Raw genomic sequence first — 71,009 nt, forward strand, 5'->3', positions numbered from 1 at the left:
CTCTGCTGGAGCCCCACCCTCCTTCTCCCCAGCATCCCTGGGCCGGCCACCCTCTTCAGGGTTGGAGGAACCCAGGCCTCTTCCGGTCCCCGCACCCCACACCCCAGACCACGGAGTCTCCATGGTGACAGTCAGCCAGGTGGAGCAGGGGAGGCCCGTGGCAGCCTCGGGTGCCGACCAGGGTACCCCAGCTCCGTTCCGGGGCCTGGCCCTCCGCAGGCCTGAGAAGCTGCCCTGGCTCTGCTGGTGCCCTGGTGGGCTTGCTGGGCAGAGCTGGCTGCCCTCCTGGGCCACAACGGGTGCCCCCCCCGGGTCTCAGGGACCCTCGGACAGCCAGGCCCTCCCTCTTCCTGGGGACAGAGGGAGGGAGACTCCTTCCCAGCAGGACTGTGGGGAGGGGGCACCGCGTGGTGCTGCAGGCTCGGGGCCCCCACCTCGGGACTGGGAGCAGGGAGGAAAGGGGCTCAGTGCATGGGAGACCAGGGACAGCTCCTAGGACAGGTTACCTGGGCAACAGGTGGGAACAGGGGCAGGTTCTTGCTAAGGATGGAGGAGGGGCTCTGGAGGAATGAACATTTCAAGTCTCCAACTTCTGGACTCACTCAAAATTGGCCTCCTTGATCCGACCTGACTCGATTTACCTGTCTGCACTGACTGCCTGATTCTGGCTCCAGCTCTACCCGAGGCTTCCCATCCTTTTGTGCTGTGACTCCCCCATGCCCCCAGTCCACAAATTCGTTCTACATCACCTCCCTCGTGACCCCCGTGGGACCACAGAAGGGGCAGGTGAAGCTGACCGTGTCCCCGCTGAATGCCCTGTGTGGTCTCCTGGTCTATTCTGAACTATTTCATCGTTTGGAAACGACGGTCACAACCCAATAAATTAGTAATGCGACATACTACAGGTTAAAGATCCTGTATCCAAACATGCTGGGAACCAGAACTGTTTTAGACTTCAGATTTTTTTTTTCTTCAGATTTTGGGATATTTACATATGGATAATGAGGGAGGGGTGTGTGTGTGTGTGTGTGTGTGTGTGTGTGGTGTTTCATAGACCCCGGACACATAGAACCTGAACACAATTTTTTGCTATGTTTTTAGAGTACCTGTGACTTGATTGTGACGTATCCATGACCTTGGGCATGGGATTTTTAAGCATCATGTTGGTGTTTGAAAAAGCTTCAGATGTTGAAGATTCCAGATATCGGGTCAGCAACGTCCAACCTGCACCAGCTCATGACTCGGGGACCAGTCGGTGATGCTCCACAGCGAACTGTTCTGTTGCTGTGTCCTCACACCCAGAGGGGCTCTGGGAGAGGCACGTCTGGGAATGTGGACCCCCTGCTCCCCACAATGCTGGCCGTGGCAGGAGCAGGAGTTACAGAGGGGTGGGAGGCCCAGGACCCTGGAGCGGCCTCAGCAGAGCCCTGTCTTGGCTGGCTCTCTCCTACCCGCCTGGCCTGGCCAGAGGCAGGGGTTCTGGAGGCCGCTGGTCTAGGCCCAGATCAGCTCCTGTCCAGGCAGGCCGCCTTGCTCATCCTTACCCGGGGCCTATGGTGGCTGGTGAGGCCGCACAGTTCCTGCTTGCTCAGGAAACCCTGAGTCCCTGCAGCCTGTGAAAAACCAGCCTCTACTTCAGAGCAAAGCCTGTCCAAGGAAGGGACATGACCTTTGTACTGGGAAAGGCCCACAGAGCACTCCTAGGCACACACCCACCCTGCTAAGTTGTTTCTCTACAAATAACAGGAGAGATCTGCTGCGCCAGGTGTCCCTGACTCAGTCAGGCTAGGGGGGGACCCATAGCAACCCCCTAGCAGCCACCAATCAGCATGCGACAGGGAAATACCTGGGATGCCAGATGACCCTCCAGTAGTTTATGGAGGTTGATAACGTGTTGGGAAACCATGGAGTTCAGCACGTACACCCCTCTTGGCTTAAACCAATCAGTTCAAACGAATCCCCCTCTTGTAGTAACCAAGCACCCCTCCCCAACTTGTTCCGGCCAGTGAATGTGCTAATCAGGTTTTAGAGTTGTTATTGATTTTCCCGCGGTGTGTGATGATTTGCTAAGAGATGCTATGATGGATGTGAAGTCCCTGCCTTCTCCAAAGAATGTATAAAACTGCTGCAAACCCTGGGCTCGGGGCCTCTCAGCGCCACCAGTTGCTGTGTGTGTGCAGAGGACCCAGCTAGCTCGCAATAAACACCTCTTTGCTGCTTACATCGATCTTGGTCTCTGGTGGTCTTTTGGGGGTCCCGAATCCGAGCATAACACCTGCCCTCACCGATGTACCCAGAAGTAGCTCAAAACGCCTCGCTCGGGTGAAAGCAACACAATACGGTCACAATTTATTTGAGCCCTACATTTTTTTTAAATTCAGCTTTACTTACGAGTCTATTTCAGTTGCAGCAGAGGCCCTGGGTCCTCTCAGAGCCCCCCCCCCCCCCCCCCCCCGTCAACAGCAGCTGGGGAGCCCTGCCCTGTGCAGCGATGGGCAGCGGGAAGCATCAAGAAACCAGCTCTGAATGCAGAGGCGGCCCTGTGCCCCTCCCGGGCCCCAAGGTCTTGGGCCCAGCCACAGGATCGTTCTCTTCCAGAAACAAAAGAAAACATGAAAAGTCTCCCCTCCCCCCCACCGCCTGGCCGTCTGGTGGCTCCTGTCCTGAGCTGAGCTGCTCAGGCTCCTGCTGTTGCCCACCAGGCTGCCTGGCGGTACCTGCCCTGCCCTGCCCTGCCCTGCCCTGCCCTGCCCTGCCCTATGGGGTTTGAGTGGGAATGAGATCTCTCCTGGAGATGGCCAGAGACAAAGGGGCACCGGAGAGGGCTCTGGATGCTGCACGTGCGTGTGCTGTCCCTGGCAGCTGAGGCCCCTGCCCGCTGCAGCTGGGGGACAGCCCCGAGGGCTGCTCTGCCGGAGTCCAGGGGACTGGTTCCTTCTTCTCGAATCTCGCCTGGGGCCTGCTCAGGTTCCCAAGGTGAGACCAGACCCGGGGTGGGGTGGTGAGGCGCAGGCTGCTGTCTTGGAGCCTGGGGGAAGCCCCAGGTCCTGCACAGACAGCCCTGCTGGACCCTGTAGCTGCTGTGACACATGGCCAGCCATCTCAAGACTGAGAAGAACAGATGTCTCATCTTTCACTTCCAGGACCCTCAATCCCACAGGGATCTCAGGAGGCTAAAGCGCAGGGAGCACCAGGGCTGTCCTGGAGGTGGGGCAGGGGGACATGGGGAGATGAGTTGCCTTTTCCAGCTCCTAGAGGACCTCAAGGTCCCTCCTTCCACCTTCAAAGCCAGTGGCAATGACACCACTGTCACCTCTCAGTCACCCCTTCTCTCCCCAACTCCCTCTTTCTTTTATGAGTCTAAACTGGTACCACCTCCCAGTCTCCAGGAGCCTAACTGGGGATGGCACCCAGGGTGCGCTACCACTGAGCTGTGTCCCCAGCCAGCCCTCTTTATTTTGACGAGTCTTGCTATAAGCTGTGGAGGTTGGCCTCTTACTTGAGATCCTCCTGCCTATGCCTCCAGCTTAGGGGCCAGCTCCAGGATTCCCCAAATTAATGACCTCTGCAGTTTCTTCTGTCACACAGATGCGCTGGCCTTTTGGGTCTGCCGTAACAAAACACTAGGTGAGGACCCATAGCAACTCCCTAGCATAGAACCCCCCTCTTGTACTAACCCATCACCTACCCAACTTGTTCCCGCCACTGAATGTGCTGACCAACGTTAAGAGTCCTTGTTTGATTTTCCCGCGGAATGGAATGATTTGCTGTGTGATGTTATGACACATGGAGTATCCCCCCAAAACCTATAAAACCTCCCTGGACAAAGGACGGGGACTCACTCCATGAGACCACTGTGTCAGGAACGGTTGTGAGTCCAGGCTCGAGCTTGCAATAAAGACTCTTGTGTGACTGCATCGGATTCAGCTCCTGGAGGTCTACTGGGGTCCCACGAATCTGGCATGACAGTGTCCCCCCAAACTCAGGTGTGAGACGATTAGAAATGAGGGTCGTAACCTCATCAGTGGATGAATCCCTGGATAGGGATGAGCTGGGGGGTAACTGAAGGGCAGGTGGGGTGTGGCTGGAGGAGGGGGTCACCGGGCTGTGACTCCGGGGTCCCTGGGGCGTGCCTTTGGGGTGTACATATTTGGCCCTGGGTGAACAGAGCTCTCTCTGCTCCCTGGTGCCGGGTCCTGAGCACTTCCCTCCTCCACACCCTTGCACCAGGACGTCCGGCCTCACCTGGAACCCAGAGCCATAGTCAACCAACCATGAACCGAGACCCTCCAACTCTGAGTTCCAAACAAACCTTTCCTCCTCTAATTGTTCCTGTTAGGTCTTTTGGTCTCAGCTGCAAAAAAGCTACAATGGGCGCCCCTCAGGCTCCGCAGCACCTCTTTTGCTCCCGGGGCGTCACTGGTGGATGGCCCAGAGGTGAGCCCCTGGCCTCCAAGCCCTTCTCAGGCTGGGGCTGTGACATCTGTTCATCACCAGGGACAGAGAGCCAGGGTGTCCCCAGAGGCACCCCAGGGGGCACCTGGGTCCACACCTACCCTCTCTTCCCCATGGGTAGGAGCAGCCAGCCCGGCCTCCTTCCCAAGGCCAGGGCCATCTCCTCCCTCAGGGTGACTCTTAGGGCTACCTGGGCACCCTGAAGTGCCCGGATGGAAACTGCCACTCGTCCCTGGGTTGAAATTGCCCTATGAGCGCCTCAGCCTCGGGGCGCGGGTGTACACTTAGGGGTCACTGGATTGGTCCGCACCCCTCGGCTCCCAGACTCACGGGTCCCTTCCACTGGGGACACAGCACCATGGGAGGGTCTCCTGCATCCCGGAGGATGGCAGCCCATTCTTGTAAATCAGCACCCCTGAGCCGGGCCTTCCACAGGCCACACCAACTTCCCAGGGTACCAGCAGCCTGAGTGGCTTGGTGTGTGACACGGGTCCGGGGTGAAAGCCCACTCTTCCACCTCTGTAGTCACCTGGTCATCTGCGATGGCGGGTGACGTCCAATGTGGATGAGGCAAACGCTCCGTGAGCCTTACTGCAGTGCTGTGAAGGAGGCCCTGGGACCAGGAAGGTCCAACGTGCGCTCACTGAATGATCATAGAATGATCCTATCAGAACAAACCACTGGCCCTGCAGGGGGACAGGAATCTAGTGTGGTCCACTTGCTTCCCAGCTCAGCACCTGGACATTTATCTGGTGGGAGCAGTGGACCAGACCGGCTAACCTCCTCTGGCTGAGTCATCTGATCCACTGGGTCACGAGGTGCCTCTTCCTGGCGGGTGCTCTCCAGGAAGCAGCGACCCGTGCTGTGGCTATCTTCAGTCTCTGTCCAGGGCTCTCCAACACCCACCCCCACACCAAGCTGCCCAGCCCCAACCCCAGGCCTGTCCTCCATGCTCCTGCAGCCAGACAGGCCTGGGCCCTGTGAGTCTGTGTGCCTTCCAACTTGGCCCTCTCTTCTTCCCTCAATGGAGGACCAAGAGCTATGCCCCCAATTCTGCTTCCTGGAGGGCCTCTTCCCCCACTCGTCTTTCCAGACCACCCCTGACCACGGCTGGATGCAGCTGCTGTCCATGCCTCGAGAGCGAAGCCTGGGCCTCTTCCCCACTTCTTTGGTCTTACCGAATCCCCCTGGGCTGGGTGTGACCTGATGGGATGCCCTGGCCCAAGAATGGCTGAGCGGGAGGCTGGGCTGTCTTGGTATCTGGGGAGCCCTCTGGTCTTGCTTGTGAGTTTCAGGATGAGCCACCCCATCTTCAGGTGGATCCCGCCTGGCCGGCCCCGTCTTAGGTGGGTGGGTCTGGCAGAACCTAGTCCATCCTGGGCAGTGTGACGCACGGCCACTGGATGCCCATGGTCAAGGGTTCTGCCTCTCCTGGACCCAGCGGCCTGCAGCAGTGAGTCTCCCGTGATGCTCTGCCGTAAAGCCCACCACTGATCCCCCTAATGCCATACTCTCCCAGGTTATATGGCTCAAGTGTCAGGGTTCCACGCCCCACAGACTGGCCCGGTACAGTGTTCAGCTCTGGGCCCTCCCCAGAGCACAGCTCAGAGCGGTGTTTCCAGATATTTAAATCAGCTGCCTCCAAACCTAAAGAGGGTTATGAGATATTTGCTCATTTTTCCCCAATGGGTTTCACACCTAAGGAAGGAGGTGAGAGTAGGCAAAGCGGGATGGCCAGCAGTCTGCAGGTCTCAACCGGACTCACAGATGGCTCAGGGGGAAACTGGTCTTCAGAGTTGCCCCACACTGGTGGAATGGCCAGGCTTTTATGTCACTGAGATCAGTTCTAGATGAGAGCTTTCCCCGAGCAAGGCCTCCCTGGGGTCACTCGCCATCTGCCAACAGAACTCCTAACCATGAGACAAGCAGTTCCTTAACAGTAGAGACCTGGTCCAAGGATCACCAAAGATAAATATGACATATTAATAAAAATAAATCTCTGCCACTGAGAGCACTGTAATCTGGGGGATGCTTTTTATCACAGCATCACATAACTCATCCTGACTAATACACCTGACTTCACGCATGGAGAAGGAAAGGTGCTCAAGGCTCAGGAACCTGCCGAGGAACCTGTCCAGGACACAAGCCGTGTCAGTTGTGAACACTTTGAATCAACAGTCACGCTGAACACACACAGGCAGGTGAGTGAGGCAGACCACTGGTCTCACACCTCCATTCCAGACCTTCGGGTAGTCTTGACCAAGTTCACTGGCTCAGGCCCCAGCCTGCTGATGTGGTCTCTAGACTGGAGGGAGGCCAAGCAGAGGGCACTGGGGTGTGCCTGGACTTGGGCGGCTTGATGGGCAGAAAGTGAATTACAAAATGATTTGCTTTTCCAGCCACACTAACCACCTGAAGCGCTCATCAGCCACCCGTGGCTAGTGGTGACCGTATCAGACAGCACAAAGATAGGACATCTCCATCCTCACGGGAAGCTTTAGAGGACAGCACCGAAGGATTTGAATCAGTCACTGTGAGAAATCTGGAAAAACTGCCTGAGATCTTACAGCTCATGTATAAGAGAATTTAAAACGGCTTTTGCCAAGTTTGACAGTATTTCTAATACTTTGAATTATATTAGCAACGATGACTTGTGAAAACTGATACTTCTACCAGAAAAAGAACTTACACATCCTTCTTTAGAAAGTCGTATGAAATTGTCACAGGAAGAGGTGATGGGAGGATGCAGGCTAAAAAAAAAGGAAAAGGATCATAAAGGTGTCAGGAAGTTAATAAAAAACAGTCTCCAGGATTTTGTGATGAGGGGGCTGAGCTTTTAAACATTCCAAGTAGGTGCGCACGCTCACAGCTGATTCTGTGTGTGTGATTTTGTAATCCTTAAGAAGCGCAATGCCCCTGCCCCCGCCACCCACCACCACCCCGCAAACACACAACAAAAGTACACAAGCCTCAGCGTCTACTGAGTCTCATCTGCTTTGGACAGGCGTGATCTCTGGAAGCAATTATGGTTTTTAAGCTTCATCCCCTATTTCCTTTCTTTTTTTAAGGGTCAAATCACCTTATTGAGGGACCTGGAGAGAAGGAGTCAGTACTGGAGCGGCCCTGAACAGGGCCAGATGCGATGTCCCCGGCAGGGCTTCTTCCTTGATTCTCTGCTACTGGATCAAGTTGGAATCCCCCCACATCTGTGCTGGACAGTGTTCCCACCGTTCATGTCCAAACAGAACCAGACATGACCTCACCTGGGGGCTGTGCCTTTGCAGATGAATCAAGTTAAGACGAAGTGATTCTGGACTCGGGGGACAAGTCTAATATTTGGTGTCTCTATAAGGAGAGGGACATCTGGACACACAGACATGCAGAGAGGACGGCCACATGGCCATGACCACTGAGACTGCAGTCCCATATCCACAGGTCACAGAGCACCAGCAACCCCAGAAGCTAGCAGCAGCAACGGGAATTCTTTCCAGAACCACCAGAGAAAGAGAGGCTCACCAACACCTTGACCCAAGACTTCTGATTTCCAGGACTGGGAGGGTGAATTCCTATTTTTTTGGGGGGGTGGGGGTGGGTACTGGGGATTGAACTCAGGGGCACTCAACCACTGAGCCACATCCCCAGCCCTATTTTGTATTTTATTTAGAGACAGGGCCTCACGAGTTGCTTAGTGCCTTGCTGTTGCTGAGGCTGGCTTTGAACTCACCATCCTCCTGTCTCAGCCTCCTGAGCCTCAGGGATTACAGGCATAGGCTACTGTGCCTGGCAAATGTCTATTGTTTTAAGCCAACGTATCGCTGGTAATTTCTTAGAGCAGCCCCAGAAAATGAATTCAACGTCCCATACCCTGATTTGATACAATTGCTAGTCATTCTCCCCTATTATTTGAGGGTGATCATTTATTAAGGAACATTTACAACACTGTAAGTTTTATTTACTCCAAATATCACATGTTGGATATACAATTCCGTTGAAGTAAAAGGAACAGTACGAGAATACAATGAAGTAAATCAAGCAACATTTAAATTTGGCCTCACTTATGCAACAACAAATGCCAGACGCTGTAATAACGTCGTCGTTCAACCCTGACTTAAACTTAGGAAACAAAAGGCCAGGTGGATCATCCGTATCAGATGAGCGTGGTAGCACACTGCCTATCTCTAAACAGATAAAATCATGATTTTTAAGTGCATCGACATGGACTTATTTGTTCAAATCAGCTCTAATAGAAAAAAAAAACACATGTCAAATTCTTAATTGGTAAAATAACTTCACAACCACAAAATGAACTTACTAAGGACACCATCCTCCACTGGCTTGGAAGGGAGCTTCCCGACCTCTTCACTGTCTGTTTCTTTCTTTCTTTTTCCAGAGTTCAGTGGAAGATGGGGGTGGTGGTGGAGGTAAAGCAGGATGAGAGAGAAAGCGGTCCCTGATTGAACTGTCCACAGTTCACAATTTAACAGAACCTTAACGTTAAAACAACATGGTCAACGACGACAACCTGGATGCAGTTTGCAAAAACCAACCACCGGGAACCAAGAGGTGATCCGGGTTGCCGACGCCTCCTTCCTTCAGGGTCACACTTCCCAACGCAGCCTGAGACGGCAAACGCCCTCAGTGTTCCCTGCTGTGACTCAGGCCCAGTCTCTCTTCCTGGGGGGCTGTCACCATGCGGGGACTCTCCCATGGCTCTCCTGGACCCTGCCTGCTCTGATGACTCACAGCGTATTGTGCTGATGAGCTTCTGGGATAAAACGTGGTCTGCCTGCAGGCCCAGGAGGGGCCCAGTTAAAATGAATTAAATCTGGCCTAAACCAGCCTCGATATTTGGGTGATAAAACATGATGAACTGCAACCCAGGCAAGAGCAAGATGCAACCCACCCTAGGAGTGCACCTTGGTAACCAAGCAACAGCCGGAGGGATCAAGGTGCAGGAAGCTCAGGCCATCCCAGGCTGAAGGCTGCCAAGTGAGTCAGGTGCTGGATGTGGGCAGTTACGATACGGTGCTGCTATGAGATTGTACTGCCTGGTGACACGGTCACTGTCTCGGTTTGTGTAAGAATGCCATGTGTGTTCACCCCGAGACAAAATCACCTAAGGACCTATCCCAGAATGTAGCCCCCGAAGCGTCAGGTGACTGTATCGCCAAATAAGGCAAAGCCTGAACTGCACCAGTCTGGTGATCTCTGCAGCCACTTCCTGCTTTTCTGGTTGAAGTACATGCGTTGGGGTGCAGGAGGGAGGGAGACCTTCTGGCTCATCTTGGGTCTGGAAGGCGGCTTGGCTCTGGAACCTACTTCTTGGTCAAATAAGTGGTTACACTGAATTCCTATCAGTTGTTTTCCTTACACAGTGGTGCAGTTGTGGAGAAAAAAATAAAACTTCCAGCACCCTCAGCTAGCTGGCAAATAAAGTGGGAGACGGGCCAGGGCCCACAGAACCCCGCCACCCCACACCGCAGCTCTTGGGCACTTTCCTCCTTGGATCTTGAGCTCCAATCACTTCACGTCTTGAGCTCTCCAAATTTACCTGTGCAATCTCTTTCCCCAGTTTCTTTCTCATTACTATTGAACTGGACTCAGAAGAGACACCTCAGGTGTCTGAGTAGGTCAGACAGAAGATACAGGACTGGGTAGGGTTGGGGGCCACAAGATGGGGTTCTTGATCTTCAATTTTTATTTGGATGACGAACTCATCACAATCTCAAGAGTCCAGGACTCCACCTCCTGGGACTCTGGCTAGGTTCGTGAGTCAGAATTATGGGCGTGCACATGCACATTTTGGGGAAAAGAGCTTAGTCTCACTAGGAAACAGTGGCCACATTCTGGAAGTTTCCTTTTGGACAAAATTGTTTACTTGCAACATATTAGAAAAACAAGAAAATCACCCCAAAACAGTGGAATGTGTTCTTTAATTGGCACAGAGGCATCGAAGAGACTGAATGAATTAAAAAAAAAAAAAAAAAAAAAAAAAAAAAAAAACTCCTGAAAAGGTTCTTTGGAGAAAGCAAATGAAAAGCTTCAGCAGCAGACCAAGGGCAGGTGAAAGGGGACTGCCTTGAACTAAGCCCATCCGCCATCAGTCTTTGCCTAGATGCTGAGTCCACTACTCCACCAGCCCTTTTTAAAAGCCCACTTGTCCCTTCCCCTTGAGGACAATAAAAAAGTGAAAGTCAAACAGATGCCTTATAAAGTGAGAGCTAGGGGCCAGACCTTCCGGTCCGAACTGCTTTTACTCCACCGTCTAAGTACACAGCCAGCCATGGTGAGCGACTTCCCGAGTCCAAAAGAAGATCTTCAGAAACTTACCAAGGAATTTAGGAGCTTAGGGCTCAAGACTTCCTGACCCTGACCAATCTATTCACACACTGGAACCTGAAGAAGCTTAAAAATGGGTGACAGAAGCAAAAACCAAAGCAGGCCGAGAAGCATATGAAAGACCCTTCAGGGTCAGACCCAGGGGAGCTAGGAAAATGACAGAAAGAGTTGTAAGTTCAATCCCTGACGTTTCCCCACAGAAAACAAATTGCTCCATTATAGAATCCTGTAGGAAAAAGAAGGATGAATCGGTTTCAGATTACAGAGCTCACCCAGGAACACCGTGAAGCATCCTGGGCTCAGAATTCAAGGGATATTTCTTGCAGGCACCGAAAGGCATGGACGGCTTTATTTATAAATGGACTTGGTCATGAACTTGGCAGTCTGGTTCAGAAACAAGTCTGAGCACGGTGGTACTGCATGCTTCTAGTGCCAGCTACGGACTTGGTCATGAACTTGGCAGTCTGGTTCAGAAACAAGTCTGAGCACGGTGGTACTGCATGCTTCTAGTGCCAGCTACTCAGCAGGCTGAGGCAAGACCATCACTGGAACCCACACACTCGAGGCCAACATAGTGAGACCCTGTCTTAAAATAAAAAGAGAAAGGGCTGAAGGTGAACGGCACTGAGCAGCTGAGGACCTGCACCCCCCACGGGCTAACAAACCTATACAAACTCCAACTCCAACAACGGCAGGGACCCAGAGCAAAGTGGCTTCCCCATCCTTCTTTCAAATCTAGAACGAGGAGTTGTGTACCTCTAAGGTGTCTGCCTCTATCGCAAACAACCAGGACACTGGGGGGGGGGGGGACTTGTTCACTTTTATGTCAACCTAACCATAAACCTCTCTCTCTCTGGGGCCAGAGTGTTTTCCCCTTAGAGGAAACCCACAAGAAAATAGTCAACACTGATGGTTCTCTAAAGGGTTTCCCAGTAAATGGCTCCCTGCAATTATTCCAACCAAACAAGGAGAAAAAAGTAGAGAACCCAGAGCCATTTAATCTAACATAAACTCCACTTTAAAAAATCAGCAAACCCATGGGGCTGGGCATGTGGCTCAAGCGGTAGCACTCTCGCCTGGCATGTGCGGGGCACTGGGTTCGATCCTCAGCACCACATAAAAATAAGACAAAGATGTTGTGTGCACCGAAAAGTAAAAAATAAATATTAAAAAAGTCTCTCTCTCTCTTAAAAAAAAAAAATCAAATCGACAAACCCCTTGGAGGTCATTGCTGTGGTAAGGTTCCAACTCAGTACAAGAGGGTCCACAGCGGACACTCTAATTGACAATGGGGCTCTTTAGATTAAAAAAAAAAAAAAGTAACATTATATCTGTTGGCTGGCTCAAGTGAACCTGCTGGGGCCAGACTCACTCTCCAAACTAAAGGGACACATAAAATTCTCTGGGGAGGGAGGAAGAATCTTAGGAGTCTGTGCCGGGAACTGGATCCGCTATGCTCCCTACAGGCAGAACTTGATCTGGCTGGAGCTCAGGCCTGTTGTCCCCTTGACCTTTCTAAAAGCCGTGGATGTTTAAGGGCTTCTTCTGCTCCTGGAAGGATTGAAAGTGTGGAGCCTATAAAAGTCCAAATAGGTCATCCTAACCTTCACCTAAATTTCCCCAGCATCTAATGGAGCTCATCAGTGGTAGAAGGCTTCATGAAACAGGGACACAGGATTCTGTGTTCAGTCCTGGTGAGACCCCACTCCTCCCAGGGAAGAAATCACATGGATGAGGTTGGAGATTTGTTCCAGATCTGTGAGCAATTGATACAACCATGATGTCTGCGTTTCCTGCAGTTCCAAATGCTCCCCTCTTTCTGTCTGAGGTGCCCACTGATTCAAAGTCATGGCAATCAGGTCCACTGGCACGGAAAACAGAGGCCGGCCCTTACAAAATAGCTCCTGGGTGGCCTCAGGGCCTTAACAATAAAGCCGCAAAGGGTCACCAGGTAAAAGCAGCTTCTTGTGACCATCAGCCGACGACACGCAGACCTCTCACAAGTTACAAACTGGAAACCAGGGCTTTTGGAAATGACACAAACACTTCCCTTCAACCTCACAAGAGGGATACTACCAAATCCTCCCCAGCTACACTAACGTTCTGGGGCCTCAAATCCTCCGCCCATGCTTCAAAACTTAAAAGGGCCCCTCCAGACTCCTGAAACTGCACACGTGGTGGAGATGTTAAAGGTAACGCTAAACAAGGAATTCTTCCCTAAAAACAGCATCTTAAGCTTTCCAAGATCCTGGATCAAAACTTCTCTGTTACAACAAAGGCCTTACCTCTTTTCTTTTTTCTGTTTCTGGCTAATTACTCCCCACCCCACCCCAAACAGGGAAAGAAGTGCAGAGCAATCATCTGTCAATGGCTTCAGCAAAGGCTTATGCTTTAGCAAGAAGCCAGAATGAGGGCAGGGGGTGGCTCGGTGGTAGAGCACTGGCTTAGCCTGCATAGCCTGGGTTCTATCCCAGCCCTGCAAAAAATAAATAAGTGAAAAATAAAAAGAAAGAAAGGGTGACTGTTGAGACTGTGGGCTAATGCCAAAAAGATGAGCAAACTCTTTCATTAATGCAGGTACCTTTCTCATGCTCCCATTGAGAAATACCCTGAAACACAAAGGAAGAGTGGAAGCCTACCCCGGATATTTTAAATATCACTACTTGCTTCCTAGGCTCACTGATCTCTCCAATCAATAGCCTGGCAGTCGCTACATATGGAAAACCTGTCCAGGGGAGGCCGACACAGGGTGTTCTGTGCTCCTGGTAACATGTTCTGGTAGCTGTCTGTGTGGGTAGGAGTGACCGCTCATATGAGGTCACTGATAAACCACCAAGAAGGACCCCTGACAATAAGTATGGTTATGCATCCTTACAACAGGTGAAACACGGAGCACTAAGAGCAAATTTTTCAGTACACCTGGAATAGGAGCCATGCAGACTTACAGGTGAGAGAATCGACGTATGTTCAAACACCACCAGATGGCCCTCATTCCAGCTCCTGGGGGTCCTCCATGGAGTGTGAAGAACTCATTTATTCTGTCATGCCTGCTCACTGGTTTGGGTCTTGCTGTTTGCCCTGGCTCACTCCTGCCTTCTGACCAGTTTCTTGGCCCTGTGTATTGTGTAATACTTACTCAGAAGCCTTAAAGACCTGGATGTAACTGTCCTTGCTAAATCAAATGGTCTCACGGCAGTCAGAATGTCAAAAATGTAAAACACAAAAGTCATCCAACTCATGTGGCATTATGAAATTTAAATTCTGAACCAAGAACAAGCAGATTATTTATGATGGTTGCTAAAGATGGTGTCATGGCCCACGCCTATAGTCATGGTCAGTCTGAGAGGATGACCCCAAGGAAGAATTATTAAAATCGAACTAAATTGGACTAAACTGGCCTCCTTACCTGGGTGATAAAATCAGACTTAGGGCAGCCTCTATAAAATGAACTACAACCTAGCTTGATGTGCAAGCAAGTTGTAATCTAAGTGTATACCCCTGGAAACCAAGCAACTGAGCATCGGCCAATTATAGCAGCTGTTCCCTCAGCCAATCCCACACTAAAGTCTCCCGGATTATGCCCAAATAAAGCAAATGCCAAACTGTACCAATCAACTAATCTCCGTATGACATTTCCTGTTTTTCCCACTATAAACACAGCTCATGACCTTGGGGGTGGACGGCATTCTAAACCATTTTGGATCTGGAGTGCTCCATGGTTCTAGAACCTCTTTCTTGCTCAAACTTGGTTAAGTTTAACTCCTGTCAGTTTCCTTAACACCCTTCTGCAGAGAAGTGTATTAAGTCATTTTGGGTGTAAAAGTTCAATCTAGAAATGCTAGTGTGAGCTGGTACTCATCACCCCTTTCCTAATTTTTATGTTTGACATCCTTGGGGCTTCACTAATTTGGAAGAAATTGCCCCTCCCAAGGCTGGCTAATTCCTAGACACAGGAAGGGTGGCCTGGGAGCATGCTTTCCACAGGCAGACTAACCAGTCCACCTCCTCTATCTGGCCCTTACACCAGGGGAGAGAATGTCCCCTGCCCTAATCCCTAGGGGTCAGCTATCAGACAACTAGAGATCGCCCTTGTAGCCAGAGCCCAGGGCACAATTGAGTGGAAGCTTGCCTAGCCTTGTCTTTCCTGCAGAAAACATTCAAGGGCCCATGAAGAACAGGGGCTGTACTTTCCCACTACTTCCGTTCTGCCTAAGTGCTTCCCCGCTTGGCCCTGGGGGTGCGTTCTGCCCCTCATTCCGGGGGAAACCGAACACGAAGCTTCTCTTCCGCTGGAGCTCCCCTCTTTGCGCTGTCATTCGGGTCACCTTTATAAATTTGGACTTGGGGCTGGGGACCACAGCTCTGTGGTGGACTACTGGCTTGCCCGAGGCCGTGGAAAACACTCTGGGACTGACTCGGGGCTAACATCCCCCACTCAGTGGAGTGCACAGACTTTCTTCATCTTCTTGCACGACTGCCACAGACTCATTGATTCCGGCGCCTAAGAGGCTATGTTACAGGATTCAGAAGTGAAAGTCAAGGTGAAGTTAGGTGAGGAGTTGTACAGGCAAAAAGGCCTCCCCTGGGAGTCAAGGTCCGAGCTCAGCACGCAGTGTCCCTCCCCAGCAGACAGGAGGCGCCGTCTTCCTATAAGGTGGTGCCCACCACTCACCCTACACATTCGGGTTGGCTCTTGTGGGAATTGGGTTCTGATGAGCCGCGGTATCACGACAGGGCCTTCAATCAGGGATAGTGGAAAGAGCTCCCTCTGCTGCCCGCCTCTGCTGCCCACGCTGACAAATGGGAGATGGGAACCTCCCTGCCCCACCCTGTAGCCTCATTTGGGAAAAACAAGCTCATGGCTTCAACAAAAAAGGAGTCTCTCACACTTATTATTTTTTCTAACTTGTCATTATCACCCTTTTTCCTATCTTCCACGTTTCTTGTTTCCTTATTTGATAGAATCTCTTGTGGTTCTGGATCTTTGGTGAACCCCACAGGCTGTGTGCTGAACTAGGTCACCAGCCCCTCGGCTCTACTGGGAGGCAGTGAAACCAGTGGAAGGCGGAGCCTAATGGAAGGAAGTTAGGTCACTGGGGGTGTGTCCTTGGAGGGGATACTGGAGGGTGCTCCTTTCTCTCTCTCTCTGCTTTCTGGCCACCATGAGGTGAATAAGTTTCCTCTGCCACACACTCTGCCGTGATGTTCTACCTGGCAATGGGGCCAGGAGATCACAGGCTGAAACATCTGAAACCATGAGCCCAAATAAATTTTTCCTCCTTTAAGTTGAATTTTCTCAGCTGTTTTGTCACAGTGATGGAAAGTGAACTAACATAGCATCTAAATTTTAAAGAGTGATGTTTTCCCAAGTAATTTAAGTGATGGGTGAAAAAAGAATAAGAAACAGATAGGTACCATGAAAAAGCAACATAAAAATATAAAAAATCCTATGTAACATAGCTAGGTCAAGTACTAGACCATTCTGATTGAAAATATAATGGCTGAGTTACAATTTATCATGTTGGTGGTTTTGGGGGTAAGGCCGTTTGTGAGGAAAAAAGGGACACATTTATGATTATACAAATGGGATAACACTGTAGAATTTCACATGTGAACTGGTTAAAAAAAATCACTGTGGCTCATGAAAAGAATCTTAATTTTTAAAAATCTTCATTTGGAACTTTAGGGACTATCCTTTCCATGTCGAAGATGCAGAGGCCCAGGGGACGGGATATGCCTCTTCGCACCCCAGCTGCAGCTCCAGGACCGGCAGGTATGGCACTATGAGTCAGGGTACTCGGGGGAACAAATGGGAAAATACCTAATAGAGTGCGCAGCGTCTCCGGAGAAGGTGACTCCCCACACTGGTACTTCTCCTGTCTGCTTTTATCCTGGTGTGAGGGGAGCACTGGGCTGGAATGCTTTCCACAAAATTAAACTGAAAAGCCCTCACTTGCGATGAGAGGTGGTGACATTATCTTCTGAGAAATCCTTAAAAGGGACATTTTCCTGACAGAAAAGCAGAAGGCGGCTGGGGAGGAGGAAGCAGACTGTGCTGCTCGGAGCTAGATCTGTAGCAGAGTGGAGTTGGGCCTCTTTTTTATGTTTGTAAAGGATGCTTCCTTTATAATGTGACCAGGGGACGCGGTCACCCTGGTTCAACATCCTGGACACTGTCATGTGAGGGCTGGGTGAGGACCCGTCTCTGCCCACGGGGCACCGTGTGGAGGACTGATGCTGGAGAAGGAGTGTGGGGTGCTCACACTCAGTCTCCTTTGGCGTCAGCAGACAGGGACGTGCGTTGCTGTCATCTGCGTCACCACCGCCGTGCGGGCGCTCACGCGAGAACACTGTTCGGAGGAGGACAGACGAGTTGGGAAGAAGTGAAGGAGCGGTTCTGACTCCTCGCACTGCCTGAGTTACGACATTCAGCAAGGGAGGAGGAGAAAGCAGGAGCTTCCAAAGGCTTTAGCAGCACAGAGACTTTGGGTTAGAAGGCCGCGGGGAAACGGCGGTCATTCTGTGGTTACTCAGAAACTTCCAAGTGGAAACAGCAGTGACCGACTCTTGTGACACGGGATTGAGGACCCATGTTCCCTGAAGAGAATTTCTTTTCTGCCATTTCTTTCTGTTTTTGATGCTGACGCTGCCCGGGGCTGGTGGGAACCGACAGACACCAGTGGCTGGCCGCTGGGCTGACTGACACCGTCATGCCCCTCCCTGCTGCAGCACAAGACGGCCACCCCAGACTGGGCAGAGACTGGGGTCAGATCCGGACTATTGCTATTATCCTTGGGGCACCTGAGTTTGGATGGGCTGTGACTGACACTGCTACTGCTCCTAAAGTGCCATCGAAAGTGTCAGCAATCTTGGCCCTACTGCAAACTCAGAATGACAAAGGCTGTCAATCAGAGGGCCCCGACTTTGGAAGCCTGGCTGCCTGTCATCATGACAGCAGATGAAGCCCAACCCACCTGCTGCTGCTGCTACTTCTGCACTCCTGCAGCTGTCATGCAGCTGCTATGGCTACCATGGAAACTGCAGGAACTGTCAATCAAGTGGCTGCTTCTCTGACAGTCCAACAGAGCTGTCTGGATAGCGACGGCTGCTCCAGAGGCCTCCATGACTCCAGGAGACTGCTCTACTTGGGGCAGCCTTGGACATCCTTGAACCACCCCAGACATCTCTGCCTCCTCTTCAGATGTCCTCACCACTCCCCCATGACAGCTGGGCCAGTACAACTGTGCAGACTGGCAGGACTGAAGAAAGTCTGGTTAGGTTAGTAGGCAGGAGACTGTGGACATGTGGGCATTTTTTTTTTTTTTTTTTTTTTGCTACATAAGCAGCACTTTTCTCAGTCTTATCAGGCCAGTCTGGGACTTCCATTCGCCACTCTGCCTGCTTTGCTGCAGCATAAGCCCCAATAAAGACTTATTCAGATGATTTCTATCTTGGGTAGAGTGGGCTGAGCTGGTCGCGGTACAAGCTGGTAACCAGGGCTGCTAGCCTGGAGAACGCCTCACAGGCAGATCACTGCTGGCGAGCTCCAGACAAAGGCTGAGAGCAGAGAGCCATGGGAGACTGTCGGGAGCTGCTAACTCTGGCTGCTGAGGAGTTTCCAGCAGCAGCTACAAGAGCTGTTAATGCCAGCTGTTGGGAAGCACGGGCACTCAGGGAACAGGGCTACTCTGAGATACGAGAGCCACAGGCACTTGAAGCTCAGAGCTATAACACTAAAAGCTGAGAATCGCTGGCACTCAAAGCCTGGAGCTGAACATCAAGAGCAGAGAGTCATTGGTACCTGGATGTTGGAGCACTAGAACTAAGGGAGTGGCCCTTTGCCTTTTTCCAATTTCCATTTGAATTGAGCAAAAGAATCCTTAACAAAGGTATGAATTTTTTTTTTCAAAAAGAGACAATGATTGATACCTATTAATTTTCATGAATCACTTCTACTAAAGGCTTCCTGGCATGTCAATCAGTTTTTTTTTTTTTTTTATTGAAGTGGTCAGATTAGGTCATCATGCCTTAGAAATGTACTATTGTGAATGCATGAATTAATACACTCTCCTAGAAATCCAAGCTGCCTTTAAACCACATTCAAAATGAGATTTGAGATTCACAATCAGCATTTGAAACACTGGGTCAGTGAATACTTTCTCCTTATAATTAAGTTGAATGAGTCTAGTATTTTCTAACTCCCATAATGAAGCAATCGTAGTTACTGAAAAGTCCTACGATTAAAAAAATTAATGATTATAATGTCCTGCTAGTAAAATAACTGATGAAGTGATAAGTCATCAAAATTTTTGTACTATGAAAAATTTCTTAAAACTGAAACAATTGAATCCTCTGAATGAATGAGGCAGAACTTGTAGCTGTCATTTGCTCATTAGTTCTCATCATCCTTCGGTTAAGAACGTGTGCCTCACAATCTAGGAAGCCAGTTATCTGCACCAGCTGGGTAGAACAGCGGGAACATCTGGGTACCCCAAATAGTCATCCCTGTGCATTAACCAAGGTACACCTATTGTTCTTTGATAAATAATGTTTGGTCTGATAAACACAAAACCGATCTAATAAAAATTTAGGTTGATGTTGGAGAAAAATTTGCTGAACACTGACATCCCACGCCAGTCTCTCTTTCCTTGTACATTCTGGTTGATTTCCCTTGAACAGGCAGATTACCCCGGCATGGCAATTTTTTAACATCTTCATATGTTAGTGGATGGATAGTAAATTGAAATTTACGGATGGGCCTAGCCTGTAATGCAAAGCCTCGTAGAGAAGTGGACTGTCTCCTAAATGCTTAGCATCCGTTAAATCAATGAGACGGGGCTCTGCTTGCAGGGGCTCTCTGGCCGACTTTGGCGGTATGTCTGACATCCCAACACACATACAGTTTAAACGTACTCTCGCCGACTGTTCATTGAGCGTGTATAAATATATAGCCTCAAATTAACTAGATTATTATCAGACTTCTCTATATCCGAGATACATCTTGTATTTTGACATTCATTGGATTGCAACATGCAGTTTACGACACCTGGGACTACAGCAAGACGTGAAACACAGTTCTACCCAAAACTGCTACTTCTTGGGGAAGGACTAATTTTGGCTACTGCACTGGACAATGGTTTGATTCCTTAATCTCACAGATAACTTCACAGGGACACACAAAGCCTAAGCGCATTTTTTTTTGGTTAGCCTGTGCTCTAGTATCTGTTTCCAGATTAAAACACGATCCCCCCCCACCCCACCGCCCACGGCTGTCTGTGGTCACTGACGTGTTTCGATTCCTTCTGGCAGAGCCAGATCCTCCTCAGGAATGGAGTCCTCCATCCTTGTGAAACCTCTGCTTCCTGTGAGTCGCACGCGGTGCCCTGTATTATCAGTGAACTGCATTCCTGAAACACTGGCTTCAAGGAGACTTTCTCAGGTGGTTTTCCAACCATGGGCGCCATGTGAATTTCAGGCTCACTGTGTACTGGGTCAGATTCCACCAGGCACAGACTTGCAACTAGTGAGCAGGAGTCAGCGTTTGGCAAGAGTTCCATTTGGCAACCTTATCGACAAGCATTTTACAAAGCGCAGTGGCGGGGACGGGTGCTCGTCCATTCCCAGCACTCACGGCAGCACAGGGAATTCCAGAAACCTCAACGCAGAGAGAAAATCAGTTATTTCTTTCCCTGTTATTAACCACCTCTTGGCGACTATTCATCTTACGTGTGATGATGACTAATATTCGCCGAATGGCAAGCAGGCGCTCCTTCAGGGAGGTCATGCCCAGGATGGCCAGCTGAGCCTTGCGCTCCAGCGGCAGCACTGCCAGGATCCACCAGGACCAGGCAGGACCACTGGGATTGCTCTGCAAAAGGAAGGAGAAGAAACACAAGATTGAGGCCTAAAATATACCGACACCTGTTCCCTGATATAGTTCTGGTTTAACCAACAAATGTGAGCAAAAATTAGATGCCACCTTCTATTACTGTAGGACCACCTCACAATTCATCCATCCTCAAACTGCACAGTCCAATGTCACCTGCTCAAAGGTCGGGAGACTCACGAAGCAAAGAGGCTGCTGAGAGATGGCCCTTCCACAGGGGAATGCCATGGATGAGTTGTACTCCTGAGTACACGCCAGCCAGAGGAGAAGGCCAGGAGTGTGACCTCCATGGTCCAGTGTCCAGTGCTACTGTTTTGTAAGTTTTAAGCAGGCTCCATAAAGCATGATATTATAAAGGCTACAAAAGCACGAGTATAACACTGAGTGCCCAAGGAAATAAATCTTATAATAAAGTCAATGTGGCCAATGTGTAATATGTATAAAACATTTATATATAGACATGTTACATGTGGGAACTATCGTGAATTCATACATGTTGCAAATTTATATAGATTTATAGAAATAAATATATGTGTGTATATATACACACACACATACAAATACATACACCTATTCCTGCGTGTATGCATATGATTGCCTTTCTTTAACAAAATCAAACAGGTACTTCTGGATTGAGCTCTAGGCAAAAGCTGCTCATAAACTCATTTCCAATTTTCCTGATACTGGACCCAAGACATCCCTGTGTCTCTGCTTCCAAGGTCTCCGATTCTCTTCCGTTCCTACTCCAAAGACAGGCAAAATACCAACTGGGCATCAGGGAGGGTGAACTCTGGAGTGGTTTTAGTTCAGGGTTAGGAGTAACGTTGTGGCCAAAGGCCAAAGGGGAAGCCCAAGTCACAGTCAGGAGGACAGTGACTCACCCTTCTGTGGTGACCTCCAACACAGGGGCTGTAGGAAAATGACCTAAATGAATTCACATTTTTCTCTTCCCTCCTCGTCTTAGAGTGGGAAAAAACTGAACAGCATGCCTAATGGGAAGGACAGCACATAAAAAAAAAAAAAGTGCCTCCTGCATACTACCTAAAGTCCTCTGTACTGGCAGAATAACACCCTCCAAAGATGCCCACCATCTGATCCTAACACCTGTGAACATGGCACTTCACGTGGCAGAGGGGACTCCGCACAGGTGGAGCAGGTAGGATCTCAAGGTGGGAGTCTCCTAGTGGGCCCAGTGCAATCACCAGGGGCCTCTCCAGGTGGGGGTCAGGGAGATGTGACGGTGGAGAAGTGACAGGATGTGACGTCCCTGGCTTGGATGATGGAGGCAGGCAGCCATGAGCTAAGAGTGCCAACAGACTCCAGCAGCCGGAAAATGCAGTGAAAACAGACTCTCCTCGACGTCTCCTGAAAACGGTGCATATGGCCATCATTTGATCAGGGCCCAGGGAGACCCACGTCAGGTTTCTGACATAGAAAACTAACAGATAAGACGATCCATTTGCACTGCTTTAAGTCACCACCTTTGTGATCTTCTGCCGCAGCATTAAAGAAAGCGGATACATGTACCAATTAAAGATCAATCTGGGTTAATAAGAAAAAGCCTTTGGGACAAGAAGGACTCACAGCTCCTGGCAAGTTAATCTCATCACTCTGCTTTCTGAATCTTGAGTCAGAGCACGGAGGAGCAAGAGGGCTTACGTGAGAAGGGACGGTCGGGTAGGACTTGGAAGCAGTTCTGGCTCTTAAAGCTCTCTCCTGAGTTTGGAAAACACAGAACTCAACCAGAGGGTAAAATCTAGAAACCTCATCAAGAGATGAGATAAAGATATAAATAAATGGGGGAAAGACAAGAGGTAACTGACCTTACAAAAAAGACATAAATAAATGGGGGAAAGACAAGAGGTAACTGACCTTACACTAAACCTGTTGAGAGCTGGTCCTACCCCCCGACCTCCAACCCCAAACACATGATAAGATAGACAGATGCCCACGTGCAGATGGGAGGAACTATCTTGTGCCAGTCACAATCCGACATCATCCCTGCTGAACAGCCTCACCCAAACGAGGAGGTCATGTGCACGTAGAAATACTCCAAAACCCTAAGGCCCATTGACTGCTTAAAAAACCAGCTTTACCCGAAAATCATTTTCAGGAAGTACCGGAGAAAGCTCATGATGCCTGGGCCCCACCAAGGACTTGGAAATAAGGCTTCCAAGTTCACCAGGATCACGGGGGTCTCCCTGCTGACTCAACACCTGCTGGTCTAGGAACGAGGAAACACCATGTGGAAAAATGGCGAAACCGCTATCCAGGTCTTACGGTGTTCATGAGAAAAGCAAAAGCCCAGGAGCTGGCGGCCACGCAGAACAGGAGGGTTTTTGTTAGAAAAGAAATTATCTTGATAGAAAGCACTTTTTTTCCTTCCATGCACAAGATGCCCATACTAAGGGCTTTCCTGGGCTGTTAATAAAGGAACTGATTGATAAGTAGTGAATGGAATATACGGCATTGTGCTGCCAAATTTTTCCATCAGAGTGATGTGTCTCGGCACAGTATAGCAGGACGCAGAGCATGAAGAAGGGAGAAGGAGACCATACCTGAGGCTCAGGTTCCCTGTCAGGCATTAACCCAAAATGACTTAGGATCTGTTCTTTCATGTGGTCCTGAAGAGATTCGAACCAGGACACAGACTGCTGGTAAACAGAATCATGAAGAGCAGCCAGTTCTTCATACTCCGGACCTTCCACCTGGCCAAGGAAAAGGAGAGAGCCATTTTAATAACTCAGGAGGTATGTGGCCCTCCCCTCGTCTGCTCCAGCTAGCGACCCCTGCCGTATCCGCCAAGTGCATTTGTGGCGGTGTTTATTGTTTCAATAATTCACGACTGTTTCATAAAAAAGGTATATTCTCAATGAAGAAATTTTGCACTCTTTCTTTTTGCCTAATTGAGAGCTACTGATTGCATGATTATTCCTCTTAAGACTCTTAACATAAGCACAATTACACATGATGAATGATTTTCAATGGATGCATGTAATTATACACTTGAGATATACTGTAATCTAACCATTTACACAAGATAGATTGAGACACTTTCAACTTTTTTTTTTTAATGTAAGATAGATGGAGACACTTTCAACTTTTTAATTTTGAATATAAATATTCAAAAACAGTTTTTTTTCCTTTCTTTTTTTTTTTTTTTTTTGGTGAGGGAAGTATTATTTCCTCAGGAGAATTTCCTGGAAATAGAATTACCAAGTGAAAGAACTTAACATTTTAAAAATTGTAGTCCATATCAGCAAACTGTATTCCAGAAGACACAATAGAGCAACCCCTCATTCATGCATTAGCTAGGGCTCAGCGGGAACACTTGGCTTCTGGTGTCTCTCTCACTGTCAAGTCCAGTGTCTTACAGTTCCGTCTCAGCCCTTCCTCAGAAGAACCGGTAGAGTAAGAACAGTGGGCCGGGGCCTGGGTTTAGATGATTGGTTTCATCACTGACTTAAACATGGGTGAATTCTAAGCAGGCTCACAGCCTCATTAAGGCAGAGTTTTCTCATCTGCAAAATGGAAGTCAACCACTCAGGTCCTTTCTGGCTATAGAATTCCAGCTATCTATGAGACTGAGGAATGCCACTGTTACACAAATGGCCCTCCTAAACTTGATTTGTAAAATCAAATATTCTTAGGTGGTGGTGGATTTTCTTTAAAAAAAAAAAAACAAACTCTAAATTTATTTCATGTTGTTACTATTTGAGCCATTTAAAAATATATAAATACAGGGCTGGGGCTGTAGCTCAGTGGTACAGCGCCCACCTCACACGTGTGAGGCGCTGGGTTCGATCCTCAGCACCACATAAAAATAAATCAATAAAAACATGGTGTCCATCTACAACTAAAAAAAAAAAATTAAAAAAAAAATACAAATACATAAAAGCTGTCATCCATAACGGTCAATAAAGCACAGAGACCCTGAGGACTATCACTTTCAGCCATGGTCTTCAAATGGAGCTCTGTGGTCCAGTGACCTTGGAGTTTGGCTCCGTGCTCTGCTCCTTTGCCAGACGCAGCAGAGACCCAGCTGGAGGAGAGGGGCCTGGTGCACTGGGTGTGTGGATCCACTTCATGAATATGCATCATCATCCCCAACATGACTTCTACGGAAGACCACAGACTCTTACTTCCACATTTCCAAATGTCAAAGAATTTTAAAAAAGAATACAATGATTCCAACAATTTCCTCCTTCTAAATATTAAAAACATTTCTTTGTTACAGTATAATTTATATACCAAAAATAAATGTGCAACTCTTATTTGCCGATAATTTTGTCAACTGTGCACACCAGTCTGACCATCAACTTAAACAAGACAGAGAATATTTCCATCACGTAAGATTACAAAGTCCACCCTACGTTTTCTGAGTTTCATTACCAGATGCTAGTTTTGCCTGTGCCTGCAAGTATACCCATAGTGATGGTTGTGCCTGTTGCCTATGTAGATTAAATACTGGTATTTTTCCGGAGACTGGCTTCTCTTAACTTAGTATAATGTCTGTGAGATTCATCCATGTTGCTTATTCTTTTTTACTGTTGAGTAGTATTCCACTGTATAAATGTACCAAACTTGTTTATCTGTCAACCCGTTGAGATCTGGGCTGCTTCTAGCTTTTAGCTATTAATAAGACTCTTATGGATATTCTCATAAGTCTTTTTTTTTAAATCTCTTCAAAACATTTTGCTAATTTGTCAAATTATGTGTCCTGATATTTCTATTAGAAACAAGTAATCCTCTCTTATCCCTACTCATTTCATGTCATATTCCACCCCTGCCCCAGATTGCACACATGAGAAAACTAGTAATACTTTTTTGTGGTTGCTGTCAGTATTTTTTTAGTTGTTGATGGACCTTTATTTTATTAGTTTATCTGGGTGCTGAGAATTGAACCCAGTGCCTCACACATGCCAGGCAAGTGCTCTACCACAACCCCAGCCCCCTTACTTGTCTTTCTGAGTCTGGGCTTATTTCACTTAACAGGATGACCTCCAGTTCCATCCATTTTCCTACAGATGATAGACATGATTTCACTCTTCTTTATGGCTTAATAACACTCCATTGTGTATTGCACTGTATTTTCTTTATTCATTATTTGCCTCAGTCAATTTTGTCACTGTGCACACCAGTCTAACCATCAACCTAAACAAGACAGAGAACATTTCCATAACGTAGAAATGGACCCTGATGGGCATTCAGACTGGTTCCATAACTGGGCTCTTGTGAATAATGCTATGATAAACCTGGGTGTGCTGGTATATATTGTATGCTGACTTTGATTCCTGCCGGTATGTACCCAGAGGTGGTATAGCTGGAACATAAGGCAGTTCTGCTTTTAGTTATTTGAGGACCCTCTATACTGTTTTCCATAGTAGCCGTACTAATTTGCATTCCCATCAATAGTGTATAATGGTTCCTTTTCCCTGCATTCTAATATTTCTTTATTTTTCTTGACAATAGCCATCCTCACTGGGGTGACAAGGAATCTCAATGTACTTGTGATTTGCATTTCCTGACAGCTAAAAATGTTGAGCATTTTAAATATAATTTTTGGCTATTTATACTTCTTTTGACAAATTAGACAAATAATTGCTAAGGGGTGAGAGACTCAAGTCTTTTATATTTAGCTGTGAATTAAGGCTATTGTTTTGCATTACAGCTCATTCTGGATTAAACCAGGAACTAGGAACAGGGACTGACAAACTACTGCTTGTGAGTCAAACGCCTTCCACCATCATGTTTTCATAAATAACATTTTACTGGAGGCTGGTTGTTGGGCCCACTTATTTACATATGGCCTATTGCTGCTTTTGCACTCCCAGGCGGATGAGTAGCTGCAACAGAGAGCACATGGCTTGCAAAGTCTAAAGTACAGTCATCCCATAGGGACTGGTTCCAGGACCCCCTGTGGATATCAAAATCCCTATAAAATAACGCAAAATTTGCATATGATCACACAGATCCTCCCACACACTGTAAATCAGCTCTAGATGGCTTAGAACACCTACTACAATGCCAACACCCTGTAGTCAGCTGTTACACTGCATTGTTTTTGTTTTTAGGAGGTAGTGTTTCACCGTGTTGCCCAGCCTGACCTCAAACTTGTAGGCTCAAGAGATCCTCCCTCCAGCCTCAGCACCTTAAGAAGCTGGACTAGAGCTGTGCACCACCATATCCAGCTATACTGTGCCGTTGGGGGACTGATTCCAAGGAAACATGTTTACACGTGCTCAGTACAGACTCAATTTTGCTTTTACAATGTTTCTGACACATGGTCAACTGAATCCGGGGAGCAGAACTCAAGATTCAGAGGGTCAACTGAAAACCTGGCCTTTCTAGGAAAAGTCTGCCAGCCCCTGGGCGAGAAGACGAGGAATCACAAACCCAGTCTGTGACGTGCAGGTGGCGTACAAGTCTCTCCACGCAGGAATCTCAGTAAGAGATTTCTCTACCAGCCCCAACCCAGGTAATACTGCACCCAGAGAATGAACCACTTCAGGGCCGGATGAAGAAGGAAATAAGCAAGGCTGTGAATGAAAACCCGGCCAGGCCTTTCCGGGACGCAGAGTGAAAAAAGGTAACTGACCTCTAGGAAAGACACTAGGAAAATGAGCCTCACCTTTTCATCTTCCAGGTATTCGATGTCCGCCGTGTTGTAGCCATCTCTGTGACGGTGGCTTAATACTCGGAACCGACTGACTCCGATGGCATCCACAACGGAGCTTCCATCAGGAAAGGTTCTGACCTCCTTGATCTCCAGCATGCAGCCGTACTCGGAAATCCTTAAGGCACATGGGGAGAAACCACCATTATTTTTTAAATGTTTAAATGTTTAAAATGTTCCCTCGAAAAACGTTTGGGTTTAAAAGGGAGCGCGAAGCCCACGTCCTCTCCATAAAAGCCCTGCAGGTGACCGCTCTGCTGGACGCTAAATACTATGGAGTTGGTGGCTGCAGGTGCCGGGACACTTGGGCCTCAGCAGTTCAAACAAGCTAGTGCTTGGGAGGGACCTGAGAGACGTGGGAAGACAGAACCCCTTGGCCAGGCCCCACGGGGGGTTCCACTCCCACACACTCCCTCTGCACGGCTAGGAACCGTGGCATGTTCCCGTTTGGCCCCTCCACAGCACGACTCTGCAGATCTCTCTCCTTCCCTGTCCTCTTGGACCGCTCAAGTCCTGACAGCGCCCTTCCTGTGTCACCCTTCCCCCACACACGGGGCTGCCCGTGATGGTCCTGGGTCCATCCGCCCGCACTCCACAGCTCCCCTGGAGACCCCGCTCACACCCACGACTCTACCTAGCACCTGCACCCTCGTGACAGTCACCACCGCACACAGCAGTCTATACCACGCACTCACCCAAGACTCCCCAAAACAGGGAGGCTCAAAGTCCAGGTCTGAACCCTAAGCTATCTGCTTCCAAAGTCTTCAAGTGAACAGCTTTACTACACGTCTCCAAATGAAAGACGGGACAGGATTACAAGCCTGTGAGTCCTGCTGCACAGCCGCTCCAGGATCTGGTGAAACTCTCCCTCCCGGTTATCCAACAGGAGGATCTCACCACAGCCCTGGGGTCCCGGAGGCCCCTGAAGAGAGCCTTCAAGGGAGGGCTGACTCCCCAGTTATCAGCCAGCAGCCTCTGAACGTCAGCACCCCCACATCTGCCTCAGCAGCAGAGCCTGTCTTGTTTGAGGACAGGAGGCTGTGTCTGCAGCTCCCAGGGCGTCCCTGTTCTCATGCCTGCCCACATAAGTCATCTGTAACCCCAGCAACTCAGGAGGCTGAGGCAGGCAGATTATACGTTCAAGGCCAGCCTCAGCAGTTTAGCGAGACCCTATCTCGAAATTAAAAAAAAAAAAAAAAATTAAAAAGGGCTGGGGATGGTGGTAAAGCATCCTTGCTGGGTTCAATCCCTGGATCAAAAAGAAAAAAAGAAAAAGAAAAAGAAAAAAATTAGCTGAACACTTATCACACACTGTGTCATCTCCTGCTTTTCCCCTCTTCCCCTGGAGGGACCTGTCTCCCTTCTTGGTCACCCTGAGCCACCTCTGCTGACGGATTCAAGGAACATAAGTTGAGTAGTTTATCTGGGTTCCTCTTGTGGTTTGGGTGGAATAACATTCTTTTCATATTCCATATTCTTGGTGGAATTCCTGCAGCTTTTTTATTTTGCTTTCCTTGACTTTCGATGGAGCAAATTTTAATATATCCTAATTAACCCCTTCTGTGCTGTGTACCCTCAGCCTTTATATAAACATCTTCCCCTTGTCCTGACGGTAAAGATAGTTCCGAATATTTTCTCTTAAAGCTTCTTATATCTTGCTTTTCACATGAAGCACACGAATGTGTTTGACGTTTATAGTTATAAGGTGAACAGGTAGGGAAGAGATTTTTGTTGCCCTATTTGGACTACCCATTACCTACTAATTTTATAGGCCCCTCTTAATGAATAGTTCGTCCTCTTCCCCTTTTTTTTGTTTTGTTTGTTTTTACCAAACTACGTCACTCTGGAGTCCACACATGAGCTGATCTGTCTCTGTCATTGTTTCCCTGGTCTACTGTGGCTTATCAAGTTGATGCGACAGGAATGTACTCTCATCTGCTCATTGGTTTCTCCAAAACTATCTGATCTTGCTTGTCTTCTGTTTCCCCACAGTGATTCTAAAACAGTTTGAGCAAGTTCATGATAAAAAAAAAAAAAAAAAAAAAAAAAAAAAAAAAAACCAAACAAGCAAAAACCCTGCTAGGATGCTGGCTGGAATTACTTTGGATTTATAGACCCATCTGAGTAGAAATGGCCTTTGATAACATCGAGTCTTTGCATCCATGAACATGGTATTTCTCTCCATTTATTTAGAGCTTCTTAAACATACTTCAATAAACTTCTAGAATGTCTCCAGGAAAGTCCTATGTGTATTTTTTAAAAAAAGATTCATCTGGGGCTGGGTTTGTGGCTCAGTGGTCGAGCGCTTGACTGGCACGTGTGTGGCCCTGGGTTCGATCCTCAGCACCACATAAAAATAAACAAATAAAGTAAAAACTCCATTTAAAAAGAAAAGATTCATCTGTAAGTGTTGATGGTGGAAACGTGTGTGTGGTCTTAAAAATCCATTGTCCCCTTCTTCCTGGGCCCAGGGGTAGACTGTGTTTCCCAACTTCTTTCATGAGCATAAATGAGATGGCCCTTTTCCCTCAGAATCCTTTAAGAGTGCATGTGGCACCAGGTACAGTGGCACACGCCTATAATCCCAGTGACTCGGGAGGCCGAGGCAGGAGGGTTGCAAGCACAAGGCCAGCCTAAGCAACTTAGCAAGGCTGTAAACAACTCAGTGAGACACTGTCTCAGGATAATAAAAAACAAAGGGCTGGGGATGAGGCTCAGTGGTAAAGTGGCCCTGGGTTCCATCCCCCCAAAGCAGATGTGCCTCTCCTACCAGAGAACACCTGGATGTGGCGGCCTCACCACGCTCAGGCAGAGCCGGCAAGTCCCTAAGGGGTAAGAAGAGACCTTGGTCTCCAAATCAGTCCACAGAGGAGCAGCCTGCTGTCTCGTCACATCCTCCAGCTTGTCCTTTCCTCCCTAGACAGCTGACGTGAAAGACGGAGAAGTAAAACCAAGTGCCGTGGGGTCTTTGACGGCACATGTTTACAGCTGTGCAAACAGAGACAATATTCATGGAGGATGCATCCACTTTTCTAGACCTGGTGGTTTGGAAGCACGAGCTCATGGAGCAGCAAGTGCAATGGCTGAGAGGAGCAGGATGAGGTGGAAAGGGGGGGCTCACGCTGTGGATGGCCATGAACTCACACTCTCTGGTATAATGGAAGTCACTGGAGATTTTCACACCGTGGTCTAATAAGACGAAGACACAGCCTGCCCTTCATCAGGACCACTGCAATGCTGACCATTCTTACCCGGCATGCTCAGCCGACAGACACATGCCGAATCGTTTGGTGCCAGTTTCCATACATCTTCTTATCATAAGCCGATAGCGGGGCTCAAAGACATGGAGCGGGCAGGGGACCGTGGGGAAGGCCATGGCACACACGAAGATGGGCACGTCCCTGGTCAGACTGCAGAGCAAGGGGAAATGTGATGTTAGATGTGCGGGCTGTCAGAAAGGCCAGGGTGGACTGGTCACCAAAACAGCACTCGATCCTGATCCTCTCATCTTGAAAACAAACCCTTCAGTGTTAAGTGGGAAACAGAAGCCACAGTGCACAGCGTGAGAAAGTTCTCTGCTCATCCAGTGTCCTGCCAAGTCTGGCTTATTTAACTGATGAGAGATAACATGACGCGTTAGTATGACTTTATTTGGAAAATAGAGTTAAAGCTTTTGACTACTCCAAAAAAATACTAATCAGCAGGCACGGTGGCGCACGCCTGTAATCCCAGAAGCTGAGGCAAGAGGATTACAAGTTCAAGGACAGCCTCATAAACTCAGTGAGGCCCTAAGCAACTTAGTGAGACTCTGTCTGAAAATCAAAATAAAAAGTGCTGGGGATGTGGCTCAGTGGTGAAGCACCTCTGGGTTCAAGTACAAGTTTAAAAAATTAAAATAAAATTCAGGGGGGCACAGTAGCACATGCCTGTAATCCCAGTGGCTCAAGAGGCTGAGGCAGGAGGACCATGAGCTCAAAGTCAGCCTCAGCAACTTAGCAAGGCTCTAAGCAACTCATTGAGACCCTGTCTTTAAATAAGTATAAAAAGGGCTGGGGATGTGGCTCAGTGGTTAAGTGGTTCAATTCACAGTACCAAAAAAAAAAAAAAAAAATTCTAATCAAAGCAAAAGCTAGATAGTAGTCAAAAGCAATGAGTTTTAAATGGGAGGGTGTTAAGATCTTTACTATCTTCTTGTTCTATGAACTTTGTCTTTTCAGTTTGGAAAAATTCACTGTCATACTTCTTTAGATACAAAGCAACTACATAATTTCGTATTACAGAATTACTACAATATTTTGTATTACTACATAATTTTTCTTATAATTCCTTGCAATATATTTCCACCAATATTTTGCAATTAGCATCTGTCCCATTTATAGACCAAGAAGCTTCTCCGCCACAAACCAACCAACCAACCAACCAACCAACCAGAATCCAAGGCAAAGCGGAGAGTAGCAAGCATTTTTTTTCTTTAATCTGAATTTAAAAGCAAGTAGATCTAGCATGAGTACTTACTGTGATAGTTCCAACATTTCTTCATCATAAATCCTCTTCCTATCCGTCAATTCATCCGATAAATATTGGAATATTAATTCTTCAGCCAGAATAGTTATATTAAAATTTCTGCTTGCCAACAACTGTAGGGAAAAAAGTTAAATGATGCCAAATATTAATTAATTCTAGAGGACTAAACCATCCGTGTCTGAAGGTCAGGGGGGAAGGGGAAGGACAGAGTCTCTGGGAAGACAGAAAGGACACTGGGTCAGCCTGTGACACGGCAGAGATAGCCTCTCCATGTGGGTATAGGACAGGAATAGGTAGACTACAGGAAGACGGAGGCACCTCCAATTCTGACGGCATCTACACTGTCAATCAAATACCACGTCCGTGAGAAAAAAGGAAGAGGAGGGTGATATGTTGGGGAAAGAAAAATACGAAATAAGCATCATCTTGGAAAATGAAAAACGGAAGTTACTTGAGAAAAATATTAGGAACGTCTCCTCATGTTCTGAATCCAGATGAAGACTGAGAATTTCACCTCTGTTTTAGTCCGCCTTTCCCTGCTGTGACTCAAGGATCTGACCAGGACAACTGTAAGCGGGACAAGTTTACTTGAGGGCTCCTGGTTTCAGAGGTCTTAGTCCACAGAAGGCCGGCTCCGTTCCTCAGGGCTCGAGGGGACGCAGAGCATCAAGGTGGGAGAGTGTGGCAGAGGGAAGCAGCTCACATCAGGGAGCCGAGAAGCTCCACTCTCCAGACACAAATATATGCCCACAACCACCCCCCAATCCCACCCCCTCCAGCCCCCCATCCCACCCCCTCCAGCCACCTCCCAACCCACCCCCTCCAGCCACACCCCAATCCCACCCCCTCCAGCCCCCCCATCCCACCCCCTCCAGCCACACCCCAATCCCACCCCCTCCAGCCACACCCCAATCCCACCCCCTCCAGCCCCCCCCCATCCCACCCCCTCCAGCCACCCCCCACCACTCAGTTAGTCCCACCAGGGATTCACTACTGATGAGGCTTAGGATAACCCACTCATTTCTCCTCCAAACCTTCTTGCCTGGTCTCACATGTGAGCTTTCGGGGGACACCTCACATCCAGACCATCACCACCCCCATTCCCAGTCTTCCCAAGGCTCTCCAGCCTCGGCGTGTTACTCATGAGGACTCACGCAAAAGGCGAAGAGTCGGCTCAATCTGAACTGGGAAAGGAGTGAGGGTCGGAGGAGCTGGAGCTGGCTTAGAGGGAAGGCAGGTGGCGATGAGTAAGAGAGTGCCAGGGTCAGTGGGCTGGAGGGTCACTGTGTGACTCAGCAGCTGCACCCCGTGATGGGCACACACGTGGCACTGCTTCACTTCAGGCAAATGCGCAGAAAGCCCACGGCTGGCTCTTCCCGCCAGCACTCTCTACACCCCAGGTGCGACTCCAGGAGCATCAGAGAAACCAGGTGCGTTCTCACACGTGTTCTCCCTGCTGCACTGAAGCAGCCGGTCTCGGCAAGGTGGAGGGGCCAGTGCAGGAAAGGCCCAGGCCTGGCAGGCCGTGCTCGCTCTTTGGTAACTGACTGCGTATCTGGACGTGGGCTGGCTCCACAGACTGCTAACACCCTAGGTCCAGGGCAGTCCCAGACACACCGCTAGGTCCCTGTAGCCTTGGGTGAAATGAGCTGAGTTTCCATGACTGACCGTGAACTAGGAGCTCCACCTCCAGAGACGACCGACTGAACACTGCCACGACCCGAGAACTGGGAGAAACCAGTTCCACTTAACTCACAGACCTGCCTCACGACTGTCATTATGAAGGACATAAGTGTTTCAAAATTCATTTTATAAATTAGTAGTCTGTGATACCCTTTTATTGAAGAAGAATGCGGTAAAATCTGCTGTACTTGGTACTATGTTAACCAAAACTTCTGCAGAGCCGTATATGTAACAGATGATTCATGTTCATAATAATTCATGCAAGGAAGTCGGAGCTCAGGAAGTGACCTCTGCTTTGAAAAGAGATCGAATTATGATTTTAAATTCTGGTTTGGGTATTATATTCTAATTTCTGGAACACTGGATATCTGGATAGCCTGTATATAATCACTCATTCACACATTCAACAAAGATATTCTGAGGCTCTAATGTATGTCTGGGTCTCTGGAAATATGGTGCAAAAAAAAAAGACAAAGTCTCTTCCTGGCAAGATGGTGCACACCAGTAATCCCAGCAGTCTGGGAGGCTAAGGGAGGAGGATCTCAAGTTCAAAGCCAGCCTTGGCAACTTATCAAGGCACTAAGCAACTCAGTGAGACCCTGTCTCTAAATAAAGTATAAAAAAGGCTGGGGATGTGGCTCAGTGCACCTGAGTTCAATCCCTGGTACAAAAAGAAAAGACAGAGTCTCTGTCCTTAAGGAGCTTACATTTTAGTTCCAACCTCCAGGCACTACTTCACACAGGCCCCTACAAGGCAGTGTTAAATGTGGAGATAATAAAGGTCTAGGCTACAAGTGGTGGCCACAGAGGTGTACATTTCACTCTCATGATACCAGGACTCCAAGCTCCCAGCTCAGGGAAGAAGGGGCCCAATAAGTCATCAGGGCAAATGCTTCTGTTCGCTGGAAGAGACAGCAATCCCAGGGGGAAGACGTCAAGGGACGCACCTAAGGAACCTTCCACGTAGACTCCACGTACCTAGTGCCATGACACACTGTGCATGGTGCAATGATGGCTATTCGTAACGAGAACCCTGAGGAATTTAGATTTGGTGTGCATGCAATTTAGCAAAGTATGTATATATGATTTAGAAAGGTTTCAATTATAACATTTTAAGAAGTTTTGGCAGTGAATTAAAAGGTTACAATTATCTAAAAATTGGCTTCAGGTATAATATCGACTCTTATCATGTCAGGTTTCAAAAAATGAATTTTGGGGGCTGGGTGTCGAGCTCAGTTGTAAAACGTTTGCTTAACACGTGTGAGATCCTGGGTTCCATCCCAAATGAGAGTGGGTGGGGAGAAGGAGAGAGGGAGAGGGAAAAAAAAACAGAGAATCTGGACATTTATGAAAGACAAAAGCAAGACTTTATCCTACCTAAAAATGCATGCAAAAATCTCTGGGAGGCAATAACAGCAAATATTCTATTCTTAGTCCCTTTGCCACCCCAAGTGGGTAAATAACGTGTTCCATGGAGAGCAGTGGCTCCCTGAGGACCAGCATCCGACACAGTGATCAGAGTCACTCTTTAAGGATGCGGCGATCAGGAGACCGTCAGCTTTGAGATACTCTCCGTTTGCTTCCATTCCTAATGTAAATGGATTTAACAGCTTCTGTTGGGTTAAGTATCATTCAACAGCTTCCCTGTAGGCTCTTTAAGTGTGGCTGGCTTTGATTTCCAACCAAAGACTATGACAACTGACAGATGGTGAGGGCACTAAGGGACTGAGGAACAGTCAGAAATCATCAGTTCTTCCCCCCACGCCGCACTCTCGTGAGGAGGCCAGGCAGAGCACGCGCCCCGCACGCGCCGAGGGCTCACGATCCTATCCCGACCATTTGGTGAGCATGCCGTGGGGGCTCAGTGTCGTTAGCTATCCCGTTCAGTCTCTGCCAACTGGAATTTCTGCCTGAAAATTGCCTTGAAATTGAGCTGTTTCTCCATCAAACCCTTCCTTGCATTTTTTTTTTTTTTTGATTAATCAAAGAGGTAGAAAATGTCATGTCACTGATTAGAAAAATCTGACGTTCTTTAGGTAGGAGCAAAGCAGGACAGGAAATGGATCTACCAAAGGGTGGGAGGAGAAGCAGCCTTGCGTTTCACGGACTGTACCTACTTCCGAGAGCTTGTCCTTGCACAGCGGACAGTGTGGGGCATGGTCAAGGCAGCGCTCCAGGCATTTGAGGCAGAACGTGTGTCCACAGGGCGTGGTGACAGGCTCAAAGAGCAACCTGGAAAGAAACGCGGGGGTTTTCAGCAGAACCGTCCAAAAGAGACATTCCAACCGTCTGCTTTAGAAGAGAGCCCCATGCAGTTCCTTTACTGTTCTGGAGGTCATATACGCCCATTTCCATCTTCTGCATTGAGTTTTTAGAAAAACGAATCAATCGTGAGTGAAGTAGATATCATTTCCTTAGTAAAACAGCCTATTGCATTTTGGTGTCAGGCTCTGGGAGGCTGAATTTATGAGAGAACGACATAGATGCTACACCATCCTACCTCATGCAAAGGGCACACTCAAAGTCAGTTACATCAATCGGGAGCTCTGGACCTTCTCCTGTCTTAGAGTTCACATTCTTTTCAGGTGAGGCATCTGCATCTGAAAAATTTAAAAGCGGTTTCATTAAAACCCTAAACATCTGAACAACAGCATCCTCTGGGAGTATCTCCTCTGGACACCATGTATGACATCAATGTAACCAACCATGCCGGGCAGGAATGCTGCTGTCTAGTTAGTAGACAGCAATCATTTATCTGCACTGGAAGCATGAAAGAATGTTAAAATTATACCTAAGTTTTCTGGCTATTTTGGACTACAAAGTCCTTGCCATCTAAAATGTACTACGCCTCAGAGCAGATAATCATTTCATTGTTAATTTTACCAGTGTAGAATTAATCAAACACCAATGTCCTACCGTTTTGGATTATATAACATGATGAGAACACAGCCTACCCACCTTTCTTAGGAATCTTTCCAGGAGCACTAAGTTCACGAGCATCCTCCGTATCATCCGGATGCTGTCTCTTTAAGCCGGTGCTGGGTTTCTCTGGCAGTAAGCTTTCTAATGTCTTCTTGTCCTCTTCAAAGTGTAGACCCAGTATAAAATACAAGACCGAAGAATTGGCATTTCGAAAGACGTCAGTTTTCTCAGATGCATTCTGGTTAAATAGGAAAAAAAGAATCCTCAAAATTCACGATATCACAGCATAGAAGGCATAAATCATGCAGGAATCTGCCTTAGAACCCTTTGGAAAACGAGGGTTGGGACTATCCCTTCATAATCAGTTTCATTTATCAACTAATAAGAGGATCTTTGCACTTTTATGGTAAAATACAGGATAGTTTCTTTGAGGCACAATGAATGAACACCACTCTCCGTATACATGTGCATAACATATACACATAAGATAAATCAATCATAGATCACATGCTCAAATCATCCCGCTGCTTTCTTTGCTCCAAGCCAAAATAACCCCAGGCTCAGGTCTCCTGGTGTTTTGGTTGTTTGAAGCTTTTGCAGAGTTTCTTCCGTTCAATCTTCAATCGCTTTCATTATTTTTGTTGACATTTAAAAGTGTCAACTCTTGGGTTGAAGAGCTACGCTGCTTTCAGGAAACGTTTTTTTTTTTTTTTTTGATACCAGGGGTGCTTAACCTTAATCAGCCACATCCCCAGCCCTTTTAACATTTTATTTAGAGATAGGGCCTCACTAAATTGCTGAGGCTGGCTTTGAACTTGCCATCCTCCTGCCTCAGCCTCCCATGAAACACTTCTAACCAGTGTGACACCGCAACCTCCAAACACCCTGTGCAGTGTCTCGTCGGGGGAATCTGATGGACATGGGCTTCCTACCTCAGGACTCCCTGAGTTACCACCTTCTGCGGACTGTGGTGGCAGCGGCTTGTTTTTCCGGCCACGACACGGAGCCTTTGCTCTGCTTTGCATGCAAGCCTTGGTGTGCTGACGTACGTTTTCTGAAGGTGGAAAAAACACCTCACACACTGCCTATAAAATGGCCAAGGAGAGAGAGAAGTGCTGTAAAATGCTTCTAGAAATATATGTGACACGTTTTTAAGATTCAAAGGAACAGTGCAGCCAAACAGGCCTAGAATGTTGAAAAGAAATCATTACCGTCAGCCTTTTAAAATGCAAACGTTTTCGAAATCACCATGTTTTGAGCATTTCAGCTTCTAATCCCTTTCCATTCTAGCCTTACAAATGATACCCCTCCCAAAGTTCTTCATGTTACAAGGCGAGTGCACCAGAACCCATGACCTCTGTTATGGCCCAGATCTGAAATGTCCCTCAAACACTCCTGTGTCGAAAGCACAGTCCCCAATGCAGCAGGGTGCAGGTGGGGCTTTTAGACAAATAATTAGCAGAGTAATTGCCAATGGATTAACCCACTGGTAGCTGAATGGACTCCTGGGTGTTAACTGTAGGCAGATGAGGTGTGGCTACAGGAAGTCGGTCACTGGGGGCATGGCCTTGGGGATTATAGCTGACCCTGGCGCTTTTCTGTCTCTCTCTCTCTCTCTCTGTTTCCTGGATGCCTGAGCTGAGCAACTTTCTTCCATGATGTGCTGCCCATTCCTCGGCCCAGAGCAATGGAGTCCGTGGAACATGGACTGAGACCTCTGAAACCATAAACCAAAATAGGCTTCTGCTCCTCTAAGTTGTTTTTGTCAGATATTCAGGTCCCAGTGACAAAAAGCTAACAAAATCTCTTAGCAGAGAGCAGCTGCATCCTCAGCCAGGCCGTCGGTTCCTACCTGGCCCTGAGCGGCTTCAGCAGACCTGCCAGGGCTGTGAGTATATTTCACAGGCATCCATGGGCTAATGCTCTTTTGCCATCCCCCACCATGGTGTGCCCAGGAGGAAAACCCCATGTCTGAAAAAGCAATGGGCAGACCAGGGTCTAAAGACCTGGGTCTAAAGTTCTGGCTCTGAGAGCTCTGTGAACGTGCTTCATCTCACTGCTCTCAGGCTGCCATCTCTGCCAGGCTTGTGTGAGGATCAGCAGGGAGAAGACAAGCTTCAAGCTTCTGATGACATCTGTAGGTGGGAGACAGCTGGCAGGGGTAGCTGAAATAGCCAACTCAAGACTCAACATCATTCTGACAAGTGAGAAACGACGGTCAGAACCCAGCAAGTGAAAACTGAACCGGATGAACAAACACCACGCGACGGCACTTGGGAAAACGGATAAAAACGTTACTAGAAAGTTCTCATAAAAAGAAAACCACAGACCTAGGTCCTTGTGGCTACCTACACTTCTAATAGGAGCCAATGGGGATGCTGTCAGGCTAAAAACAAGTGCGCCTCACCCCTGTCCCTGTCCTGTGTGCATGCTCAACTCTGTCTTGATAGGACTTCTGTGCAAGTTGTGGTACTTGAAATTGGAAATTCTAGGAAACAGCACTTTGCCTCCCCTGCTCCAAACGGTCACCTAGCCTCGTCTCCCGTGGGCCGTCGTTTCAACACTACCCAAGCACACTGTACACCGTCTCAATAAATGGAGCATCTAATGAGAAGCTGCCAGATGCACGAGCCTCATCATTATTCCTATGTTTCTAATCACATTGTCCAGAACATTTGGAATTACACTTCCGGTTTATTTCAAATGCCAGGGTTACCCAGCATGGACCCAAGGCTATAGAGAGGACTTCCAAGAGAAACTCACTTATCAGAACTCATACCTTCTGTGCTTCTTTCTTCATGGTGCTACAATCAGGATTTAAAGCAAGGCAGTAGAGATATTCCTTCAACACTTCCTCACTTCTTCCCAGTGCACAAAGAGCCTGAGCTTTTATGTGGTGCCCCTGCATGGACCAAGAGACAGAGCAGACATACACCACACAACCAGCATGAGTGTACACATTTGAATGCAGACAGCTCTGCAAAAAATTGTTAGAATGATTTGTTTCAATCTCATAAACCCACCTTGGAAATCTGGCAAACTGCGATGTCTCATAAATACAATTTGCAATCAGAACACAAGAATCACCATATTTGGAATTTGCTGCTTACAGCAGTTCTAATGGACCTGCTACAAGAGAACTGGTCTCTGTTAGTTTTTTTTATTAATTTTATTTTTCATTAATGTAATACTGCTACTGAGCTGGTGAGAGCTTCGTTGCTGGAAGATACCTGGTCTACACGGCTGACACCTACTGAGGAGGATTCTGGGGCTAGAAGCCCCAAGAGCAGGATGTCAGGGCCCTTATTCAGGGACTTCAGGCAGCCAGGCTTTCTCCCGCCGTGGTCTGTCCAGAGTCTCTGGGTGAGAAGGCCCTGTGATGTGTGTGCCGCTACTGCCCTGCATGACAGGGTGAGCAGACACCGAGGCAGACCTCCGTTCTCACTCCCATCCCCAACGCCTAGCTCTTCTCCAGAGCTCCTCCCATGCCGTGAGCTTAGCTTCCATCTGAACTGGGATGTCCTCGGCTCTTTCGGACATTCATCCATGTTTGAAAAAGAAATCTGTTGAATTCCCTTCTTCCATAAATATCCCCCATTCTCCCTGTTTATGAGCTTACTCTTGTTTACACTTCCTGTCCCACTTTCACTGAGGGACGATGTATAGACAGTAAACCCCACCAACCTTAAATACTCAATGTGACGAGTCTGGATAAGCGTGTGTGGTTGTGTAACCATTAGCACTCACATTTCCATCACCCCCAGCATTCTCTCCTGCCATCTGCAGTCGGCCCCCGCCCCTGAGCAGACCTGCTAGCCACTGATCTGTCACTCTGGTTTTGAGTTTTTGAGTATTTCACATGAATGGAACCACCATGCTGTCTTTTCTGTGCCTTTCGTGACTTGCTGTGGCCCTTCTAAGACCAACTGTGTTGCTATGTAGATCCACCTATCATTTTTTCTGTCCAGCTAAGCAGTATTCCACTGTATGGATGTACCATGAATTATTTATTTGCATGTTGATGATATTTGGTTTATTTTTGTAGTCTTTGGCTAATATGAATTAAGCTGCTATGAACATTTGCACGTCTTTGTGTTCGTTTTTTTTTTTTTTTTACTCTCTTGGGAAAATATTTGTAAGATTGATAGGTCTCACAGGAAGAGTATGCTTAACTTAAAAAAAAAAAAAATCTGCCCAGTGGCTCAGGAGGCTGAGGCAAAAGGATTGCAAGTTCAAAGCCAGTCTCAGCAACTTAGTGAGACCCTAAGCGACTGAGCAAGACCTTGTCTCAAAATCAAAAATATAAAAAAGGGCTGGGGATGTGGCTCAGTTGTGAAGCACCCCTGGGTTAAATTCTTGGTATCAAAAACAAACAAATCTGGGGCTGGGAATGTGGCTCAGCCGTACAGCGCTCACCTCGCATGATCAGGACCCGGGTTCGATCCCCAGCACCACATAAAAATAAAGGCGTTGTGTTGTGTCCATCTACACCTAAAAAATAAATGTTAAAAAAAAAATCTCTACTAAACCTTTCGAAACCAACTGGATAATTTTGTATTCCCATTAGTGATGTGTAAGAATTCTGGTTGGTGGACTTCCCTGGCCACGTTTACTGTGGTCAGTCTTATTAACTTAAGCCTGTCTAGTGGGTCTACAATAATATGTCACTGAAGTTCTAATTTACATTTCTCTGATGACTAATAATGCAGGGCATTTTTTCATGTATTTATTTCATATTCATATGACTTTTTTGGTAAAGTATCTGCTTAAATACCTTGCCCATTATTTAAAATTGGGTTGTCTGAATTATTACTAAATTGGTAAAATTTTTTTGTATTTACTAAGACCAACTCCTTTATCAAATAAATGCCTCACATATATTTCTGTCTATTCTTGTTTGCCTTTTCACTTTTCTAATAGTATCTTTTGAAAGGGCACGAGTTTCAAAACTTGCTTATCAATTTACCATTGGGGCTTTTTTCTTTTTTTTCTTTTTTTAATGATGTGTGTTTTCTGGATCCTTTTTATTGATTTCTGTCCTTACATTTATTTCCTTCCTCTTCTCCTGCTTTCTTAACGTGGAAGCTTAGATCACTGCTTTGAGGACTTTCTTCTTTAAGAAGCACTAATATTATAAACTTCCCCCTAAGAATGGCTTTAGCTGCATTTCAGAAATTCAAAGTTATCATCATTTGTGTTTAATTGTTTACTCCTTTCCCTTTTATTTCTGTTTGGTCCCACAGATTCAGAAGTAAGTTGAAGATGTTTAAGGATCTCCTAGATGTTTTTATTTTTGAAATAAAATAAAACAATAAAATTGCTCTTTAATTCTGTTTTCAGAGAGCATTCTCTTTAAGATTTCAATGCTTTGAAACTTATTAATACTTTTTTTTTTTTTTTACTAGCACTGGGATTCCATAAGCATTAAGAGGCACATGCAGACTGCAACTGAGTGTAATGTTCTACAAACGTCAATTAGGTTAAGAGGGTAGATAACGCCATTCAGATTTTATCTACATTAACTAAAATTTTGATTTAGTGAGGATATCAATACTGGCCAAAGTATATTTAATTCACTTAACTCTGATTGTGTACTTATCTAAAATTTAAAATTTTCTGATGCCATGACATTTCATGTGTGTGTGTGTGTGTGTGTGTGTGTGTGTGTGTGTGTGTGTATATCTATCTATCTATCTATCTATAAAATTGTTGTATTGATCCTCTTATTGTAAAGTTTTTCTTTACATCTCTAGTAGTACCCTTTGTTACTAATACAGTTATCTCATCTTTGTACTTTTTGTGTTTGCATGATATATTTTTGGAGCCTTTTAAGTCTATTTGTGTCTTTGCATTTAAGATGAATTTCTGGTAGAAGGCAGTCTGACATTTTTTTTTTTCTTTCTACTTTGAATTTGCTTTTCCAGTGTCAAATGGTTTCCATGGTTTCAAATGAGATGTCAACCATCAGTCTGGTTATTTCTCTTATGCCATTATTCTCATCTCATGTCAGTTTTCTCTTGATGCTTCCAAGACTTTCTTTTAATATTTGCCTTACAGCACAGCAGCTTGATTATCACTTGAGTTTATCTTGCTTGGAGTTCATGCTTGTCTTGCTGGGTCGGAAATTAACAATTCTCACTAAATCTGGAAAGTTTTCAGCCATTATTTCTTTGAACTTTTCCCCTGCCATTGCCTCTCTTTTCCCCTGGGGGTTCTAGGTGCACACGAACTACACACTTGACATTGACCCACACAGGCTTCTGAGATTCTTTCCATTCTTCTTTACTCTTTTCCTCCCCTCTTTGGTTCTTTGGACTGGGAAATTTCCATGTATTTACCCTCATTTTCATTGATACTGTTACCATGTATGATGTGCTTTTGAGCCTGTCCAGCAATTTTGAATTTCAGAATCCATAATTTTCATCTTTAGAATTTCCTTTTTTTTTAATGGTTCAATTTCCCCACTGAAATTGCTGTTTTATAAAAACATATTTTCCTTCTACTCTTTCGATATAATTTCATTTGACTCTTTGATCTCATTTATACACAATAAACATCCCTAACAAAAAAATTTTAAATTGAAAATGCTCCAATAAAATGCTGACAAAGTTTTTCAGCACTGATATGATGCCACAGGTCGAAAATTCCACACCATGCAACTTTGCTTTGTGTATAGAGTCATTTAAAATCTTATATAAAATTACCTTCATGCTGTATCCATAAGGAATATGTAAAACTAATTTTGAGTTTACACTTGGGTCCCATCCTCAAGACACCTCGTTATGTATACAATAATATTCTAAAATTGGAAAATATCCAAAATGTGAAACGATTCTGGTCCCATGCATTTTGGATAAGGGATACTCATTCTGTAAAAGCTGTTTCTAGGTAAATACAATATCTGGGCCCACTTAATTTTTATTGGCTTTTATCTTAAGTCAACACTTTCCTGTTTCTTTTTGTGTCAAACATTTTTTAGTTGAAACTGGACATTGTACCTATGTTGTATCAACAACTTCTGCACTTTGTCATGTTCTTCTGAGTGTTACTGGGTCGTCACAAAGGGCGATGAACTTTTCTGGATTCCCCCACAAGCTCTATGTTCCCATGGTGTGGCTTCTCTCTCTGCTCTGTTCTGACTTTCCCCTGCTCCTTTTTTAGCCTTGCAGTTCCTCCCCTATATCTAAGAAATTTGGCAATCAACCAGGATTTGGCCAGAGTTGGAACTTAGCCATTCTGAGATATTTTTTCCCCCTTCTTGTAGGAGTTTCCCTCATTTCTAGCTATTCTGGCAGATTTGAGTTCTTTACTGACATTTCAGTCTTTGTCTTGCCTGAGCTGTGTGCTACTCCTCATTTAAGATACTCACTGAACACGGGAAGGGGGACCCTGTCACTCTGGCTTTTTTGCTGTGCCCTCTGCACCTCTCACATGCGTGCGCAGTTTAGCTGTGAGTCAGATTTATATTTTGAATCTATCTCACTTGCACAGTTGTTTTGCTAAGAAAATTTCTCCCTTTCCACTTCCTTTCCCCCTGTTCCACCAGGCATTTCCAGAGGAAGTACTGACCTTGAAGTCCCCAGAACTCTGATAGTTTCAGGTGGTAATGTTCAGAGCTTGACCACTATTGTCTTCTAGCTGCAGCTACCGGCAAAAAGCCATGAAATCACAACTCTCATCCCTTCCATACTCAAAAGTCTTGGAGACTCAATTCTCCTGCTGTTTGGATACTTTACAATATTCTTTTTTTTTTCCAGTCCAGTTTTTATATATTTTCTCTCCTCTGTGCTCACATGACCTCTTCATTTTTTTGTGGTTCCTAGATGTAGGTAAATCATCCTTTCCCTCTACTGTCATTTTACGTGGGTCCGTTGGGAGGGAAAACCATAATGGATGCACATCCATGGCCGCCTCTTCATCCTTATCCCTGCACCAAAATGTCCACTAGTGGCAATATCGGCCAGCAAGAGTCTGTTTTCAGGTTCCTCTCCACCTGGCTTCTTTCTCCACTGTCTGAATACCATGAATGTGTGACGGTGACCCATCCTACCTCCAGCATCAACCGTGCCTAACACCCCGTCACTGTCCACTCATTACATCCCAAGTCTGAGTTCTCTGGGAGAAGAGCCATTTCAAAAGCCACGACAAGGGGCCGGGGTTGTGGCTCAAGTAGTAGCGCGCTCACCTCGCATGCATGAGGCACTGGGTTCGATCCTCAGCACCACATAAAAATAAAGATATTTAAAAAAAGAAGCTATGATGAATATTTCGGACAACAGGTCGTGGGCTTCATCCCTGGGCTCCCTGGGATCTCACAGATGCCCCAGAGGCCAGTTACAATTCATTTATGGAACTCTTTAGCCCCTGAAAGTTTACCGATTATTATATTTTTCCTTTCATAAGAATGGATTCAGCTTTTGTAGAGTCTGAATCTTACATAATTTGTAAGGTTTTTTTGTTTTTTTTTTTTTTAGTTATATATGGACACAATATCTTTATTTATTTTTATGTGGCGCTGAGGATCAAAGCCGGTGCCTCACATTTTCGAGGCAAGTGCTCTGCCACTGAGCCACAACCCCAGCCCCTTTAAGGTTTTTTTAAGGAAAGGTATAAAATTATGAATCCGATGTTGCTGAAGCCCCTCTGAGACCATATACAAGTAAATGGCCTGACTCAAGTGTCAGAAGTTTCTAAATCTGTTCATTCTACTTATCTAAGGTTCTTTGAGAATAATCCTCTTACACACGCAAGGAACTTCACAGGGAAATGTTCACACACACACACACACACACACACACACACACACACACACACACACATCACCTCAATCAACATGTACATTCTTGATACCATGTATCAATAAATGCTTATAAAGTGAATGAATGAGTTTTTCAATAATTTTAGGTAAGGTTTAATTTAAGGTCTTATAGCCTTTTTGCCTGGTAAAATCAAACCGATCATGTGCCTATTATCTATTTCTGCAAGTGGGCAAATGTTTTCCGGCTCAGGCTTATCCAGTTTGCTCCAAAAAGCCTTGAATGGTTACCCATGAATATTAGCCACGATTGGCTGTGTGGAAGGGTTTTACTTGAATGAACATCCTCCCATAACATTTCCCCCAGCTGGAAGCCGGAAGGTGGTTCTAAAAGTTTTCCATCTCATCTTAATCATGCTTGGTCACCTTATTCTTCCCCTCAATCCACTTCCTTCCTGGTGGCGTCTCGATTACCACCACTTCAACTAACCTTCCACATCACTCCTGCAATCCTTAGTTGTAACAACATACTTTGGAACAATATTCTATCATTTGTTGTTTTAGAATGATGTGTTAGGATACATTTTTGCTGAAGCTGTTATCCACCATGCATTGATGAAGAACTGAGGTCTGTAGATTTGCAATAAATCCTGAAGATCTGGCCACAATCTCAAACATTAAATATTCATCGGCTGCCTCCCTTAAAGTTTCACTTAGCCATGAAACTTTGCAGTAACTAACTCTCTCTCTTGCAGGAGACACTCTGCCAAGTTTTTAGCTCAAAGAACAATACTGTGGGGGGAAACTACCTTCCGAGGTCAATGCAGGTCTATTGTCAGGAATACTCAGAATTCATAATTAAGATTCGGTCATTACTTACAGAAATTGCCTCAGAAGAATAGTAGTGGAACGAGACAGACTAGGGAGATGTCAGTCAAAGAATACAAGATTTCAGCTAGGAGATTGTGTCAAAAGAGATTTAGTATAACACAGTGACTATAATTATTAACATGTTTCACCCTTGAAAATTCCTGAGAAAACAGGTTTTAGGTATTCTCACTACAAAAAAATAATGTCAGGTAATGCATGCATTGATTTTGCCTGAGCTAGCCATTTTACAATGTATTTTTCAGAAGAACATGTTATGCCCTGAGTATAGACAATTTTCATCTGTTAAAATAAATTTTGAAATAGTAGGTCAAGTGAAGGAATAAGAGAAAAGGCATCAGAAATAAGAGTAGAAAATGTTCTTAGGAAAGCAAGCAAGCAACAAAATAGGTTTCTAGGCTTAATCCAATGAACATTTGCTCTCACCCTTGGGCTCATCCCAAAGCCCAACTTTACTCTCAATTTAATCTAAAACATTTTGTTTTAAAGGATTTTGGCAAACAGGAAAGGAAGAAGAGAGGTGAGGTAGGTAAGATGGATGGATGGATAGACACAACTTGTCTCCTAACTGGGGCTAATATCTCTTTCATGTTTCTAAAGCAAAGATGATTTAAAAAGTAATAGATCAGAAGAATCAATAGTTTTAATTATCAGTTCACAAACAGAGTATGTTATAGGTGTTAATTTCATCACAAGTTCTTTTAAACTTTAAATTTTCTCATAGGGGTTCAAATTTCAAAGATCCACAAAAAAAAGACCAGAAAAATTAGTCCAGAAAGCACACAAAATGTTATGTCTTTCACTAACACCACTGATACACTCATACGTATATTAGGGACTGTAATTTTAAATATTTTTATTATTTGGCTTCTTAAATTTAAGTACAGTTTAAGCTATCACTATTCGATTAGCAAAGTTCATTTTGTGTCATCAAAGAAATCTCATACCTTTCCATCAAAAAACACAAAGACTAAAATTAGTCCAAAAAACACACAAAACGTTAGTTCTTTCACTAACACTACTGATATGCTCAGACATATATGAGGGACTGCAATTTTAAATAGTTCTTCTTCATTCACGATTCATCATCTCCAAAGCCAACCAAGACAAATCACCTTAGTCAAGAGAGGTTCCTTCTGACAAACTATCCCAGAATCCTGCAGGGCCTGCTCATAGTTCCTCATGGTTAAATGCAAATCCGCTCGCAGCAGCAATAATGAGGTATCATCAGGAGCTGGAAGACAGGAGGAATACAAATGAGTGAGAAAGCCTGAAGACAAATAATCAAAAGTGTTAAATTACAAAAGCAGCATAAAGACAAAATAAGAATAATTCCTCTCTCGGTCCTATTTAGAATTTAATGGTTTGATGAGTATTAATTTACAGAACTTCTCGCAGGAAAACAGTAACAAGACCTCAAAACACCGCCCCCCTCCCCCCCAAAAAAACCAACCCAGACTAATGGTGAGTATTCCTGCACACACACTGCATCATCTCCAGTAAGAGACCCAAAGTCCAGTGAATCATATATATATATATATATATTTTGGTATAGGGGATTGAACTCAGGGACACTCAACCACTGAGCCACATCCCCAGCCCTATTCTGTATTTTATTTAGAGACAAGGTCTCACTGAGTTGCTCAGGCTGCTTTGAACTCATGATCCTCCTGCCTCAGCCTCCTGAGCCGCTGGGATGAAGCTGCAGCTTGAGCATCCCTATCCCACATCCAATATGCTTTGAAATCTCAAAACATTCTGAGCGCTGACATGATACTCAAGAATTTTGTATTTTGCAGTATTTCAGGTTTCAGATTTCTGGATTAGGGATGCTCAAGCAGTAAAGTCCATGAAAATATTCCCAAATCCAAATCTGAAAGAAACCCTATGGACCCCAGCATTTTGGATGAGAGCTACTCAACCTATAATAATTTGGTGTTTTATTTTTTTAACTATATGTTTTTTAGTTGTAGTTGGACACAATACCCTTTACTTTATTTATTTATTTATATGTGATCCTGAGGATCGAACCCAGGGCCCTCCCTGCACATGCTAGGTGAGCACTCTACCGCTGAGCCACAATCCCAGCCCATAATTAAGTATTTTAGATGGAGATTTAAGATAACTTTCCTTGAAGTAGACAAGAAAATTCCTGCTTACGGAACAGAAAGGTCAGACCTAATTTGTTTTCTTACATAACCTGTAGGGACACAAATTGACCCATATAACTGTGCCTGCGTCCAGCCCTCCTAAATTTGTTCTCTTAAGAGGAGAAAGGAGGGGCTGGGGATATAGCTCAGTGGGCAGAGTGCTTGTCTTGCGTGCACAAGGCCCTGGGTTCGAATCCCAGCACTACAAAGAAAGGAGAAAGGAGAACAAAAGCTTTCCTTCTCTGGATTCTGCATATAGAAGATACCTGGGTAATCACTCACATGCTACCCCAGACACATGCCCAGCTGTACAGAAGCCCAGAGTGACCTGTGACACAGGAAGCAAGCAAGAGTGACTCCCTGAAGTGACCTGGAGTGAGAGCCAGTACTGACAGAGCCCAAGCCTGAAAGCAGAATGGTCACAGCCGCCTTCCATGCCGCTGGCCTTGGCTCGCTCCACGAGTCCACTCAGGATCACTGCGACAGGGCCACACCTGTGCCTGTCAGTTGATCGATGGACATTCTAGTCACCTAAAATGTGTTCTCGGGGCTGGGGATGTGGCTCAAGAGGTAGCGCGCTCGCCTGGCATGCGTGCGGCCCGGGTTCCATCCTCAGCACCACATACCAACAAAGATGTTGTGTCCGCCGAAAACTAAAAAAAATAAATATTAAAAATTCTCTTTATCTCTTTAAAAAACATAAAATAAAATAAAATAAAATGTGTTCTCATCTCTCTACCTGACACACATCCTCAGTGTGCTCCAAATCCTTGACCTTGACCTTTTATCACACTTCCCACTTGGATCTCCCCAACTGCTAGTATGCCTTCTTCCAGCTTATGTAGGTAAGTGAGCACATGTGTGTAAAAATTCGTGTGCAAGAAGATGGCCCACCAAGACACAGTGAGCAACAAATATTAATAAATGTGTTATCGCCACATGTGTGCAATACGGAGAAGGTGTGGCAAGAAAAAAAGGGGGAGATGGGGAAGGGACCGGCAAGAGTCAGATAATAAAATGTAAATTATTTTTTCAAAAAACACATTTCTTGGTATAGCTAACTGGCTGGAGCAGGAGTCAGCAACTTTTTTTTTTTTTTTCTGTAAAAGGCCAGATGATAAACATTTGAGGCTGTAGGTCAAGAGAAAACTGGAGGATATTATGCAGGTACTTGTTTAACAAAAGAGAAAACAAATTTTTTCAGAGTTAATTGATGAAATTCAGAATCTAACAATATTTTTTGGTAACGTAGGTCTCCTAATGAGGAGAGCAGTATCCCTTGTGGAGGAATAACATATTACTCAATTAAGGTTCAGAGTTTGTATTCCCCATCATCAAAAGCAAGTGAGAATGTTCACCTGCTAATTATAATTCATGATGAGATTTTATGTGTTTCGACTTTGAGACTTTGAAAATGCACAAAGGAACCATGAAATACACAAACATATGATTTTATTTTATTTTATTTTTTAAAGAGAGAGTGAGAGAGGAGAGAGAGAGAGAGAATTTTTAATATTTATTTTTTAGTTCTCGGTGGACACAACATCTTTGTTGGTATGTGGTGCTGAGGATCGAACCCGGGCCACACGCATGCCAGGCGAGCGCGCTACCGCTTGAGCCACATCCCCAGCCCCCAAACATATGATTTTAAATTGAACATTTCTGTTGTCTGGAAGGCATTATAAAATTCTGTTAAGATTCTTCTCAGGATTTTTGTCACAGTAGCATGTCATTACTCACTAAAGATAATAACATCATTTCCAACCAAAAGATTAGCTAAAAGTTCCCCAACCGTAGTTAAAGGAATTTGATATGTAATTCTTCTTTGGAGATTTTTGGAAATCTTAAAAAAAAATGCTACTGTAACTGTAGTTTGATCTTGGGAAACGTGCTGGGGATCTGTGCAGACAGTTAAAGTCTCTTACTAGCTCTAACATCTGTCAACGGATTCTCCTGAATTCTAACTAGGTGGGTCATATGCAAATGATAAACTTTGATTATTCTATTTTAATATGTACAATCCTTATTTTATTTTACTCTCATGTTGCAATAATAGTGATAATGAACCCCACCCCACCCCCCCTTCTTTCTCTGTCTCTCTCTGCAATGCTGGGGATCAAACCCAGGGCCTTGTGCATTTTTCTCACTGATTTTAAAAATAACATGTCTAATTTGTGTGTGTGTGTGTGTGTGTGTGTGCAGGGGAGGTACTAAGGATTGAACTCAGAAATGTTTTACTACTAAGCTGCACCCCCAGACCTTTTTTATTTTTTATGTTGAGACAGGGTCTTGCTAATTTGCTGAGGCTGGCCTCAAACTTGCAATCCTCATGCCTCAGACTCCCTAGTAGCTGGGATTACAGGCATGTACCACTGTGCTCTTCTTTTTTGATGTTTACCATAAGCTTCTGATAGAGAATACTAGTCAAGCTAGGTAAGTAGCTAAGCCCACAGCTTTTAGCCTGAGCTATTCCTAGTTTTCTAGAAGGGTTTTCTAACAAGAGGGTATTGAATTCTACAGCTAAGATGCTCTTTCAGCATCTGATACATGTTTAGAGCATTATTTCCTTTGATCTGTTGTAGTGAATTACAATGAAAGGTGTGTCTAATATTGAATTATCCTTATATTTCTAAAATACACTGCCAGACTTGAATACTAAGAAATTTGGTTTAGGATTTCAGCATCTATGCACATATGGACTGCTATACTATAAATTTTTCCTGTCTAGTATCAAGATTATACCAACCTCCCCAAATGAGATGGAACTCTTCCTATATATTTCTAGGATCTTAAATAAAGTTGCCAATCAACCTTTGAAAGACTGTGAGAGCTTGCTGGGCCTCTGTGCCCTTTTAGCAGGAGAAAAATCCCTGGGTAACATTTCAGTGTGTTTTAGGTTATTGGTCCATGTCAGCTTTTTACTTCTTCCTGAATCAATTTTGATCATTTACATTTATGTCCTTCTATCATTTTAAGATCTGTTATAAACTTTTGTACCTGCAATTACTCTGCCTTCCCTTCCTGATGCTGTCTGTGTTCCGCTTCCTTCGTCACCACATGTGCCACACATGGGTCTCTTACCGGTCTTTGGCGTGAGCCAGTTTCTGACTGGTTAACAGATTCCATTTTTTGTCTCATGATTTTCTTAATCATTCCTCTGTTTGTTTGAGCTTTGTGTTTGCTTAGTCTTAATGAAACATCCTGAGTTAAAAACACCTTTCAATTAGGTAAGTCAGCTTTCTGTCACTGTGATAAAACAGGGTAAGTGGAAAGATTTTTTGCTCACAGCTTGAAAGGGTTTTGGTCATGGTCAGCCAGCTCCATAGCTTTGGGCCTCAGGCAAGGCCAAACATCATGGCGGAAGGTGTGGGGTAGAGTAAATCTGCTCACTTCATGGCAGCCAGGAGGCACAGACAAAGAGAAGGGGCTGGGGACAAGAGACATCTCTCTGGGGCGTATCCACCTACTTCCTACTTCCCCCAACTGGGCCTCATCTCCTATAGTTTCCAACATTTTCCAATAAAGCCATCAAATTATGGCTCTATCAATGGATTGATCCACTGATGAGGTTGGAACTCTCAGGATCCAATCACAGTAAGCTCCACCTCTGAATGCTGTGGCCCTGGGGACCATGTCTTCAACACATGAGCCTTTGGAGGACATTTTAGGTCTCATGACAAGTTACATTATTTTATTTTCATCATTCTTTTTTAAGGAATGCAGTTAAGTCTTCTATCCTCACATTCAAAGGCTCGTTTTCCTGAAGTCCAACGTTCATCGTGCGCCCTTGCCACAGAGTCACCCAACAAATCCAGCTATTTTCTTTGTTGACTTTGGTGACTCATTCATGAAGGCGGCCCCGCATGATTTAGTCTCTCAGAACGTGTAAAACAAGTGCATCTACGCTTTCTCCCGTCCAAGTAAGAACAAGGCCTGACTCTGCTTAGCTTCCAAGACCCAGTGAGATCAGGCACATCCGGGTGGTAGAGCTGTAGACGAGCTACGTGTTTTCTAAGCCTTAAGCTTCAAACTGAGGGATTTTATTCAGGAGCCACTCAAAAATAAATAGAAGAGGGAAAGCAATTTAAAATTCTTCATGTGGAGAAAGTACACAGCAGAAAAAAAAAAATGGACATCTGCACTTGCCAAAGAATTGAGGCAAAATTTCAGAAGGCTCACCCATGAACCCCTCCCGAGATGCTCTGTGAGAAGAGTCTGCATCTGGAGTTCAGAGTTGACCCAAAGCTGTCCTTCTCCAGCTGCAACCAGTGCCACTGTGGTACCCGGAGCTGGGGTCCCTGCTACAAACCGTCAAATGTGTTTGCAGGTGGTGAGGAATGAACAGTAGGATGTCATTTAAGAAGAGTTTGATGAAACGACTCCTAAAGCAATAAAGATGGGTACAGCTCCCCGGAAACAGAAAGAATGGATGGCAACACTCCTCAGAAGCTACTGACTCCAGCTGATACGGGGCTTGCTAAGTCAAGCCCTAGCCCTTCCCTTAGCATTTCATGTAGTGCAGTGCTGGTGGAAATAAAACCCTTCAACTTAATTTCTTCAGATGAAGGCATACTGATTTTGCCTGGAAAAATATGTCCAGCTGGATCAAAAAATTCAGACTGACTTTTTTTTTTTCTTTCACTATTTAAAAAACACTATTCCATTATCTTCTGGTTTCAATAATCTTGGAGGAAAGTCAGCTATAAATCTTACAATGGCTTGAAGGAAATGTGCTGTCTTTTCTAACAGCTTTTAAGTGTCTCTTTGATTTTCAGTAACTTGGCTATAATAGATGTATTTGGTTTTTGTTTTGGGGTCTGTGTGTGTGTGTGTGTGTGTGTGTGTGTGTGTGTGTATGTGTGTGCGTGTATACAAAGTGCATACTTGTGTTTATCCTGCTGGACTGACTTAGCTTCTTGACTCACTGACATAAAGTTTTTCATCAGTATTGGAAAATTCCCAGCCATTTTTTTCTTCAAGTATTTCTATTGGGCTCGCATGTGCGCGCTCTCACTCTCTCTCTCTCTCTCATTCTCCGCCCCCCCCCTCTTCTGGGGTTCCAGTTTCATGGTTTTAAAACTTTTGTCTTTGTCCCATTATATTTCTGCTCTATTTTATTATTTTTCTGTTATGATTCAGTTTAGAATTTTCTATTGACTTGTTTCTGAGTTTTCTTATGCCAACTTCTGATGTGTGCAGTCGATCTTTTTAACTCCTTTAAGTACTTCCCACCCTCAGATGCTGTACTGTGCAGTTCTAGAATACCAATATGATCTTTTGTACAGCCAATTCGGTACTAAATTATCCTTTCATATCTTTACTTATCTGTTCTCTTTAACTTATGTATTTGTTATTCTGAATTCCATTTACGACTTATTGGCTCCCAAGTAGTCACACTGGCTCCAAATAACCTCAGGTGGTGAAGCCAGAATTAGACAGGCAGTCAGCAGAGATAGGTAAATCGAGTCAGGTCAGATCAAGGAGGCCAATTTTGAGTGAGTCTGGGAAGCTGGAGACTGTCCCCTGAGGGATTGAGATGTCAATTCCTTCAGAGCCCTTCCTCCACCCTTATCAAGAACCTGCCCCTGCTCCTACCTGTTGCCAAGGTAACCTGTCCCAGGAGTAGCCCCTCCCTACAGGGAGCTATAAGGTAGTTAGTGTATCCTGGGCTGCTCCATCCTGTCCCTCCCCTCCAGCCCACCTGTTTCCCACCTTTGGGCCACCCCACCGAGCATTCCTGGGCCTCGTCCCATAGGCAGGAAGGAGAAAGATAAGGGGGGAAAGGCAGGAGAACACAGGAAGCCTAGGAATATAAAAAGGGCAGAACACCTCGCTTCTGGGGATACCATGATGCCAGCTATGGTCCCCTTCTCCCTCACAGGAGAAATCTATGTGACCCCTTTTTAAATAAACCCTGCTTTGTGTGCTGGCCTCGGCCTGCTTCTCTAATGCTCAAACTTCAACATGTGGGGAAGCAGGGCTCGGCATCCATAACCAGCGGTATCAGTGGGCCAGACACTCAGCCCTACGTTGTCCTGGGAAGGCGTGAAGAGCTACTTGGAGAACAAAATAAATGGTACATTTGGTCACGTCATGTCATGTGTCAAAGCCTAGGTCTATTCACAGGTACTCTGCTCCCAAATATCTGTGAACTTTTTTATGATATCGAAACCTCTGGGGCTGGAGCTGTGGCTCAGCGGCAGAGCGCTCGCCAAGCACATGTGAGGCCCTGGGTTCGATCCTCAGCACCACATAAAAATAAATGAAGATACTATGTCCAACTAAAAAAATAAATATTAAAAAAACCTCTATTTGAAGCTAATTTATCATTAATTGAAGTATTTTCTGTAAATTATTTTTTTTGTAGTGCTGAGGATGAAAAACATAGCTTCATGTATACTAAACAGGCACTCCACCACTGAGCCACACCCCTCCACTTTTCCACTCAATTTTTAAACTTCGAAAGCTTTTTTTTTTTTTCTTTTTTAATCTTTGGAAAACTAATACTGAATATACTCAATAATTAAGCCGTCATAGGAATTGACTAAAATAGTGTAAAACTTTAAATTGTGGTTTAATACATACATAGAAAAGCTTAAAAACATGAGTATATAGTTTCATGAACACACCTGTGTATCCGTTCCCTAGGTCAAGAAATGGAACACCACCTCTTCCCACAGGCAGGTCCCTCTCATGATGGCTTTCACTCATTTTTTTTTAAAGGGCAGGTAACTGAGGATTGAACTCAGGAGCATGTGACCACTGAGCCACATCCCCAGCCCTATTTTGTATTTTATTTAGCGACAGGGTCTCACTGAGTTGCTTAGTACCTCACTTTTGCTGAGGCTGGCTTTGAACTCACGATCCTCCTGCCTCAGCCTGCCAAGACACTGAGATTACAGGCGTGTGCCATTGGGCCTGGCTTCAGTCAATCTTTCTTTTGATCCATCAGAGATAACCACTGACCTTACTTCCAATACTCTCTAGTAATTTTGCCTGTTTGGACTTAAGGTAAATAGAGTCACACAGTAAAAACACTTTTGAGTCTAGTTTCTTTCACTTAACATTATGTTTGTGAGATTATCCACTCTGTAGTTTGTAACAGTAGTTGGTTTTCTTTCTGCACAGTATTCCGTGAAGACATAATATATTTAACCCGTTCTGACCTCATTGGACATTTGGTTTATTTCCACATTAGGAGTATTTTTAACAATGATATGCACTGTTCTACATTCATGTATAGTCTTTTGGTGCATATATTCATGCACCCTTTTGAAATTGTTTGGTCAAAGGTCTTATTTAACATTTGTAGAGACTAAACAATTTTCCAGGGGTATAATCTGTAGTCTCACCAGCACCGCAGGAGAGTTCTCATTTTCTACCTGTTCTCCAACTTTTAAATCCAGATAAAGTGCTGGAAGTGAAAATTTAGGGACTGAATTGAAGAGTACAGTGAATAAAACATATATAATCTTTATTTTATATAGAAGACACATAAATAATATTTTGTATATACAGTTAAAATAAATTTCATTTGTTTTTATTACCCTTATAACACGGCAACCAGAAATTTTTAAATTATTTGTGTGGCTTATACTATAGTCTATTGATAATGCTGCTCTACACCATAAATGCATAAATAAGATAGCTGAAAACCTGAAAATATACAATCTGTTAAAGTGTGGACATACTGGTTACAGAAATTAAACAGAATATTTGTTATGTAAGACAAGTTAACCCATTTAGTTCCATGTTTTCAATTCTTCCAATATTTTAATGAAATTAACATAGATGTATTAAAATAGATTGAGAAATTATAATCTGGAGCTTATATATCTGACATGTATATATATTTTGTATAATACATGTGTATATTTTCAAATGCTCTAATTACTCGCCTATTTTCTCAGAAGGCTAAAACATTTATTTCAAATAAATGGTTCATTTGTTGCTCAATTTTTTAAAGTAGGTGTCCCACATCTGGAATGAAAGGACTTAACAGGTTAACTGCTCTATTCTTGCAGAAAATCCCCCAATTTAGATATTGCTACCTATCACCTGTTTACTAAATCAGAACTTGTTCTACAAGATGACTGAACTTCACCTTGTAGTGTGTCTTCTAAAAGAGTAAACCTTAACCCCCGGTTTAAAAGAAAAGCCATACTCACACACAGATTCTTCCAGTAACAAAAGATTAGCCACATCCCCATAGCTAATGATTTAAATGATTTGCAACCCTTTTATAAAACCAGAAAATGAACCTCCACACACGGCCCAACTCAACTGCCCACAGAGCAAGCATACTCATTCAAAGTCAAATACAACGGCAGAATCTGGTCTTCCTTTAAATTATGTATTGGTAACAGGTGGTGGTTGGGAGGGGCAAGACCACGATGCTGGTCATAGACCAGATAAATGAATGGATGAAGGATTAAGAACCACCACCATCAGTATTATCAGAAGCTAAGTACATCAGAACAACATCTATTGGCCTTTGACCCAGAAAGGAGGGTAGAGCCAGAGGCACAGTTGATAGTGAAGTGCCGGATACACCAGCAGAAACCCCAAAGCAAATCCTGCCCCAGCACAAGGCACTGGGCTCTGGGTCTCCAGTGGACCAATTACTGGCATTTTCCTGCAAGAGGACAAAACACGTTGTCATCCTCCCCTGGTCAACAGCTGAGAAGGGGCTGAAAGGCAAAATTACAAGGTCCTACCCAGCTGCCCAGGGAGGCCTGGAAAAACTTCCCCAGGTCCTGGAAAAGGCACAGCCAGTGGGGCGCTTCTGAGAGTGGCCACCCCGGCTGCAGGGTGTGGCCGCTAACACCCAACTACCTTTAGAAATCAAAGCGCTCCTCCCAACCCTGAACAAAGCTCTCCAAAACCCTGGACCACCGGCCACCTCCCGCGCTGTCGCTCAGCGCCCGACAGGTGTGCGAACCGGCCCGCGGCTGACTCACCCAGATCCAGGGCCTGGTCGCACCTGAGCAGAGCGGCCTCGGGCTGCTGCTGGCGCTGCAGGGTCCGCGCCTGGCTCGCCAGCTTGCGCAGCAGGCACTCGGAGGGGAAGCACTTCTCCAGCACGCAGCTCAGCACCACGTTGACGCGCCGCGCCTGCGGCCGCGCGGGCCCACACTCCACGCAGCGCTTGCAGACCGTGAGCCCGCACGGCAGGGTCACCGGCTTGTGCAGCAGCCTTCGGCAGCGCGGGCAGCCGAGCAGGTCGCGGGGCGCGATGGGCGCCGTGGACTGCTGTCCCTCGCCTTGCGCCTCGGTCGCGCGGCCCGGGGGAGACTGCCGCCACTCGCGCTGGCCCAGGGCGCGCGCTAGGCCGCCCGCCAGCTCCCCCAGCTCCTCAGGCCGCATCGCCCCGAGCCTCGCGGCTCCACGGAACGCGCCCAGGGCCTCGGGGAGGCGGCCGGCGCGGGCCAGCGCGTTGCCCAGCCGCAGGCACAGGCCGCGGTCCGGCTGCGCCAGGCCGGCCAGCATGGAGCGGAAGAGCTCGGCTGCCATCTCGTATTCTCCCGCGCGGAAGGCCTTGTCGCCCTTCTCTAACTGCTGGGCGAAGGGCTCCCCGCAGTCGCAGCGGGGACACTTGGGGGGCGGCGGCGGCACCGGCTCGGGGCTCATAGCCGCGGGTCTTCGGTGACGCGGACCGTGAGGGGAGACTCGGAGCAGGAAGGATGCTCGGCTGCCCAGAGCAGGGCGGCAGGAGCGCGGCCGCCGTCTTCGTCACCAGCCAGTCGCGTCTGGGGGCGCCGCGCTAGGAGCCAAGGCGACCACGCGCGGGGGCGGGCGCAAGGCTGGGCCAAGGGGCCAGCGCGGCGTGGGCGGCCGGACCGCGCGGGGCCAGGACCCCGCAGGGTGGAGGCGGGACGGGCGCTGCGAGCGCGGCCGAAGCCTCTGCCCACGCGAGCGCCCCCCGCGTCCCACCGCCTTACGTAAGCCAGGTCACTGTGGGAACCTCGCTCCGCGTCAGCTGCTCCTCCCAAGCCTCTCCCTGCTCGCCCCGGGGCGGCCCCGCGCGTATGCGCGCGCCTCCGCTTCCCGCCGTGGAGCCGCTGGGCGCGCGCCGGGCAGGTACGCGCCGGGGGCTTCCAGCTCGGGCGCAGAGCCCGCCAGCCTGCCTGTCCCCGAGGGAGGCCTGGCAGCCAGGCAACCTGTGGCTCTGCTCGAGAGAGGACGGAAGAAGTGACCAGGACTGGGAACGCGTTGATTCAGGGAACTGTCTTCCTTACCTGGGGAGCCCAAGGGGGCTCCCAGAACGCCACTCTGCATTTCATCAGAGACGTTCTAGAACTCGGATTTTAATGTAGGGTATGAGAAAATACCAAACTAGGGATGGGGAGGACAAGGGACTTGAGAAATTCACAATCATATTGTGCCCTTGATTAGGAAGCAGAAAGAGTATTTAAAAATGTCTCCTGCAACGGAGTCCTGCAGTCGGAATTGCAGGGAGGAAGGAGTGGAAGGCTGCGTTGATGTACAAACAACGATTAAATTAAAATCTTTCTGTGCTTATTAACCAGCCTTTAGAATTGATCCTGATGTAACCTACACTTCTTTACCAATTGCCCGCCCCCCGCGCGCATCCGTTTTATTCTGTATTTTGGAATGCAGTCAAATACATCACCATACTCCAGAAACCATAGCTATTCATTATTTCAAGAAGAAATTTCTTCTTTTTTTTTTAAATTCGTGATGCTTTTTCTAAATATAAAACTGCTGGCTAAAGGAAATATAGATGACCCTGATCACATTTAGGGAGAGAGGAAAAGCCTCTAAAAGCAAGGAGAGAACATTTTAGACTAATTTCTAAAAAGGAAAAAGAGCTTTGGCCAACCCTCTCTGGTCCTATAGTGAAGCAACAAAGTACAGAGCAAATGCTCTCCCTTTTCCATAAACGATTCTCTTCCTCCTGCCGTCTGTTTAGTTTTGAAGCCAGATTTAAAGTTAGGTAGTTAGTGTAGTTAGGTAAATTGGGTCTAATATCCAGTGAAATCTAAAATGGAGGCCATGCTGGGAATGACTCAGGGAAAACAGGACAACTCATGGAATGTTAATGAAGTCCTGAAAAGGCCCTAGGCCAAAGTCCACCTCAAAGAAGTGTTAACCAACAGCCCCAACAGATTTGGAAATAGCCCATCCCAGAGAAGTGATAATCCCACCCCAAAAGGTGATAATTAGGCCCACCTGTGTCCCACCCCTCAGGCCTTCCAACCTACATTCCATCACTGAAAGAACTATAAAAAGGGGAGACAACTGCGCTTCCACGGATTCCACCTTTTGGGTCCCCTTCTTCCTCCGGGAGAAGTCTTTTCTTCTGTCCTTTAATAAATTTCTAATTTCTACTCTGACCTTGCCTCGGTGTGCTTCTTTGGTGTTATTCTTCAACATCGGGGAGCAAGAACTCGTCACCGGTCAACAGCGGTAACATATTGGAGGTCCCATACCGAGATATTCTACACCGAGGTAAGCGCCTCTCTACGCACCCCATGTCTGTTTGAGGTGCATCTCTCTCTCTTTCTGGAGGTAAGGTGGGCACCCGTCGGCTACTTAAACGCAACTAGTGCAGCCGCCACTCTACAAGACTCGGGTGAGAGGTTTCTTGGCCTAAGCAGCTCTCAATCACCTGTTTGGTACAGAGCAGGCATGTTGGGTTCTGCCAAAGCCGTTTCTAACTTTTCTGTCTGGGCCTGGAGAGCAATTGGCGTGAGTACACAGTGTCCCGAATCCCGATCTGCCTCAGATGCGTGGAGGTGGAGGAAGGAGTTTGGAACAACTGCGGAATCCCAGTCTGGGCTACTCTCAGACGTTTCCAAAGGTTCCTTTCTCTTGAGCCCTCTCCCGACAGCCCTCAGGGGTATCTAGGGTGATCCGTAGATGAATGGCACTGAGGGAAAGCTCCAATTACATTTGCCTCCGTATGGGCCATGCAACACTCCCAACCCCGCATCCATTCCTCCTGGATGCTTCCCTTCCTTCGCAGGTCAGAAACATTAGCAATTCAGGTTGTAGGACTGAGAAAAAGGCATGAGATAATTAGTAAGATCTGCCCAGGTTCTCTAAGGTGCATAGGTAACTTTCAATAGTCTGTTTTACCGCCCAATGTTTAAAATGAGCTGTGTTCCTTAAGCTGCTAAGAGAAGCATTTTTTAGAATCAACTCTGGTAATCTGCTAGTCTACAGAGCAAAGGCAACAAAGAGCACATGATTCTCTTTTGCAATGGGTATTTAGTGGTCAGGAGGAAAGCAGTAAGGCCCTTAAGTCTGAATCCTCCCAGGGTCTTTGGCACAGGGCAAACTGAGACCCTAGCACTTTGCTAAAGGGGACCAGAAACCCCTTGGCAAAGCCAGGTGAGAGACGGGTTTTCTGGACCGTTTAGGAAGCTCAAGGTTAGGGAGACGTCCCTAAGGAGAACAGTTTTCTCCGGCGCAGCGTGGGCGCCTGAGTCCTGTTTTCCTCACTCAGACAGGAGCTTCTCTCTCCAATACGCTAGGTGCACCACTAGCCTGCGTATTGAAAAATTGGGATAAATTTGAACCTCAGACGCTCAAGAACAAGCGCCTCATTTTCTTGGCCTGGCCTCAATACAAACTCTCTGATGGAGAAACCTGGCCACCAGAGGAAAATATCTTTTTACAGTTTGATAAAGTTTACAAAAAAGAAAATGGTGTGAGGTGCTGTATGTTCAGATTTTCTTTGCTCTAAGGGAAAATTCTAAATTATGCCAACAGTGTAAAGTAGACTTAGCTATGATATCTGCCATGGAGAGAAAAAATCTTGGACTCACTGAGGAAAAAGAATCAGAGAAAAATTTGGGCTGATCAAAGTACATACACCCCTCCCCCTTTAAGACCTAAGGCAGATTAAAAACTGATGCTACTGGAAGGTTAAGAGATAAGCCAGATTGCCTGGGATTGGATCTATCCAAAGGAGCTAATCTTGCAAGTGAAAGGGAAACTGAGGAATTCCCAGCAGCTGCCAAAGCCATTTTCGCTTTGGGGAAATTTCCTCATAATTTCCCTGCACTGTAAGGATTACTCCACCTAAATGCAGTAAAGTCAGTCACACGGAGACCCTTGATTTTACACCTATAGTTGCCCCTATGTGAGAACATCTGGTCCACTCATGGGAAATCTAAGGTGCCACTGATAATTAAATGGAAGTTCAAAACCTGGAGAGAATTTTTCTTATCTGGTCTGTTTTAAAGGTTATTATAGATTGTTTCTTTGGGATAATCTAGGCTAAATGTGTGTCTAAAAGATGTTTCATTGTAAAATCTGGTATCTAAATGAGTTTGAAGCATTGCATAATCTTGCAGTTAAAAGTTAGGGTTAGGTAATTGTTAAGTTTGTGATTTCAGATAATTCATGCCAGAGAACTAAATACTTAGGATAGAAAATTAAAAGAACTCTACTTCCAAGTTGGCAAGTAACTCCCAATCATTGTTTTATTTTTTCATCAATTTTTGAACTGGGTAGCCTAAGGAGATTTCACTAGGTATACAGTGCATTGATTTGGGCAAGGATAGTAAATTATGATTTGGTATCTGTTTCTCTCAGTGTGTAGGATTTAGGAAAAGTGTTGAATTAAAACATTGGTCTGGCTTACTAAAATGACATTAATTAGCAACAGTCTTGGGAATTTTCAAAGCGTAATTTTAGATATACATGGTAGTGTGTGGATTTTTTCCAGGTGATTTAATGTAACTTTAGAAACTTCAGAACAAAGAAAGTAGCTTAATGATCCTGAAGGAACTTCTTCTGATGGTGGCTTTTATATTATCAAGAAAGATCCTATTTTCAGTTTTGTGTGAGCAAGTTTTTCTAGTATAGGAAGATATAAAGATGAAATTTTGTAAATTGTATCTTATTTCTACTTCCAAACCTAAAAATTGTGACTTATGGTTAAAATGCCTTAGGCATGAAATTTCTGCTCAGAATTCCGGTTTTCCAGGTCCTTCCAGACCTCAGCCAGGGCTTACGCTGATATGCAAACAGAAGCAGCCTGGAGCTCAGGCCCCCCCCCAAAAAAAGAGTAAAAGTGTCTTAAACCAAAGAGTAAATTGTATGGCATTTACTAATTACTGGCCGGTCAAGTTTTTTAGGACTTTTGCCTTTTCTTAGATTCTATATTTTTTTTGAGCTCATGATTTTGTTCCTACAGACAAGTTAATGTTTTTCTGATAAGTTCTATTTTTGATCAACTGGAGTTTTTTTTTTAAACATTGCAATGAGATTTCACCTGAGAAATCTGCAAGGCCTTTTGTGTTATGTGTTACACTTGTGTTAGTGTTGTATGTTGGTATGTCTGTGTGTATGTCCATATATCATGCAGTGATATGACAATTGACAGATGAGGAGCGCTCAAAAAAATTAAAAATGGATCCAAATATCTTTGATTCATGTGATTCAAATGGCTCAATTTAAATCTGGTAAACAAATTAAAAAAGGAGATCTTAAGCTTATAAGTTATTCTAGGTGTTAAAAAAAGGCCCTAATAAATGTCTATGAAATAATCTGCTCAGATTCAAAGGTTTACAAATATTGTTTCAAGATGTGAACAGAAGGAGTAATTAAGAGGGTTTAAGTAAGTGATAAAGAAGGTCTGTGCAAGTTGGTTATAAGTGTAAGTTTTTGAGCAAAGTAATCTTAAAGAAATTAAACAGCTGGTTAAACAAGTGCTGTTTTAGAGAATTGTGCTATGTTATTCCTTTAAAAGCTAAACTTGATTAATATAAAAACATCAATGTAATTGGTGCCATTAATGTGTTCATATCTTCCAAATATACAAGTCTGTAAGGTAGAAGCTTTAGAAAGAGCATTATATCAAGCAGGTATTCTCAAATTGTATGGTAATTTTAGGCTTAAAAGAAAAACATGTTGGAAGTTTATCATTTGTGTTCTATAACTGGACTTGTTATCAATAAGTTATGTAAAGTTCCATGTTACTTTTTACATTGAGATACAATTTAAATGTATTTTTAAGTTAATGAAAGCTTAATGAGAGCCTAATCTATGTGAAGGTTTTATTGCAAAACACAAAAGTACTTTGCTACTTTTCTACAAAAGGTTAAAAGCTTTCGGCCTTTCTTTAATTCTTGTTTTAGATGTGACATTATGTTGTGTTTGCTCAAGTTCACAACAATTTATGTAGGCTTTGTAAAATGATGTCCAAAAAGCAGAGATCAGCTTCAGAACTATAGTATTTAAGACTGTTTCTGTCAAGTGTGTCTGTTTCTGCCAAGAGAGACTGCATGAAGAGTCCCACCTTGAGATAAGGCTCTATGTCCCATCTCACTGTATGTGAAAGTTACTATGAAAGAAATAGGCCAGATTTCAGTGCATTTAGAGTTGTGTCCAAAAGTTGGGTTTTGTCACGATTGCCAGGATCTCAAACAGGGGATTATAATGTATAACTCTTTCAAAATTCAAGGTAGCTATTACATAAACTAAATGTTTTTATCCTAGTTAGTTTTGTTTTGTAGTTTGCTTTTAGATGGTCTAAGGATTGCCTGTTAATGTTTTAAAGAGGTACTGCTTTAAGAACTCACAACCTGGGTTAACTTAAGATAAGGAGTTATCATCTACAGGATAGAGAGATAGGTATTAAAGCCCAGTACTTAATATAAGGCTGTTGAAGTTTATTTGCTAGATGTTTAAGATTAAGTTTTAAAATTAAAGTTAAATTAAAGGGGCCAAGAAAACCAATATTTGGCTCTTGCCCTCTGAGTCAGTCTGAATCAGGGGATAGGGTCTTCTCCAAAGGGCTCTGCAACTCTAGGCCACATAACCTCCTGATTAGGGAGATTAATGAGACCAGTGGAGGACAGAAAGCCAATCAGTGCATTTGCTGTGAAGAGGAGGGTCATCAGAAAAGGGAGACATCCCTGATGCTCCCGAGGGAAGCCACATGGTCAAGCAAGGCCTGGACCCATCCTAGCGCAAATGGCACTAGCAGAACTGAGAAGCTGCTGTGAAGTTCCTGAGGACTCCCCAGGAGATTCAACTGACTATTAATAATAGATGGAAACAAAGTCAGTTTGACTTGCTTCATCTTAAACACTTAGCAAAGACGGTCAAAACATAGCTATTCCTGGACATTTTAAATGATAATAATAGTTAAATGTAACCTCCAACAATAAGTAAACTGGAGGCTGCAAAAGAGATTCTTAGGTAGGAATGCCTGATAACTATCAAAAGGAACTGCCAGAGTAGTTTTTAGTTTAAGGCCCACAGATATTCCTAACCTACACAGGTAGGCTTGGTGTTTGCTAGTATGGTTATCCAGCCCTAAGTAACAGAATTAAAGATTTCTCTTAGACACAGAAGTCATACTAGTAAAAGGATTTTGCAAGATCAGATGACATTAAATTATTAAACTGTATCTTAAGGAAAAGGACATATGTAACCCTAAAAGTTAAATGTTGTGTTTACATCCCTGACATTTCTGGCAATGTGACAAATATCCTTAAAGATTTACATGCTCAGATAGAAGCCATGTCCTCAGCAACTTTGTCATGGAAACAATATCTTAGCTTCTGGTTCTTGGTACTTCCTGGTGGAAAACATTGTTAGTCTCTGTCTTTATACTCATTGGCATATTCCTGTGCTATGGCATTTATTGCTGCATCAATATGGCTCCAGCCTACTAATGAATTCTTGTTTCTCTTATAGACCACCCATCACTCGAATGGCCCTCCAGCCTATTACTTCTCAATTGGACTTTTAGCATGGACCACTCGATAGACCCGATATTTTTAAAGGGGACTCCAAACTGCTTGCCCCGACATCGCCCCTTTTGTCAGCCTGAAGAAGCCAGAAAGATTTTCTTCGCCCCCTTTCCTTACAGCAGTAAGGAGTTCCCAAATTAGAGGGGGGAATGAAGCCAGATTTAAAGTTAGGTAGTTAGTGTAGTTAGGTAAATTGGGTCTAATATCCAGTGAAATCTAAAATGGAGGCCATGCTGGGAATGACTCAGGGAAAACAGGACAACTCATGGAATGTTAATGAAGTTCTGAAAAGGCCCTAGGCCAAAGTCCACCTCAAAGAAGTGTTAACCAACAGCCCCAACAGATTTGGAAATAGCCCATCCCAGAGAAGTGATAATCCCACCCCAAAAGGTGATAATTAGGCCCACCTGTGTCCCACCCCTCAGGCCTTCCAACCTACATTCCATCACTGAAAGAACTATAAAAAGGGGAGACAACTGCACTTCCACGGATTCCACCTTTTGGGTCCCCTTCTTCCTCCGGGAGAAGTCTTTTCTTCTGTCCTTTAATAAATTTCTAATTTCTACTCTGACCTTGCCTCGGTGTGCTTCTTTGGTGTTATTCTTCAACATCGGGGAGCAAGAACTCGTCACCGGTCAACAGCGGTAACAGTTTCACTGATAAGTCGTAGCCAAAGTAGATTTTTGGTCTGTTTCTCATTGGTGAATTATTCCAACTTTCTTTTTCAATCTCTCTGGCTTTTTTTCCTGCAGTCTGTGTAACAATTCACTTGTATTTGAAAGTTGTTGACACAAATTCACAACCAAACTACCAAGAAAGGGTGGTGCCTTCAGAGGAGTTAAACTTGCTGCAAAAAAAAGAAAGACAGTATACCAAAGATGATTAAACATATAATCTTAGAACCTATTTTTCTTATTTTAGACAATTTTGTTTTTTAGAAAAATAGAGTCGGAAGCTTGCTGGAGTTATGGGTATTAAGAGTAAGAAGTTTTTGAAGCAAAAATATTAATGTGAGATTTATAACATTAGTGCAATGTGTTACAAAATAGCATAAAGACCAGAAGAAGAGAAATGCAAGAATATGGTCATGGTTCTAATACTGTGTGTGAAGAGGTATAATATCACCCTAAGGAAGACTGTGTGAAGCTAAAGATGTATACTCTAAACCCTAAAGCAACCACTGAGGAACACAAATCAGCTTCATCAAAGACCCACCATGGGGATAAGATGAAATTATTCAAAAGAAAACAATCCAAAAGGAGGCAAAAGAGATAGATAATACTAATAGAAAACCAATAGCAAAATGTGAGATTTAAATGTAATGTTATCAATTAATGCTAAAATAATAGTCTAAATGCCATAGTTAAAAGGCAAAATTTTTCAAATTACATTTAAGAAACATGGTGGCCACCAAAACAAAAAAGAAAGAAAAGAAAAAGAAAAGCATTTTAAATATGATGAACACATGAGTTAAAGGTAAAAGGCAGCTGTGACCAAAATAAAGCTGGAGTGATTACATTGATTTCTGAGGTTGTAGATTTCATAGCCCAGAATATTGTCAGGGGAAAATATTTATAGTGAGAAAATTAATTGATTCAGAGAACATAATACTCCTAAATATGTGCACACCTAATAACAGGGCTTCAAAATATTGAAGCAAAAACGGGTAGGACTGTAAGATAAAATAGATAAATTCACCCTGATGGTTAGGGATGTCAGTGCCCCTCTCCCCACAACCAGAATAACAAGCAAAGGGGAAGTTAAGGATATAGAAGATTCAAACAATGCTACCTACCCACTCAACCTGATTGACAGTTAGAGAGCACCTCACCCAACTGCAGCAGAGTGCAGTTCTTTTCAAGTGTCCATGGAACATGTTCCAATACAGAACATATTTGAGCCATAAAACAAATTTCAGTAAATTTAAAAAGCATTCAGAGTCAAGCTATAGTAAGTGTGTACTTTCCCATGGTGAATTGAAAATAGGAATTAGTAAAAATTAATATACCATAGATAAATATATAGAAAATCCTCAAATATTTGGAAACTAACATATCTCCAAGTAGTCCCTGGAACACAGCCTATTTCTGTATAATATCACTAAATTGAAATTAAAATGATATCATTACAATATATAATACGTAAAACACCTTGAGAAAAACATGAAAATAGATATGTAAGACTTGAACACTTAAAACCTATAAAATACAACTAAGAAAAATAGAAGAAGATAAGTAAATGGAGAAAGATACTGTTCAAAGATCAGAAGACTCATTATTAGGATGTCAATGCTCCTTAAATTGATCTATAGTTTCAACTGTACCTTAATTAAAATCTCAGCATGCCTTTTCATATATAGGCAAAAGCTGATCCTAAAAATTCATGTGAAGATGACGTAAAATACCCAAAACAACTTTGAAAAAAGAACAAAGAAGAACCTTCATGTCTCACTAATTAAAGCTACAGTAATCATGGTAGTGTGGTTGTGATATCAATGAACAGGTAGAACTATGTGATAAGGATGTATTCCAAAACCAGACCCACACACAATTATGGTCTCCTGGTTTTCAGCAAACACTGTTCAGTGGGTAAAAGACAGTCTTTTCAACAAATGATGCCAGAATTATTGACTATCCATATGCAAAGAAGAAGAACAGGAAGATAAGAACAAGAATTACTCTTACTTTGACCTATACTCAGCAAAACAAAAAAATTTAACTCAGAAAGGATGACTGACCTAAGTGTACACCATTGCACTTATAGGCTAGGGAAATAGGAGAGAATTTTTGTTACCTTGGTTCTTAGATATGATGGCAAAGCAAGATATAAAAAAGGGGAATAAAAAAAAAAAAGCAAGGGAGCCCCTTACATTGGGAACCTGTCTGACACTCACAGTGGATCGTCAGTGTTTGTACAAAGTTGGCCTGATGTTCACTAGTTAGTAACTAGGTAATAACTAGTTAATATTATTCTTTTGGACATAAAGAACGTCACAGATCACCAACATCAAAGTCGCTCTGAAAATGTGATAAAGATAAAAATGGGCTCACTGTGCAACCCTCAAAACATCAAACATCCCTCTTTCAGAAATGAGTGATTGCTATCTCCATACCAATTATAGCTCCCTCAAAGCTCTAGTTTACATTCCTTATAAACAAGAACTGTGGAGATACCTATTCACAGAATTTCACTTGATTTCTGACAGCACCCAATCAAAGTGAATCCCTAATTCCTTAAATATTTCCCAAAATTACCCAACGAAAGCCCAAATCCCCCCAAAGATGCCTTCTAACCCCCTGTAAAAAAAACTCTCCATGATTTCTGTGGGAGCATTCTCCCTCACTGCAACAAGGCATTTTGTGTGTGTGTGTGTGTGTGTGTGTGTGTGTTTGTGTGTGTGTGTGTGTGTTTCTGTCTGTTTGTCTCCTGAGAGCACTAGGGCACTAAGGCATTGAAAAATTGATTAGTAAGGTAAGAATGTCTGCTCGCTGAAAGACATTGAAAAGATGCTGCACACTTGGAAAATTTTTTTTCAAATCATATATTTAATAAAAGACGTGTCAAAAATATGTAAAGAAATCTCAGAACTCAATAATAAAAAAAAAAACACATAACTGAATTTAAAAGTGAGCAAAAGATTTGAACAGTCACTTCATTGCAGTAGGTATATTTTGGCTACTAGACACATGAAACGATGTTCAACATCATTAGTCTGTAGGGAAATGCAAATCAAAAGCAAAAAAAGCTACCACTACACACCTATTCGAGTGTCTGCAGTTAAAAAGGCTGACCATACTGAGTTCTAGGCTGGAGAACCTAGAACTCTCCCATATGGCTGGTGGAATGTACAAGGTGCATAACTTGGCAGTTTCTTAAAACACAAGGTGTGTGCTTACCATGTTACTCAGCCATTCCACTTCTAGGTGTCTATCCAAGAGACATAAGAGCTTATGGTCATCCAAAGACTTTCCTATGAATGTTCATAACATCTTTATTTGTTACAGCCCCCAACTGAAGCTAATTCCTATGGCTATTAACAGGAGAATGGATGGATAAATTGTGATATATGTACATTATGGACTCCTACTCAGCAATAAAAAGGAATGGGCTATTGGTCCATGACTCAACATGGCGGAAATGCAGAATAATTTTGCTTAGGGAAAGAACCCAGACAAGGAAGAGGACATGCATGTAAATTATTCTGCTTATTACAAATGATAGCAAAAACCATGGTCACATGGAATGGGAGCAGGGAGGCACCTGCATGCATGAGGAAACTTATGGGCGATGCCCGCAGTTGTCCTCTGGATGGTGGTGCTGGTCTCGTGATGAGTCAGCACTTCTCACGGTGCCCTCTAAGTTCATGCATTTGTTGTGTTTCAGTTATGGGGGCGGGCTGTTTTAAAAGCCATACAGATTTAAAGAGAGATGCTTGAAAATCAAATTTTTTTAAAATATGTATGATGCATCTGAAACTATAATTTTCAGGAAATTACAGTCTTACATTTGTAAATTAGAGAAGGCTACAAACGGAATGTGCTAAACATCCAACTCAAAAAGTGGAAGGAAGAAGTAACAGAGTAAACCCCCAAAGCAATAAGAAGACAAAGAGAAGCAACCAGTGAATTGTTCTTACCTTGGTAAGAAAAATGAGTAAAGCAACTCTAACTCAGATGACAAATCAATTAAAATATATCAGTAATTATAATAAATGTGTAAGACTCAACTTACCAGTTAATGACTGAAGATGACAGATTGTGAAAACATCTAATCCAGCTACATGTTAATTTAAAGAGGCACACTTGAAGTATAAGGACAAGTGTAAGTTAAAAACACAAAGATGAAATATAGACAAGACAAAGATGAAAGATACCCTAGTTTTACTTTTACTGACAAAAGTAAAGCTAGGGTAGTTGCATCAATAGCAGATAAAATAGATTCTTAAGACAAAAAGCATCCTTAGTGACAGAGTCACATCTAGTGATAAAAATGTTCAACACACCATGAAGATATTAAATTCTAAGCAGGTTTGCAACTAATAAAACAGTCTCAAAATACATAAAGGAAAAAAAATGAAGGAACTACTTGGATAGTTAAGAGTTGATGAAAGAAAATAAAAGTTTACTTTTTTAAAGGATCATTTTTCTTTGTTTTTGAAGAGTCCTTTATCATGGAAGTTTTCAAGCACATACAGGAGTAGAAAGGATAGAACAAGGAGGCTGTAGCTATCCATCTCCCAGCCCCAACACCTCCTGGCCCGCCTTGTCTCCACTTTTCTGTTCCCCTGCAATTTCCAACAACAGACTGACATCATAATTAACATTCATCTGTTAATGATTTGGCACAAATCCCCAAAGGGTGAGGAATTCTTTAAAAAAAGAAACTACCAGGCTTTTCTTTACACTTAAAAAATAATTAACCGGAATCACTTGATATCACCAAACAGTCCGTCTGTTCATAGTTCTGATTGTCATTTCCTTCTCATTAGAAACTTGCTTTTAAAACAACAGATACCCCCGATCTTGGCCCTTCAGGTATGTCTTATAAAGTAACCCTTGGAGACAGTGACACCACAAACACACAGACTCAGTGGAGAACAGAGGTTAGTGGGAAATGCATCAAAGATCTTCCTTTGAAGTCCTGTGAATCTGAGGCAAAGAAAGTAACACAATTGCCATCTCCCAAGGACTTGTAACAAGGTATTCAAGAACTGGCTAGCACTGCAGAAAACCAACCTCCAGAATTGGAAGGAAGGAAGGAAGGAAGGAGCAAAGCGATTTTATTGCCAAGTTGATGAATGCATGGGTAGGATGAATATAAAATTCTTTTTGGATAAGTTGAACTTGAAGGTGATATGGAGACTCTCTTCTTGTAGCACAGTTGCCAATAAACACAATGATGTGGCTCTGAATGGTCACAGCACTAGGAGGATTGCCTAGGAAGGTTTTTTTAAAAAGTGTTTTGGATTTGAAGTTTCATATGCACACCTGTTCTC

The 71,009-nt window shown here is 44.9% G+C and overlaps 1 protein-coding gene across 1 annotated transcript; it reads right to left on the reverse strand.

Moving 5' to 3' along the window:
- Positions 1-19,773: 19,773 nt before the first annotated feature.
- Lonrf2 (LON peptidase N-terminal domain and ring finger 2) lies at positions 19,774-58,311 on the reverse strand. Its single transcript, XM_005336383.4, has 12 exons — positions 57,239-58,311; positions 47,244-47,362; positions 39,265-39,387; positions 37,418-37,570; positions 36,522-36,723; positions 36,064-36,163; positions 35,681-35,795; positions 31,872-31,993; positions 30,608-30,766; positions 27,312-27,474; positions 23,239-23,388; positions 19,774-20,662 (listed from the first exon to the last, which is right to left on the reverse strand). Exons 1-12 carry the CDS (start codon positions 57,906-57,908, stop codon positions 20,468-20,470), a joined length of 2,271 nt encoding a protein of 756 aa, XP_005336440.2. The 5' UTR covers positions 57,909-58,311; the 3' UTR covers positions 19,774-20,467.
- Between the last annotated feature and the right edge of the window lie 12,698 nt (positions 58,312-71,009).

Source organism: Ictidomys tridecemlineatus, chromosome 12 (genome assembly GCF_052094955.1).
Source record: "Ictidomys tridecemlineatus isolate mIctTri1 chromosome 12, mIctTri1.hap1, whole genome shotgun sequence".
Classification (NCBI taxonomy): Eukaryota; Metazoa; Chordata; class Mammalia; order Rodentia; family Sciuridae; genus Ictidomys; species Ictidomys tridecemlineatus.

What these genes read in the sequence shown, in the direction of transcription:
- Lonrf2 (XM_005336383.4), bottom strand. Translation starts at nt 57,908, where the DNA reads ATGAGCCCCGAGCCGGTGCCGCCGCCGCCCCCCAAGTGTCCCCGCTGC. An exon ending in TGGAAAGATTCCTAAGAAAG is followed by an intron (nt 36,164 to 36,521) that starts GTGGGTAGGCTG and finishes TAAATTTTTCAG; the next exon opens with ATGCAGATGCCTCACCTGAA. An exon ending in GCAAGGACAAGCTCTCGGAA is followed by an intron (nt 31,994 to 35,680) that starts GTAGGTACAGTC and finishes TTTTCCCTACAG; the next exon opens with TTGTTGGCAAGCAGAAATTT.